Source organism: Sminthopsis crassicaudata, chromosome 3, assembly GCF_048593235.1.
Source record: "Sminthopsis crassicaudata isolate SCR6 chromosome 3, ASM4859323v1, whole genome shotgun sequence".
NCBI lineage: Eukaryota > Metazoa > Chordata > Mammalia > Dasyuromorphia > Dasyuridae > Sminthopsis > Sminthopsis crassicaudata.
The window spans coordinates 533203402-533275490 of record NC_133619.1 but is presented as its reverse complement, the minus strand read 5'-3'; the positions used below and the strand labels follow the sequence as shown (position 1 = coordinate 533275490).

General features: G+C 32.3%; 2 protein-coding genes across 4 annotated transcripts in view; both read right to left on the bottom strand.

The window, feature by feature from the left end:
- Positions 1-13011, bottom strand: part of LOC141563386 (caspase-12-like) — a 30201-nt gene extending 17190 nt beyond the window's left edge. For both annotated transcript variants that reach the window (XR_012488409.1, XM_074304385.1), the window contains exons 1-7: positions 12916-13011; positions 11135-11383; positions 10311-10388; positions 4297-4391; positions 1459-1632; positions 746-980; positions 218-364 (exon numbers count right to left, since the gene is read on the bottom strand). Coding sequence is in view for 1 of the 2 variants with exons in the window: in XM_074304385.1 (XP_074160486.1) it covers positions 218-364; positions 746-980; positions 1459-1632; positions 4297-4391; positions 10311-10388; positions 11135-11383; positions 12916-12922 (985 nt within the window). In the remaining variant the exon portion in view is untranslated. The remainder of the gene's footprint in view (positions 1-217; positions 365-745; positions 981-1458; positions 1633-4296; positions 4392-10310; positions 10389-11134; positions 11384-12915) is intronic.
- A 19308-nt stretch (positions 13012-32319) lies between these two features.
- On the bottom strand, positions 32320-48273 carry LOC141563385 (caspase-12-like). Of its 2 annotated transcripts, none has more exons than XM_074304382.1 (11): positions 48234-48273; positions 47213-47458; positions 43703-43771; positions 42531-42620; positions 41367-41461; positions 40381-40557; positions 39716-39950; positions 39120-39257; positions 35513-35622; positions 34700-34835; positions 32320-32687 (listed from the first exon to the last, which is right to left on the bottom strand). In XM_074304382.1, exons 1-10 carry the CDS (start codon positions 48238-48240, stop codon positions 34737-34739), a joined length of 1266 nt encoding a protein of 421 aa, XP_074160483.1. In that variant the 5' UTR covers positions 48241-48273; the 3' UTR covers positions 32320-32687; positions 34700-34736. The 2 variants fall into 2 exon arrangements, with proteins under 2 accessions (XP_074160483.1, XP_074160484.1); XM_074304383.1 differs by having other exon boundaries at positions 39755-39950; positions 48234-48271.
- Between the last annotated feature and the right edge of the window lie 23816 nt (positions 48274-72089).

The window sequence follows — 72089 nt, the reverse complement described above, 5'->3', positions numbered from 1 at the left end:
TTAATGGAGTCTATTATATTTTCCCTATTCCAGTGAATTAGATAAAATTATGGTTATATAACTGAGTCTTTCGCCCTGGGAAAGAATAGACCAGCTTTCAAGTCTCCCACTATCCTAGGGATATAAATTTTCTGATTGGACATAAGAGAGAGTATTTAAGGTCAGTGTATGGAGATTAGTGAAAGAGTTGTAAGTTCTCTTCTAGGAATCCACTTACATGGAGTTGTAGAGTGAAAACAAATGAAGTCCTTCTCCACATGCTCTTTTCTAATAGCATCCTCCCAAATGATATTTTTGCCACTTTTGGAGGGTTGGACACAGATGTCTGCAGAAGCTGCCACTGCACCTTGTTCTGAAACTGTTCCTAAGTCATATGGATAAAAATGATGTAAAGTTCCTTGGTTATAGTACCAGTACAGCAATTATTAAAGTAGTGTATTGTCCTTGGAGCATATTTTATAGGTTATATGCATATACATACATGCATGCACATTCAAATGCACAGAGACAATTCTTTTTTTACCATTGTAAAAGAACTAATTCTTGGGAATGAAGAAAAAATATAAACTCAAGGATGGATTTATGTTAGACATATAGCCAATTTACTAGATATATTAAATTAAAGTTAAGGTTAAATAAAGGTCAAATAACTATTTCTTTCTCTGCAGGAAAAAATAGACTAGACTTCAGAAATCTGGGTCAATAGATGGCCATATTTAGCATAATATATAACTAAAAAACTCACCTACTTGCCAAGCATGGATAATGATAACTTTTGGTTTATGTCTCAGTGTGCTACAGTTACTATTATTGAAAATTTCAAAGATGGCATCATTGGCCAAGATATCTGAGTTTTCTTGTTTATGATCTATCCCAATGATCCCATCATTGGTGCCACGGGACATGAACACAAGGAAGGTACTGTCTGAGAATTGGTGTTCTGGATGGTCGGCAAACTTCTCCAACACTGACTTCATTTCCTGAGAGACAATCAAAAAATATTGACTGATGAGCTAATGTAAATAATCAGTTGATGAGAATGAGTCTAATGGACAAAAGAATTAACATTAAAGAAATAAGAACAATAGCAACTACAATAGCTAGCGTTTTTATAGCACATATTATGTGTTAAGCAAGGAGTTAAATGCTTTACAAATATAATCTTCTTTGATGTTCACAACAATCCGGGAAGGTATGTGGTATTATTGCTCCCATTTCATAGTGGAGGAAATTGAGGTAAGCAGTGGTTAAATAACTGCTATAATCATCTAAGATTGTATTTAAATTCAGGAGTTGACTGTAAATACTAAACTCTATCCCTTGTACCACCTACTTTTCTTATAAGATAGAAAAATACAAGATAAGATTGGTTCCCATTCATGCACTTACTGGTGATTCATTTCCTTTTGGGAAAAAGAGAAAATATGGGCAGTGGTTTTGTGGACTTGTGGCTCTTACCAATGATGTAAGGTTCTCTTTGATATCCACTCTATATCCCAGGTCCTGAAGTAGCTCCTTCATTCTCTGAATGTCAAGTTTAGCCTTATTTTGCTCATTTGGATGATCAAATTTAGTGTTACAGATGATGAGGGCCAGACGTATACGGGTTTTCTTTTCCATAATTGCATATATCTATAAGAAATATATACACAGAATGCTATTTTCACACTTTAATTTCAACAGACTGATTTGATACCATAATTGATCCTAAGAAATTATAAAACCTCTGCCTAATTTGTTTCTATAGGAATATTACAAGAAAGGAATGAATTTTAACGGGAATTTTTCTACTTTTACTTTTGTTGTTCAGTCATGTCCAATTTTCCGTGAATTCATTTAGGGTTATTTTGGCAAAGATATTGGAAGAGTTTACCATTTCCTTCATCAACTCATTTATAAATAAGGAGACTGAGGACAGCAAGGTTTGAGTGGCTTGCCTAGGGTCACCCAGCTAGTCAATTTCAGATGTCATATTTCAACTGAGAAAGAGGAGTCTTTTTGATTCCAGGACCTACATGGTACTTACTTGGCCATTACTCTACTACATTATTCTACTATGTACCCATTATTCTAGTATCACACTATTGATTGTTCCAGTTCAGAACACTTCATCTTTTCCTTTCTTCCTTATATTCCCCAAGTGTCAAACTTGCATCAAGCCTCTCCTTTCTCAAAGGATGTTAAAGCTAAAAAAGAGAACTTAACATTTATATAATTCAACACCTTCATTATATTTCATGTAATTTTAATTTTTCTTCAGTCTCAATGAGGGAGGAGGAAAAAAGATAAGGAAAAAAATCAAGCCAGAAACTACATGCAATAGTCCATATCATTAGTTCTATCACCTCTACAATTATTTCTTCATAGCTTAATCAATGCCAAGATTGTTCATTTTAATTACATATAATGTGGCTTTTTACTGATATTAATATGCAGCATTACATTATATTTTAAGGTCTGCAAAGCCCTTAACAAATAATCTTTTCATAGATAAGGAAATGTTATCATAATTATAGTTTTATATCTTTTTTTTTTTCCTGATTCAACTTAAAGCAATTTCCATCAGTTTATAAAAGTCTCCCCTTAAGATTTTTGCTGATAGTGTTTGAAAATCATCCCGGATCTCTCAGGAGTGTATCTAGAACCCTGAGGAAAAAAAATGCATTTCCTTGTATGCTAGAGACTCAACAAGTTATTGCATATATTAGTTGATGAAAAGAAGTCTATAGTCTAACTACACATTATGGCTACTCTTTGAGTTTAGCTATTAACTCATTCCTTAATATGGATTAAGTAATCTAAGTGCATCATATATCACAAACCTATCCTTCTTTCTAATTATATGAGATATTCTAGGCATTACTTTATATGATTATGATTCTGTCATTTTGGGCCTACAATATTTTCTTTATTAATTTAGAAGTAATATTTTAAAAATAAGGAAACTAGGTTGTTCTTGTATAATTTTTTCTTAATGGCCTTGCTGGCTTTTTATGACTTCTGTTTTATTTTCCTAATTTCTTCAGTATCTCTTTAAGAATAAATTCTAGAATTTTGTAAATAATTTAAAATTATTAAGAAAACTGATCTCTGATTTATATTTTCTATTTACTCTTTTATTTAAAAATTTGAAATTTGATACATGATTTGCTCTTGTTTCTTCCTTACCATATTCATCTTCTCCACACTTATTTAAAGGTCACTAGTAATGATTTGGTCATCACATTTGCCAGTGTGGTACTCTTTGATGATTTGGGCCAGTCAGCAAGAATTATAAAAGACAAGCAAGTGCTTTGATATTATTTTCACATTTAAATTTTCTATTAACTTAATGAAAGATTTTTTTTTCTGTTTCTTCTAGCCCAACAATATTTTTTATTTGTCAAAACAAACAAAAAACGAAACCTGCTTATATGAGTTGAACAGTTATATTTTTCTTTGTGTTATCTAGTCTTATCAAGCCTTACTTCTTACGTCTAACAGTGATCTTTTAAAAAAAATCATCTTGGCCCCCTCTTTTTGTTTTTATTCTTTATGAACTTGTTATTTTATCAGTGGTTCATAAATCCATTTATATTGTATGTCTTTAGAAGAATGCCAGTTTACTGGCAGCCAGTATAACATCAATTTTGTTTTTTCTATTCCCCCTACCATTCATGGCTCAGTCAAAGCTCCCCTCCTACATTTTTCTCCCAGTTATTCATGTTCTTCCTCAGTATTCTGTAACCTGACTTAAAAGTATGTTATTTGAGGGCAGGAATTTTGTTTTTGTTTTTGTTTTCCTAGAAGCTCATGAAGTGGCTTACATAGGCACTTACTATATTTTGTAGAATTAAACTGAATCTTTCCCTTTGTATCATTATTGTATGTTTCATAGGTGAGTCTTTCCCTGATTACCCCTCTCAATAGATAAACTGTTTTAAATAAAGTATATATATATATTAGTTATCTATGTTAGTATTTAGATGATTGTCACACAGTGTACACAGAAATATATATTTTAAATGGAATGAGGGGAAGCAAAACCCTAGGATAGAACATAGGCCAGAATTATGATTTTTACTTGAGAAACAGAAAAGGAAATCAGAAATGTATATCAGATCTAGGAATTGAAATAAACTGGAAGTCTTGCATGTAGACATATATGGCTAGAGGGAGTTCTCCATACCATTTGGATCCCCTTAAGGCATTTCTAGACAATAGCAAACTCTACCAGAAGTTCTTAAGCCTCTATACTCTAGAAAGATTATTGATTCTTTTTTTTTTTTTTTTGCACTCATTCATCTAAAATGATACCTCTTCATTCTTTGCTTCTTTCAGTTCTTCATAGAAATCTGGAGGACTGAGCTTGACCTTGTTTAGGGGTTCAGCTGCCTGAATAGCCCGAGGTGCTGCAAGAACAAGAAAAAACAACTTCATGATAAACCAGAATATTCTCTGGCATTGTACTTCTTTTAGAACCTGCTGTAATTCTTAGGAAATGCCTCCAAGGATGACAACCTCATCCATATGATTAAAAGAAAACTGAGGTGGAAGGGAACTTTTTTTTTTTTTTTTTTACAACTTCTGAATACCAATGGTGGTTATCCTTTGGACAAACTTTGACAAATTCAAATTCATAATCTCTTTTTACCAATATTTTTCTTCTTTTGACTTGTCTATATCTAATAATTCTATCACTATTTTTTCAGACTCTCTATGCCTAACTCTCAAAGTCCTCTGAGTCTAGAAATGTGCTATCCTTTGGATCCTGCAAGTTACCAAGTCCTTTTTTTGTTTTGTTTTGTTTTGTTTTGTTTTTTTCCTTTGGAATGCATTCACATATCTTCTTTCCTTTAAGTTCTTTTACAGTAAATACTACATCTTGTGGTCATAAATGCCATTTTTTCCCTATGCTTCTTTGTAATTTTTTGTTGTTCTTGGCTGGGCACATTTTATTTTTCCCCTTTATACTTTCACCCAAAAAGGCTACAATTAAGAGTGAAGATTATTGGATGAATTCAGAAAGGCTTGGAGAGATTTGCATGTACTGATGCTGAGTGAAATGAGCAGAACCAGACGTTCACTATACACTTCAATAACAATACTGTATGAGGATGTATTCTGATGGAAGTGAATATCTTCAACATAAAGAAGATCCAACTCACTTCCAGCTGATCCATGATGGACAGAAACAACTCCACCCAGAGAAGGAACACTGGCAATTGAATGTAAAATATTAGCACCACTGTCTATCTAACTAGGCTACTTATACCTTTGGAATCCAATACTTAACATGCAACAAGAAAATTGGATTTACACACATATATTGTATCTAGGTTATACTGTAACACATGTAAAATGTATGGGATTGCCTGTCATCTAGGGGAGGGAGTAGAGGGAGGGAGGGGAAAATTTGGAAAAATGAATACAAGCGATAATGTTATTAAAAATTACTCGTGCATATATACTGTCAAAAATTTATAATTATAAAATTAAGAAAAAAAAAGAAAAAAAGAGTGGAGATTATGTGTATATACATATATAATATAATATAATATTATAACAAATATATGTATACACATCTTTGTAAGACTATCTCATATTTATTTGTCCTCTGTTTTTCTGGAGGTAGAAAACACCACTACCCTACTAGTGTAAAATGTTAATATTTGACCCTTAAATTACACTTACTGCCCTCCTTGTCTCTCATTTTTCCTGATCCTGCTCTCTCCTGGATGTTGTTTAGTCTTGTTGAAATACTGCTTTGATAATGTCAGTCCTTTGTGCCAACACCCCTTTGCTCAGTAACTCCCTCTTCCTTATAAGTATAAGGTGAGATGTTGTGTGTGCCGGGATTTTGTTTCTATATGCCAAGTCTATCTATGATTTGCATCTCTGCATAATTTTCCAGTTTTACTTCTCAGCCTCTCCTACTTAGCTTTTCACTCCAAACTAGGCTAGTCCATCTGTCATACTCTGAGCATACTGTGAATTTTTTTTTCACACTCTCTACGAATAGCAAAGGAGTAGTGACAACATGAATGAGTTAAAAGTGGTGAAGAATGATAAAGATCAAAAAGTTAACTGGAAAAAAAGAAAAAAATCATAGAAGGAGTAGGTATCTTGTGGTTTTCAAGTTATAAGGTAAACTCATATTATCTAATTTCAGTGCACCTCTTCATATCAAACAAAACTTTTACTTACATTTATTTAATTCTCTATCCCACTTTGCCTGAAGAGGTTTTTCAAAATTTCCCTTATCAGCCTACAGGAGTAGCCCTTTCCCTAACCTCTTAATTACTTCCATGCATTACTTTGCTAAGAAATCAATACTATTAATTAAAAACTTTTTTCACTTCTCATAAAAATTTTGGCATCATATTCCCTCTACTATTTCTATTATTATAACTTTTGAAGAAGTAAACTTTCTCTTACTGTTTGGAGCATATTATGTGTTTAATAATTAATTTTGCTTTCTTCCATACTCATTACTGAGGCTGGTCCTACAATATGTATTACTGATCCTATGTTCTGTCAACTGATCTAGCAGGTTTACTTTCATTTTATCTCCCCACCCTATCTAATAATTAATCTCTCCCAAACATTAGTTCTATCTCTGCTATCTACAAATATTTATAAATATCCATTGTCATTTTTTAATTTACTTTTTTCCTACAAAACACATTAATTTTCATTCTATATCTCCATTCACACTATTTTTCCAATTATCTGAAAAAGTAATAGCCACTAATTTTATTTTCACACATTACTGTTTCGTTTTACCCCTACAATCTAGCTTCCAACTTCACCTATTAAATAAAACTATCAATCCAAAGTTATTAATGATTTCTTAATCATTATATTTTTTCAGTTTTTATTTTTTTTAAAAATGAAAATACAACTAGACCAACAAAGCATTTCCATGTGCATGGCAGAACATGAGAGGATTCTAAATACGAAACAGTAAATTTCCATTTTAAGCCTATACTACACTTGTTTGTTCTCTATTTCTCTGGAGGTAGATTACATCGTACTCCATTAATCCAACTCTCCATAGTTTTCTACATCCACCAAGTCATCATTTCCTATACCATAGCAATATAACAACCTTATACTGTTTAATCATATCAAATGGGTTTCTTTCTTCATCTTCTTTTTCTTTATAGTACTTGACACTGTTGTCCACTCTTCTTTTGGGTTCATCTTTCCACCCTTGGTTTTGATGACAATCATTCTCTCATGGCTCTTTTCTAACCTACCTGGTCTTTCCATTTTAGGCTCTTTTGTTAGCTCATCATCTATTTCATTTGCACTGTGAGTATACAAGCTCTATTCTAATCATTTCTCTCTCTCTTTTTCTGTGTGTGTGCGTGTTTCTCTCTCTGTCTCCATCTGCTTCTTTATCTTCTCTCTCTCTCTCTCTCTCTCTCTCTCTCTCTCTCTCTCTCTCTCTCTCTCTCTCTCTCTCTCTCTCTCTTTCCCTGCTTGTTTCTGTATCATTTCTTTTACTATTCACCAGCTTCCATGTATTCAGTTATCATCTCTTTGAACATGATTCCCAAATCTACAAATATACCCCAATTTGGTCACTCTCTTCATTTTCTTTTCCATACCTATTAAGCAGTTAATATGTTCTAGGCAACATGCTAAGTTTGGGGGATAAAAGTAAGCCAAATAACAGTTTTTGCTCTTAAGGAGATCACATGCTAAAACATTCTAATTGTTGGACATTTTGAACTAGATATTTCACAGGCATCTGAAACTCAAGATGACCAATTTTGAAATCACTATATTTTCTTCAAAACTCACTCCTCTTCTTAACTTCTCTGTTAATGTTGAGGGCACTAACATTTCTTTCCAACTCTTGGTGTAGAGCAGGATGTTGGGCAGCATGGCCCAGTGGAATTGGCTCTAGGAGGGAGCAGCAGACAGAAGGGGGGCTGGACAGGAGTCTGGCAATAACATTCTTGTGCAATCTTGGGTTACTTTTGAATTTAGCTTTGCACTTGCCACACCCATTCATCAAAAGTTTCTGTATTCATGACGTCTTCAATTTGCTCCTTCTTCTTTACTTATATAAGCAGTCACGTACCAAATTCAGGTCCTTACCATCTCCTTCCTGGCTAATTATAATAGCTGTCTATTTAATCACTTTTTCCCTCATAATTCTCTCCTTTATCAAATCTTATATTCTAAACAATTTTCAGTGACTCCCTATTCATTCTCAATTGACAGATGAAATATTTAAATATTTAAATATCTTAACATTTTTCCTCTATCTCTTTGCTCTCTGATCTAGTAACTCATGATGGCCTTTAGTGTTGAATTTGGCTAATGCTAAAAAGACACTATCCTCTCATCTACAACTCTTAGAATCTATACTTTCTTTCAAGACTTAGTTCAAGCAATACTTTCTAAACAAAGTCCTTCTTGGCTCCCTAGTCATTTCAAAATTACCTTGTATATATTTCTGCTTATTCTGTGTGTGTGTATATATATATATATATATATATATATATATATATATATATATATATATATATATATATATATATATATATATATATATATACATATATATATTTTGTATATACACACAGAATAGAAATATGCATATATATGTATATATATATATATGTATATATATATATATATATATAAAATTATGTTATTCTTCCCATTAGAAAGAAAGAACATGGGGCAGCAAGGTAGCGCAGTGGATAGAGCACCAGCCCTGAATTCAGGAGGACCCGAGTTCAAATCTGGGCTCAGACACTTAACACTTCCTAGCTGTGTGACCTGGGCAAGTCACTTAACCCCAGCCTCAGAAAAAAAAAGAAAGAACATACTGGAAAAAAGCAGTATCACTTGTATTGATTATATTCCTATCACTTGGTATAATACATGGCATATAGTAAGCACCTAGTAAAGGTTATCTTGCTTGATGAAATTATAATAATAGATAATGGTTAGATTCCTGAAAATTATTATTTTGCCTGCATTGAGAAATGTCAAAAAGGGAGTTAAATCTCAGAATAAGCCAATATCTTGTAATTCAACATCTATGTGGCCCCAATAACTTAAGATATAAGAAAAAGAAACGTTAAATTCTAGGGAACTAGAAGAAATAACAGGGGCATTTCCTGTCTTCTTTTACTAATCCTTGAAATATCTTGATGAAAAGGATATGAATCATCAGACTGAAAAGGACCAGAGTAGCCTGATTTTAAATACAATGAAAATGAAGCTTTCAAAAATAGAGATTAGAAAAAAGTTTATGGCTAAACATGAAGAAGAAGAAAGAAGAAAGAAGAAGAAGAAGAAGAAGAAGAAGAAGAAGAAGAAGAAGAAGAAGAAGAAGAAGAAGAAGAAGAAGAAGAAGAAGAAGAAGAAGAAGAAGAAGAAGAAGAAGAAGAAGAAGAAGAAGAAGTTCAAGGAGAAAGAGGCAAAATGTAAAGAAAGAACATTGAATTTAAATTTACAGACTTGAGTTTGATTTCCAGCTATAATAATTGCTGCCTACACATTAGGGATCAAGTTCTTTTTTTTTTTTTTTTTTTTTTTTTTTTTTTTTTGTGAGCTTCAGTTGCTTTATCTATAAAATTAATAGCTAAATTGTAAAGTCTCATTTAGCTTTAAATTCTATAAAAAGTGGCTGGTTTTAAAATGTTATCTAAAATATTCCAGTATAGATAATATTATGTGGAGACCCGCTAAGTAGCACACTAGATGGAATACCAGGGCTGAAACCAAGAAGATTCATCTTTCTGAGTTCAAATCTGCCATAAAATATTTAGTAAGTAGATGAGCTACTCTGTACAAATCACTCCACTCTGTTTGCCTCTGTGTACCCCTCTACAAAATGATCTGGAAAAAATAGGCAATAGCTACAAATGTTTTTTTTTTTTTTTTTGCCAAAAACAAAAACAAAAACAAAACAAAACAAATAGGGTCACAAAGAATCAAACATAAATGAAAGCCAATGAACAATTCCAAATTCATTAGTTCTTTTGATCTCTCCAGTGTTCTTGGAGGAAAGTCAATTTCAAAATTATTAGCTCTATTTTTAGATGAGACAATGAAGAATCAGGCAGTTTAAGTTATAAACATGAATACATAGCATGAATAAGAAGAAGCTTAATTATACAAGTCTTCTGTTTTCTATCCCCAAACTATATTCTTTGCATCATACTTACGTTCACTTATATTACACTTACCTGAAGATATTTCTGCTTAGTACCTCACCCATCTAAGTTCATTCACAATTGAAGATAGGGAGTAGCAAAAATTCATTTTAAGAGCATTTCTTGGTTTGAAGTCATAGTTACCTATTAAAAGGGAAGCTACTGTTTGTGACATCCCTGAATTTTCAATTTCTTCTGAATTTTCATCTTCTCCTTGGATTCCTTATGGAAAAAGGGGGTAAAAAGGAATATGAGTTTATGTGTGTGCACATATGTGTATGTGTGTGTAGACACACACACATATATATACATATATATGTTTGTGCAATTCTATCCTTTTGTTAAATATAACATATATAATTGAATAGTTATGAATTTTAAAGGCTCATAAATTTGAAATTTACTTATAGTTACATAACTAGTGTTAGATGTATCATTTAAAGTTTAAACCCTTGTCCTTCGGATTACAAATTTAGCATCTATCCATTATAACACTAGTTTCTTACAAGTCTTTTAGCTATTTTTCTCTGCATTTTCTGATTTACAAGAAAATGGTACCTAGTATTCTTCACATTACTTTTTATAGTCAAAGGCCACATCAGGAGGAAAGTTGGATGAGACTATGCTGATTTTTCTCAAGAGACTGAATCACCCAGTCTCTTAACCTCAAAAGCAAAGACCCTTCTAGCAAAAGGGACATGCTAGGTTAGGACCTGTTAATTAAGATTGAGAGGCTGAGCAAAATAGTAGCAGGATGATAATAGCAAGCTATGGGGAGAGAATGAAAGGAGGACATTGGAATGTCAGAACTGAAATGCCTTGAAGATGGAATCAATCCAATTTCCCTGTCTCTGATGGAATAATGATGATGCCAGATATTGAGTTCTAAACAAAAGGGGGATTATGAAGGAAAATAGGAGTCATGACACCATGATATGAGTCTTTTATGTAATGCAATCAAATCTTACCTGAATGTAGTTGTTGTGAAGCTGTCAAAAATCTTTTCATAACGATTTGATTAATTTGGCTACTTTTAAGAGTGACAGTCTTGATGAGGTTTTCACTCCTGCCCTTTACTAATAAAAAATCTTTTTTCATGTTCCTTATCTGGTTTGGATTGATAACACCTTGCTCAATCAAATCATCAAAAATATTTTTAACCGTTTTTGTGGCCACAGTCTTTATACTCTTCAATGGATCAATAATCTTCTTTTGTTCTGTTAAAATTACAGCAGAAATGTTATTCATAGTTTAGAGATCTTTTCAGAAAACCATCTCATTTCAGAAAAAAAAGCCTTTGAAAATAACTCAGTGTGAAAGTCACTTTACATATGAGAAATAAAGTTATATAACAAACAAATATGACACCTATGCTTATTCTTTGCTTTACTGTTTTCTAGTAATGTTAGTGAATAGTTCATTTTATTGTCAGATGTAGTTTCATCAGCTGTAAAATGGGAGGTTGAAGTGAATTAATGGATTGGAAGTTCCATGGTTCTTTGAAACTTCAGCAAAGAAAATGACAGCCGTACTTTTCCATTTATATCACATTGTTTCAAGAGGATAAAGTCATTATTAAAAATGAATTTGGCAGCATTTAGTTTGACTATCATGACAGTCAAAAGTGTTCCTTTAAAAAAAGAATATGAGGTTTTTGAGCTGCTATGAAACAACACTTTTTCTGATAATGTAAAGAATGCTGAACTTTTGAGTCTAGAAAAATTTTCATTTTAAATCTTGCCTCATGTATTTGCTGGTCACATGATTTCTGGACATTGACCTTCTCAATTGTGAAATAAAGATAGTGGACTGTTAACCTCCAAATAACCTCCTAGCTCTAAGACTGTGATCCAGGAACTACTTTCAGAGATTTAAAAGCCCTTAGAAAAATATATATAGAGAGAGATATAGATATAGATATAGTATACATATAGCTAAGCATAAGGACTCACTTAAACAAGGAAATCTCTTTGATAGACCAGAATTTGAATGGACTATTTGAAATACTTTTTAGTACAAAGAGGGAGAGAAAAGAGAAGAAATTGGTTAAAGAGAGTAAGACAGCTTTCAGTTTGGGGTCATGATACAAAGTAGAAAATATTCTTTTCCTCCATTTCAGAAAGTTTGAAATTTAAACTATGTTCTATATTTTTATAGTCACAGTAGAAAGGACATCACAAAAACAGTCAAAAGATTTTTGTTTCTTACTCTCTCTTTTACACTGTGACAATCACAAGCTTTTACCAGATCTCAGTTTTTGTCTTCCATAAAATGACAGTTTGGGACACAATTTCTATAATCCCTTTCAATAATAAAAATCTATTAAACTGAGGCCTATAAAGCTTTAGCAATTTAGTCTGTCACACTCCCAGAAAGTAACAGAGCAGGAAAGGAAAAAAATAACACAATGTTGTTCCAAAGACAATCAGAAAAAAAGCAAAATAAAGAATATAAATCCAGTTTCCCTTCCATTTCTCTTTTCAGAAATTTAGAGCTGTGATCTATCTCTTCCATCCTTGTTGCTATTGTCCCAACATAAACCCAGCATAATAAAAGTTACAGCTTCAAAAAGCAGCACCATCTCCTGAAAGCAATTTCCTAGTATGTCCTTCTACTCTGAAATGACAGCCTTACTAATAGGAATGGGAAAGCAGTAGGTTTAAATATTCCCACCCTAAAAAAAAAAAAAAAAAAAAAAAAAGAAAAAGAAAAAGAAAAAACTAGCAAACAAAAAACGACCACCACTCACCAGCCATGGTCCATCTAACTCAGTGGCAAAGCAAGATAGTGAAAATGAAAGTATATGTTAGCCTTCCTGTATTTGCCCAGAGAGGGAAGGGCAATAAAATGAAGGAAGGAAGGGAGGGAGGGCAGTAAAAGATTAAAAGAGCTTCCTTAGCATTCCACAGCATTTGAACCATCATTCTCAGACTAGTGTTCTTTGTAGTGTACTATGGGGGCTACAACTTAGCATTTCTATTTGCTCTTTACACATAATCTTCTCAGCCTAGAATAATCCTCTTAAAAAAGGCAAATGACCCAGTTAAGAACAATAAAATTGATGATATATTTATGCATTATTTTTATTATAAATTTCTCAGAATATTATAAATACTCAGTAAATCTAAGGATATTTTCTTCAACTTATTTTAAATAAAGGCCAAGGACAGCCAGAAAAAAAATCAGATTTACAGAATATGCCAACTTTTAGTTAGTGTCCATGTTCATATTCATTAAGAAAAATACTGAAAGAAAAGAAAATATATTTTCCAATAAAAGGGATTTTAGAGCCATTCTCCAATTGATAAATGGCCAAAGGATATGAACAGACAATTTTCAGATGATGAAATTAAAACTATTTCCACTCATATGAAAGAGTGTTCCAAATCACTATTGACCAGAGAAATGCAAATTAAGACAACTCTGAGATACCACTTCACACCTGTCAGATTGGCTAAGATGACAGGAAAAAATAATGATGAATGTTGGAGGGGATGTGGGAAAACTGAGACACTGATGTATTGTTGGTGGAGTTGTAAAAGAATCCAACCATTCTGGAGAGCAATATGGAATTATGCCCCAAAAGTTATCAAAGTGTGCATACCCTTTGACGCAGCAGTGCTGCTACTGGGCTTATATGCCAAGGAAATACTAAAAAAGGGAAAGGGACCCATATATACCAAAATGTTTGTGGCAGCCCTTTTTGCAATGGCTAGAAACTGGAAAATGAATGGATGTCCATCACTTGTAGAATGACTGGGTAAATTATGGTATATGAATGTTATGGAATATTATTGTTCTTTAAGAAATGACCAACAGGAGAAATACAGAGAGGCTTGGAGAGACTTACATCAACTGATGCTGAGTGAAACGAGCAGAACTAGGAGATCATTATACACTTCAACAATGATACTGTATGAGGATGTATTCTGATGGAAGTGGATATCTTCAACATAGAGAAGATCTAATCCAATTCCAATTGATCAATGATGGATAGAATCAGCTACAACCAGAGAAGAACACTGGGAAATGAGTGTAAACTGTTTGCAATTTTTGTTTTTCTTCTCAGGTTATTTTTACCTTCTGAATGAAATTCTTCCTTTGCAACAACAACAACAAAATTCAGTTCTGCACATATATATTATATCTAGGATATACTATAACATATTTAATATACATGGGAATGCCTGCCTTCTAGGGAAGGGGGTGTAGGGAAGGAGGGAAAAATTCGGAACAGAAGGGAGTACTAGGGACAATGTTGTAAAAATTACCTATGTAATTACTTACTGTCAAAAAATGTTATAATTATAAAATTAATTTTAAAAAGGGATTTTAGTTAAATTTGAGAAAAAAAAAACTTTTCTTTTGGTGAAAAAAGATATTCTGCACCCATGATCTTAATGAAAACTTTTCTCTCTCCCACTTAAAACAACACCATGTCCTTTTTATATTTCTTGCTACACATTACCTGGAGTGAGATTTTTTATTTGTTTTGTTTTGTTTTTTGTTTTTTAATCTTTTCAACTTGTCATGTAGAGGACATTAGCTTTTTTACTTCAGTGTGCTTATCCAAAATATCACTTGGATCTTTTTATTAGGCCTTTTTTAAATGGTTTAAAGGACAATAAAATATTTAAAGAGCAATATAAAAAGTTAAAGGGGGAAAATATTTCCAATTCAAATCTGAAGAAAGTGTATTATTTACCTATTAAAAAGAAAAAGTGAAAAATAGAAATAGAGCAGTAGTATAGTTTTACTAATATTCTAAGGACCTAAATACCTTATCATTTGCCCTGCCATAAACTGAACCTTTTATATTACTGGCCCTTACCACCTGTACTGAAGCTGTACTCTAAGATTTCTGTATATATATATATATATATATATATATATATATATATATATACACACACACACACACACACACACACACATATACATATATACGTATATATGTATACGTACATATATGTATGTATAAACACATATGTATATTTGTTTATATCCACACACATATGGTTATGAATGTGTGTATGTGTGTAGTCTATCTTTATTTGAAAATTTCAAAATTTCCCTCATTTTCTCTAATTGTTATTGAATCAACTCTATACATACACATTAAGAAAAACTGAAATGAAATATTTTATATCCTTAAACTTCATCTTTGCCTCAATTTGTGCAGACTATTTCTCTTTCTCCCCCATACTAATCTGTGATCTCCTGTATGTAATACTGTGATCTCCTGTATTTGTGAATTTTTCCCATGCTGTTTTCATATCCTATAATTTGGTATATTAGCTTATTTAGCAACTTTGTCTTTTTTGTTCCCATTCAAATTAGTTATGTTATTGCTAGAAATTCATTTTTGAGTCATTCCTCTGGTTTGTCAACTTCCCTTTTAGAGATTTAAGCTATGTAATTCTACTTTATTGCTGTAGTTTCTGAAGTCTGTCCTCTTCTAGCCAGAATCTACCTATTTCAGACTTCCTCATCTATTACAACACATAAGAAGTTATAATTATTGCCTTCTAAGTTTTAAGGTTCACAATATCTCAGTTTCATCAGGAAGTCTCTCTGTTTTTGCCAAAAACTTGATGTTTTGAGTTGAGAGAACCAAGTTTTGGATTCTAGTATCTGGGAATAATACCACGACAAATGAGAAGGGAAAAAGGAAGGAAGGAAGGAGAGAAAAGAAGACAAAGGGAGAGAGAGAGAGAGAGAGAGAGAGAGAGAGAGAGAGAGAGAGAGAGAGAGAGAGAGAGAGAGAGAGAGAGGAGAAAGACCATTTATTGAGTACTTAATAATTAATAATTTTTGTAATTTTTTTTAAATCAATACTAGACATGAGTTAAGTTCAAGAGAACATGCATGTTTAGAGGGGTAGATTGACTAGCCAATGACTGTCTCTTTTACAAGTCATAGATTTAGTGATAGAAGGTAACTGAGTGTTCCTCTAACCAAATTTTATGGAACCCAAATTGAAATGTATCCCTGTGGCTATATATATTGGCCTAAAAATAACTAATTCATCTATAATGTATCTTTATATATTTCATTAAATATTTCCCAACTGTATTTTAATTTGGTTAAAAGTGGGGAGTTTTTAGCTTGCTTTGGGGAGGAGGAAACTACAACCCAGAGACATTTGTCCAAAGTAATTCAGAAGGTGAATGGAAAAGCCAGATTTTATATAGAAATTCTATAATCCAGCAGTCTCTGTTAACTAATTTAAAAAATAACTTTATGAAACTATTTATTTAAGCCATTAGCCTCACATTGAAAGAGAAAGAAATAAAAATACCAGGCTTTCTGAAGGCAGGCATTCTAATGATTTGTTGATATTATCAATATCTAGGTTGTAGATACTCAAAATTGAACTGAAATAATTGTTGAATTTAAAATAGTTGTTGAGATGATCTACTCAAAAATAACAGACATTGATGGAGAACAGTTCAATCTTTCTTCCCAAAGTTAAAACCTTCTCCTGCTATTCTAAGTCAATTCTACTACCATCAAAAATTATTAGATGGAAATCCCATGGAATTTGGGCAGTTTGGAAAGCAATAGGTTCCTCTTCCTAAAAAGAATCTGAAAAAAATCACTGGTTAGTGTATAGTTGATGACATTTCTGGTTCTAACTATGACATTAGCTAGTTATTTGACCTTGAACAAGTCACTTTTTGTGACTTCTCTTCCTAACTAAATTTCTTCCTAACTAAAATGAAATGATGTCTTGTATTCCATATTGAAGGTAATTTTCAGGATTAAATTGAATCAAGCATTGACTTTCTGTCTTTTAACCTCTCCATCTTCATAAATTGCACTGGGGAAAGAATTCAGTGTCACTTTTTCTTCCCTTTTCCTATTGGAATTTGGTCTGGCACTCTATCAATTATTATAAAAGAGAATGTGAATATGCTAAGGCAGAATCCTTAGCTCACACTCTGCTACTTTGATGCTTTCTCCTCTTCTGGAATCTTTTGACTAATAGTGCTTAATCTCAATGATTCCCTGGATGATTATTACCATCTCTCAGTCCTCCAGATCTTGGCAAGAAATTGTGAAAAAAAGGTGAAGAAAGACATAAAAGACTCTTCAGCATCTCTTTCTACATATCATTTGGGTTTCCCCAAGAAATGAAAAATAATAAATTCCATTAGAAACATTTTTTATTTTGCAAAATGCTACACATATTTACTTCATTTAAATTGCACAATAATGTTATGGAGCAGTTATTACTAATATTCTTACCAACAGAACTCTTCCTTTGATTATTGAATTTGAGAACTGAAAAGTTCAATTATGTGATGGTGTGTCCATGGTTGCAAAGTAACTCAAAGATCAAGGGTGAGATATGAATTGAGATCTTTTTGATTTCATGCCTTGCATTTTTAGTACTTTGTCTATCTGCTGCCTCCTAACAATAAAAAAAATGTGTTACAAAATTTAGATTCAAGATAATCAGGGAATTATTTTACCATCTACTTCGTTTCCTGATAGAGACACCATTCATGAAACCTCAATTAGTTGCTACAGTAACATGAAAATTAAGAAAAAAAATATGCTGAAGAGTCAGATTCAGAGGTTATTTGACATTCATAGGGAAATTAATTTCTGTTAGACTAAAGACAGGGAAGTGAACCAGATGTCAGCAGAGAGAGGTAGCAGAGTATTAGTAGAAACATTCAGAACAGACCAGATGCTCTACTGTAAAAGGAGAGAAATAGGTTCTGGATTGAAAATTTCTCATGTGCTTGTTTTAATATTATTTAATTTTAAAGGAAAAGAATAATTTTAGTGTTAGATATTATGGTACAAGTGATAACTTGATAAAAGAATAAAAATACATTTCCACATGGATTGCTAATAATTATATTGTAAAAAGAGCCTAGAAAGTATGCACTGGTTTTAGTCTTTCTTTGTGGAACTATAATGCAAAAGGTCAGAAAAAAATCAAAATGACAGAATTACTAATATCTTCTTTGCCTAGTTGCTCACATTCTGACAATGGAGAATCACAAATGTTTTTAAAAATTTGTGGGCCAGGAGAGCAATTTGGAACTATACACAAAAAGGTATCAAATTGTGCATACCCTTTGGTCCAGCAGGATTACTACTGGGCTTATATCCCAAAGAGATATTGAAGAGGAGAAAGGGACCCACATATGCAAAAATATTTGTGGCAGCCTTTTTTTGTAGTGGTATATGAATATTATGGAATATTATTGTTCTGTAAGAAATGACCATCATGATGAATACAGAGAGGCCTGGAGAGACATATATGAACTAATTCTAAGTGAAATAAGCAGAACCGGGAGATAATTATACACTTAAACAACAATGATGGTCATTTCTGATGTACGTGGCTCTCTTCAGCAATGAGAGGATCCAAATCAGTTCCAATTGATCTGTAATGAACAGAACCAGCTACAACCAGAGAAAGAACACTGGGAAATGAGTATGGACCACAACATAGCATTTACACTCTTTCTGTTATTGTTTGTTTGCATTTTTGTTTTTTTTTTTCTTCTCAGGTTATTTTTCCCCTCTTTCTAAATCGATCTTTCTTGTGCAGCAAGATCACTGTATAAACATGGTTTTATATATATATATATATATATATATATATATATATATATATATATATGTTCTATTTAACACATACTTTAACATATTTAACATGTATAGGACTATCTGCCATCTAGGGGAGGGGGTGGAGAGAGGATGGGAAAAGGGTCAATGTTGAAAAATTACCCATGCATATGTTTTGTATATAAAAGGCTATAATAAAAAATGTAAAAAAATATTGTGGGTTAATCAGAAACCCAGCTGGCTGTTGTCAAATTGGACCATTTATTCTTTAAAGATTTCCCCCTACTCAGAATGATATTCTTCTTTGTCATTATTCCCTAATAATGCTTTCTTTGCAAATATATCCAATATATTTCTAATTGTTTAAAGATAAAAAGTGAAAACATTCCTTACTTCCCATAGTCATTTCTTGGCTATATCTGATATTTTCTATATCTGAAACATTTTCCCTGTGAAAAACAGTTTGATTATACCCTCCTCCCTTGCTCCCAATCTTTGTTCCCCGTCTAATGATGTCCACTCTAACCTCCTGTATCAGTTATTTTAACAAATAAGTGATAATTTGTTTGTTTGTTTTCTTACTTCATGTCACACGAACCTTAGACTTTGAGATACACTTGTCAAATTCTGTTAAACCCTAACCATAGAAGCCATCAGCCTCCTCACTTTCTTCCTGCTTCATTCTTAAAGGTCTATCATGTGATAGGGAGTATTATAGTTATCTGTATTTTGTCTCTCCTTCCACTAGAATTTTGTTTGCTCATTTCTCTAATCTATTTCTTGATTTTAATATTTATGTTAAAGTTAGATTTTGCTCCTGGGGTGGAGAAGACACTGTCCCAAGATTCAGAATTATAATGCTGCTATTTTCAGAACTCATTCTGGGGATCTGTGATTTTTCAATTCTTCCAAGATGATATCATCCAAGAGAGATGTGGGCTATTCTTTGCTCTTGTCTGTGAATAACCACAAGCATAAGTACTATTTTCTTCCCCTGAACTGCAACTAGCATCTCTGCTCACTTGCAGCTATGAGCTCTAGTGTACTATTATTGTTCATTCTAATCCTGGGATTGTGACTAAATTCAGCTCTTCATCAGTGTCTTGGCCCCAGTGTCATAAAAGTATTTTCCATAATCTACTTCTGATCAATTGTCTGACCTCTTTACTATCTAGGGACTGAAAATTCCAGAAATCACTTTTGCAGCTTAACCTCCCCCAAGCTTTTGCTGGCTTGCCTGGAAGGGGCCTGTGTTGGACTGCTCCATTATCATCCCAGTGAGATAGATTTTTCTATTCCACCAAGTTATCTTACCCTGGAAAAATATTATATTTCATCCTTTATGTTGATTCTACTATTCCAGAAGTATATAGAGATATTTTTTTTTGGTGGAAAATTTGGAAGATCTAAAATGGGTCCCTGCCTTTATTCTGCCATCTTGGTTTACCTTTTATTAAAATTTTACTTCCTAAGTGTCCATGTATTTTCCTTATTCAAAATTTGTGACTCTCTTAGCATATGCATACTGCTATGTAATTAGAAATTCCCTAACAAACATTTATTGAGAGAGTGATATTATTTTATATTTATTTTATATTTTTGTGCATGTATTTGTTTACATTTTCTCATTCATACTAGAATATAAGCTCCTTTAATGCAAGGACTGGTTCTGTTTTCATATCTATATGAAGCTTAGCACAATGTCATATTTTGATAAATTCAATGGGAATTTGAATATGATTAAAAGAGAGTCAATTCAATGGAATTATCTTTGGATATGTTGTTGTAATTGTTTGGTCATTTAAAACGGGTCCATCTCTCCTTGACCACAGTTGGGGTTTTCTTGGCAAAGATAACAGGTTAGTTTGTTATTCCCCTTGCCAGTTCAGATGAGGAAACTGAAGCAAACAAACATAAGTGACTTGCTAGTGTCAACAGCTAGTAAGTGTATAAGGCCAAATTTTACATCCTTACAATATTAATCACTGTTAAAGATGTTTTCCTGATTCTTCTCGTTTCACTTTGCATCAGCTTACATAAATCTTGCCAAATTTTACTGAAATGATCTTGATCATCATTTCTTTTAGGAAAAGAGTATTTGATCACAATTACACAATTCATTTAGTCATTTCCAAAATAATGGGCATTTCTTTGATTTCCAATTTTTTGTTATCACAAAAAAAGCTACTATAAATATTTTAAATAGAATATTTTTCTTTTTCTTTTATATCTTTGGGATATAGATGGTAGTAGATGGTATAGAATGGATATGTTTCTGGGTCAAAGAATATGACATTCATTAGCTATGTGATCTTGAGTGACTTCATCCTGTTTGTTGTAATCTCTTTATCTGTAAAATGAACTGGAGAAGAAAAATAGTAAACTATTCCAGCATCTTTGCCAAAAAAAAAAAAAAAAAAAAAAAAAAAAAGCCAATTGGGTTATAAAGAGACAGAAACAACTGAACAGAATAAAAAGAAATATGTACTTTAAAGTCTAAAACTATGAGACCACCATCCTTCACACATTTTTTTCATTAATTCTTTTAGTATTAATGAATTTTGTTACATTTTTTGTGATCTATAATTTTTTTGGTAATTTGATTGGTATAGCACTGGATGGTTTACTTTATTGACTAAGACTACTTGCAAGTAATTAAGATTTCTCTAATTATTTAAAATTAATTGTATTTGTGTGAAGTGTTTTGTAACTGTGTTCATATAACATCTGGTTTGTTTTGACAAATAAGCTTCCAAAATTTTGATGCTGTATGTTTTTACTTTAAATGAATTTTCTCTTTCTATCTCTTGCTTCTGAGTTTTTTAAAGAAGTATATAGAAACACTAATGATTTATGTGGATTTATTTTGTATCTTGAAACTTTGATAAAGTTATTCATTGTTTCAAGTAATTTTGCTTAGTTGATTTTCTAGGGATTTCTAAATACTCCAACATATCATATGTAGAGTGATAGTTTTGTTTCCTCATTGACTGTTTTTATTTCTTTGATTTTATTATTTCCATATTGCTAATACAATATTAAATAATGATGATAATGGACAACCTTTTTTCATTTCTGATATTGGGAATGCTTTAATTTGATCCTCATTACAGACAATGTTTGCACTTGGTATTAAACGAATACTAATGAACAAATTGTAAAAAGTTCTATTTTTTAATGTTTTTAATAGGCATGTGCATTGCACTTTTCTAAGGCTTTTTCTACATTTATTGAGATTATCATTTGATTTCTGATGTTACTATTATTGATAAGATAAATGATACTCACAGTTTTCCAAATATTGAACCAGCCTTGAATTCTGATATAAATGCCACCTGGTCATAGTATATGATCTTTGTGATGTATTACTATAATCTCCTTGCTAATATTTTATTTAGAATTTTTATATCATATTCACTAAAGAAACTCCTGTGATTTTCTTTCATTGTTTTTGCTTTTCCTGATCTAGATATCAAAACATTATTTGTGACATAAAAGGAATTTGGTAGGGTCCTTCTTCATCTTGTTTTCAAATCTTTGATAGAATATTAGGATCAATCACTCTTTATGTTGGGAAAATTCACTTGTGAGTCCATCTGGTCCTTAGAATTTTTTCTTATTTATCATAAGCCCAACATAATCAATTTACTCATATACTCTCTTTCTATGTAAAATTCCTCAAACTGCCTAATGATTATAAGTATGTGTATGTGTATATAAAGTATGTGTATCATCTTCCATATAGAAATGTGTAGAGTTGAAATTTGAAAATTCACTATTGTATTATATATACATTTTCCATTGAAGGATTATATTCAATTTTTCTTTTTCTCCTGGTTATAATATCAGTTCTTTTTACTTTCCAGAATATCATATTCCAGGCCCTCCACATTTTTAAGTGATATTTTTTAAATCTTGTGTGATATTGCAGTATTTGAATTGTTTTTGTTGTTGTTGTAGTTGTTGTTGTTGTTGTTGTTTTGTTTTCCGGCTACTTAAAATGTTTTTGTTTCTTTTTCTTCCTTTACCTGGGAGCTCTAAAATTTTTTATATAACATTGCTATGAATTTAAAGTGATCAGTGGATTTTTAAAATTTCTATTTTTTTTCTATTTTATTCTGGTTTGAGTATATCTGTGCAGTTTTCCTTGATCGTTTCTTGAAAAAATATTATCTATGCTATTTGATCATGAATTTTATAAAATGTGTATGCTAATTCTATTTCACAGGTCAGTTGCTCTTCCAAAAGATATTTCACATTTTCCTTTATTTTACATTCTTTTGTCCTTTCATTTGTTTGTTTCTTGATATTTTATGAATTCTTTATTTTGTACTTGCCCAATTCTAATTTTTCAATAATTATTTTTTCAATGACATTTTGTTCTTCTTTTTTAATTTGGCCAATTCTACTTTTTAAGGAGTTATTTTCATCAGTGAATTTTTGTACTTCTTTTTTTTTTTTAATTGGCCAATTATTTTTTTGCTATAAATGATCAAAGTCAACTATTTCTTTCCTAATGTCTGTTGAATAATAAAGTCAAAGAGAAAGGATGTTTTGACATATTGGAGCAGTAACTTATACTCAAAATATGGTTCTTTGACATGGAAAGCAGCTTTTACACTATTCTATTTTCAAACATGACCAATCACATGATCGTGGTTGAAAGAGAAAAGGGAACAGTCAGTCAATATTTCAGGACAAAATCTGTCAGTACAAACATGTGACTCAATTAGGCAATTGTAAGTAATAAATTTAGAAGCAGAAGACACCTGATAGGATATTTAGTACACTTTCCTCATTTTAGAGATAAGAAAACTGAAACTTCAAAAGGTTAAGTGAATCCCAGTGTTGAAATGATAGTAATTGGAAGAGGTGAGATTTCAACCCAGGTTTTTTTTTAGGTCTAAGCTAAGCACTATTTCATCCTATAACATGGTCATTGATTTTTTTTTTCTTTTATTATCGTTATTTTGCATGGTCCTTTTCTACTTTTTCCTCCTTATTTTCCCCTTCTAATTCTTCATTTAATCCTTCAGAATTACTTTGGTTTGCACTTTCCTGATTTTGTCTTATATAACAGTTAAGGTCTCAATTAATTGCATTATTTGTAATAAAGATTCAAAATAACTGATTTCCACATCACTCAAACAATGATCAAAAATGATCCTAAGTCTTAGTAAGTAGAAAACTGTATCAATCTAAGGAAAAATAGGATTCCCAACTTTGGAAAACTTGTACAGAAAAAAAGAGATTTCCATCTGCCTGAAATGAGTGAGCATATGGTCTAAGAAGTTAGCAGCTGCCTCTTCAGAGGTATTCTTCTAGCTTATAGTTCAGTAAACAGAGCTATGGAGAGATGAAATAGATGGAGTCTTAATTTCTGAAATGCAATTGACAAAGTTTATTCAAAATTTTTGTTGTTGCCATTCTGCTTTTGGTAGGGTTTTGTTTGTTTTTGGTTTTGTTTTTTGCTTTGTTATATCTTCACAGAATTTCCATGGATGCCAGGGACACAAAATTAGGAAAAATGGGGCTATACTATTGAGAAGATCAGTTTTTAAATGAGGAGTTTATACAGAGTGCTTCTTTAAAAATATGTCATGGAGTCTATGAGTTGGGGTTATAGATGGAAGGAGGAAGTTAAAAAAACAATAAAATAAATAAAGGAAAAGAATTTCAATTGTCTGCATATCAAAATAATTATAGTTCTTAAAATTATTTATTCTTAATATTCATTGCTTTATGAATTATATTGAAAGAGAAAAAAAATCATAAGGAAAGGGAAAAAATGAGAGAGCTTAAAATAAAAAAAGCAGAAAAGAAAAGTGAACAAAGCATGTGTTGATTTATATTGTCTCCATAGTTATTTTTCTGGATGAGGATGTCATTTTCTGTCCAAAGTTTATTGAGATTATTTTAGATCACTGAACTACTGAGAAGAACCAAGTCTTTCATAGTTGATCATGGCACATTCTTGCTGTGAGTATGTACGGTATATTCTGGTTCAGCTTGTTTAGCTCAGCATCAGTTCATATAAATCTTTTCAAACCTTTCTAAAATAATCTTGTTTATAATTTTTTTTTATAAAACAATAATTGATTCCATTACTTTCATATGCCCAACCACCATAAACCATTTCCTGATTCATAGGCATCTACTCTTTTTTCCAATTCTTTGCTACAAAAAGAGCTGCTACAAACATTTTTGCACCTAGGGGTCCTTTTCCCTCCTTTATGATTTCCTTGTTATACAGAGAGAGTAATGGCACTGCTGGGTCAAAAGATTGTATAATTTTATAGTCCTTTGCACATAGTTCCAGATTGCTCTCCATAATTGTTGGGTCTCAGTTTTCCTACAACCCCTCAGATATTATTATCATTATATTTTCATTTCATCTTAACCAATTTGAGAGTTGTGAAGCAGTACTACAGAGTTGTTTGAATTTCTCTAATCTATAGTGATTTAGGGCACTTTTTTCATATGACTATAGATGTCTTAAATTCATCATCTGGTCTTTTCATATCCTTTGACCATTCATCAATTGAGGACTAATTTATATTCTTATAACTTTGACACAGTTTTTCATATATTTTAGAAATGAGACTTTTATCAGTAATACTGGTTGTAAAGATTTTTTCCAAACTTTGTAATTCCCTTTTAATCTTGTTTCTGTTGGTTTTGTTTGTGCAAAACTTTTTTTTTTTTAATTTAATGTAATCAAAGTTGTCCATTTTGATTTTCATAATGTTCTCTGGTTCTTCCTTGCTCATAAATTCCTACCTTCTCCAAAGGTCTAATAGGTAAATTATCCCTTGGTCTCCTAATTTGTTTATGGTATCATCCTTTATGTTCAAATCCTCTAACCATTTTGACCTTATTTTGCTATTGGGTGAAAGATATAGGCCTATGCCAATTTTCTGACATTATTTTCCAGTTTCTCCCACAATTTTTGTCAAAAATTGGGTGCTTATCCAAAAGTTGGAATTAGAGGGTATAAAGTCTAAACTAGCTCCCTGGAGGCCTCAGGATGAGCCAGAGTCAGGATAAATGAAAGTCCTTGGTCTTTAGGGGGAGAAGTGAAGGAGAGAGACAGAACTGCTTGGAGTTTTGCCAAGGATCCCTCCTTGATTCTAGAGTCCATAATCTCCATAGTTTTCTCCTCTTCTTCCTGATACAAGTGAAGTTCTCTCACCTCTCTCACTCCATCCCCTAATCCTTACTTACAATTCTCTTAACTCCAAATATTGAGCCAGCATTAACTGAGAGAAGAGCAATTCTAAACATATGCTAATAGAGTCATTGTCCAATAGGTAATTAGCCTTAAGTGCTTTGTTATCTGATTCAAATGCACCAATTCAGAGTTTCAGCTCTTTACAAGGAAGCTTATCAAATATTAGATTACTATAAGCTTTGATTATTGTGTCATATGTATCTAATCCATTGCACTGATCTACCAGTCTATTCATTAGCCCATACAAAATGGTTTTGATAACTGTGCTTTATAATGTAGTTTTAAGTTTGGTACTACTAAGCTACCATCTTTTGTATTGTTTTTTTCATTACTCCCCTTGATATTCTTGAACTTTAGTTCTTACAGATGAACTTTATTATTATTTTTCTATGGTTTTAAAATAATTTCTTGGAAGTTTGATTGGTATGGCACTAAATAAGTAGGTTAATTTAGGTACTATTATAATTTTTATTATATTTGCTGCACCTACCCATGAGCACTTGATCATGACCAACTGATTAAATCTGACTTTATTTGTGTGGAAAGTGTTTTGTAGTGTTTGCATAGTTCTTGATTTTCTCTTGGCAGATAGAGTTCAAAATATATTATACTATCAACAGTTATTTTGAATGGAATTTCTTTTTTTGTATCTCTTGCTGCTGGATTTTGTTGGTAATATGTAAAAATCTTGGTGATGTATGTGGATTTATTTTGTATCTTGCAACTTTGCTGAAGTTGTGGATTGTTTCTAGTATTTTTTTAGTTGATTCTGTAGGGTTCTCTAAGTACACCATCATATCATCTGCAAAGAGTAATAATTTTATTTCCTCATTACCTACTCTAATTTCATTTTTTATTTTCAATGCTAACATTTCTAGTACAATATTGAATAGTAATGGTGATAGTGAACAACCTTGTTTCATTCCTGATTTTATTGGGAATGGTTCTAGTTTTTCCCACTACATATGATGCTTGCTGTTTGTTTTAAATAGATGTTACTGCTCATTTTAAGGAAAAGTTCATTTATTTCTATACTCTCTAATATTTTTAATAGGAATGGGTGTTAGATTTTGTCAAATGCTTTTTCTGCATCTATTGAGATAATCATATGATTTTTGTTAGTTTGATTATTGATATAGTCAATTAAGCTTATAATTTTCCTAATATTGAATCAGTCCTGAATTCCTGGTATAAATCCTACTTGGTCATAGGGTATTATTATCCTGTGGATGACTTTCTGTAATCTCATTCCTAATATTTTATTTAATATTTTTGCATCAATATTCATTAGGGAGATTGGTCTATAATTTTCTTTCTCTGTTTTCATCCTACCTGATTGGGCTATCAGCATCATATCTGTGCCATAAAAAGAATTTGATAGGACTTTTTGCCTAGAAAGTTGATTAATAGTTTGTTCTATTTCTCTTTCTATCTGCTAATAGGTTTTGATAGTAATACATAGAAATGCTGATGATTTATGTGAGCTTATTTTATATCCTGCAACTTTGTTAAAGTTGTGAATTGTTTCCAGTAGGTTTGGGGATGGTTTTCTAGGATTCTCTAAATATATCATCATATCATCTGCAAAGAAGGATAGTTTTGGGGCAGCTAGGTGGCGCAGTGGATAGAGCACCAGCCTTGAATTCAGGAGGACCCGAGTTCAAATGTGGTCTCAGACACTTAACACTTCCTAGCTGTGTGACCCTGGGCAAGTCACTTAACCCCAACTGCCACAGCAAAAAAAAAAAAAAAAAAAAAAAAGATAGTTTTATTTCCTCATTGCCTATTCTAACTTCAATTCCTTTGTATTTTCTTCTAAAGCCAATATTTCTAGTACAATTTTGAACAGTATTGTTGATAATGGGCATCCTTGTTTCACACCTGATCTTACTAAGAACATGTTGAGCTTCTCTCCATTAAAAATAATACTTACTGTTCATTTTAGATACATATTGTTTATTGTTTTAAAGGAAGTTCCCTCTATCCCTATGCACTCCAGTGTTTTTTCTTAATAAGAACTGTATTTTGTGCTGTATTTTTTCAAAAGGTTTTTCTGCATTTATACAGATGATCATATTATTTGTGTTGGTTTTGTTATGGTGACAGTTTTCTCAATATTGAAACAGCCATGCATTCCTGGTATTAATGCCACTTGGTCATAGTGCATTATGCTGTTGATAAGTTGTTGTAATAGTTTTTCTAACATTTTACTTAATTTTTTGCATCAATATTCATTAGGGAGATTGGTCTTTAATTTTCTGTCTCTATTTTGTGTTTTCCTGGTTTAGGTTCCACATTTTTGTCATAGAAGGAATTTGGCAGGATTCCTTCTTTACCTATTTTTTCCAATAGTTTGCATAGTACTGGAATTAACATTCTTTAAATATTGGGTAGAAGTCACTTGTGGATCCATATGGCACTGGAAATTTTTTTAGGGAGTTCACTAATAACATTCAATTTACTTTTTAAAATTTGAGTATTTCAAAGGATATGAACAGACAGTTCTCAGATGATAAAATTGAAACTATTTCCACTTATATGAAAGAGTGTTCCAAATCACTATTGATTAGAGAAATGCCACTCTGAGATAGTACTATACACCTGTCAGATTGGCTAAGATGACAGGAAAAAATAATGATGAATGTTGGAGGGGATGTTGATGTAATAGGACATTGATGCATTGCTGGTGGAGTTATGAATGAATCCAACCATTCTGGAGACCAATCTGGAATTATGCCCAAAAAGTTATCAAACTGTATATACCCTTTGATCCAGCAGTGCTACTACTGGGCTTATATCCCCCCAAAAAATACTAAAGAAGGGAAAGGGACCTGTATGTACCAAAATGTTTGTGGCAGCTCTTTCATAGTGGCTAGAAACTGGAAAATGAATGGATGTCCATCAATTGGAGAATGGTTGGGTAAATTATGGTATGTGAATGTTATGGAATATTATTGTTCTGTAAGAAATGATCAGCAGGATGAATACAGAGAGGCTTGGAGAGACTTACATGAACTCATGCTGAGTGAAATGAGCAGAACCAGGAGATCATTATACACTTCAACAACAATACTGTATGAAGATGCATTCTGATTGAAATGGGTATCTTCAACAAAGAGAAGATCTAATTCAATTCCAGTTGATCAATGATGGACAGAATCAGCTACAACCAGAGAAGAACACTGGGAAATGAGTGTAAACTGTTTGCATTTTTTGTTTTTCTTCCCAGGTTATTTTTACCTTCTGAATCCAATTCTACCTGTGCAACAAGAGAACTGTTCTGTTCTGCACACATATATTGCATCTAGGATATACTATAACATAATTAACATGTATAAGACTGCTTGCCATCTAGGGAAGGGGATAGAGGGAGAGAAGGGAAAAGTCAGAACAGAAGCAAGTTCAAGCTATAATGTTGTAAAAAATTACCCAGGCATATATTCTGTCAATAAAAAAAATAATAAAAAATTGGACTATTTAAGTAATTTATTTCCTATTCGATTAATGTGGACAACCTATACTTTTGTAAATATTCAGCCATTTCAGTGAAATGGACAGATTTGATGTCATATAGTTGGGCAAAATAGCTCCTATTTATTGCTTTAATTTCTTTCTCATTGGTAGTAAATTCACCTTTTCATTTTTTGATGCTGCTGGTTTGATTATTTCCTAGTCTTTTTTTTTTTTTTTTTTTTGAGGCTGGGTTTAAGTGACTTGCTCAGGGTCACATAGCTAGGAAGTCTTAAGTGTCTGAGTCTAGATTTGAACTTGGGTCCTCCTGAATTCAGGGCTGGTGCTTTATCCACTGTGCCACCTAGTTGCCCCTTCCTAGTCTTTTTCTAATGAAATTAACTAAAGGTTTATTTATTTTGTTTATATATCCACTTTGTTGGGATTTTTAATAAAACCAAGTCTGAGTTTTATTTATTAATTTAATAGTTTTATTAGTTTTCATTTTATTAATTTCTCATTTGAGTTTCAGAATATCTAATTTGATATTTAATTAAGGGTTTTTAATTTGTCTTTTTCTAGAATTTTTGGTTGCATTCCCAATTGATTGATCTCCTCTTTCTCTATTTTATTCTTATAGCTATTTAGAGATATAAAAATTTCCCAAAGAACTGCTTTGACTGCATCCCATAGGTTTGGCATTTTCTCTCATTTTTGTCATTCTTTTGGAAGAAATTATGGATTGTTTCTGTCATTTGTTTGATCCTCTCATTTTTTAGATTTAGACAATTTAATCTTCAATTGGTTGTTAGTCTATATGTTTCTGCTCCTTTATTTAATATAATTGTAATTGCATTGTGGTTTGAAAAGGAAGCATTTACTAGTTCTGCCTTTTTGCATTTAATTATGAGTTTTTATGCCCTATTACAGGGTCAATTTTTGTGTTGAGGAAGTGAGGACTCCACTAATGTAGTTTTGCTATTTCTTTCTGTAACTGGCTTAAAATCTTCTCTAGAAATTTTTTTCTACCATTTGGTATATATACATTTTATATTGTTACTACTGCATTATTTGAAGTACCCTTTATCAAGATGCATTTTCTTTCCTTTTTTTAATAAGATCTATTTCTGTAAAGGTCTGAAAGTCTTAAAAGATGTGCTTGAATAAGACAACCAAGTACTTAAGGGTAATTACCAATTGGACAATAACTTTATTATCATATGCTTGGAAAAATGGTCCTTCTCACTATTCCTGCTTGCTTGATCTTTTGATGTATACAGATAATTTTTAGGAGGGATTAAATGGTAAAGTGAGACGAGCCAGACTTATTTTGGAGGAGGATGAAGAAAAGGTAGGTTGGTGAAGAGCTTGTGGCAGTTTTGTCCATCCCCTTCACTTCTTTCCCTAAAGTCTAAGGACTTTTACTTATCCTGGTGGCTGATTTTGAGGCCTCCGGGGAGCTAGTCCAGGACCTTATATATTTTTCCTTTTGCTTTATCTAAGATCAAAATTGCTACCTCTGCCTTTTTTTTTTCTTCAGCTAAAGAATAATAAATTCTGCTCCAGCCTTTTGTTGTACTGTGTCTCTCTGTGTCAAATGTGTTTCTTGCAAACAAGAGTTGGAGGATTCTTTTTTTTAATCCTTTCTGCTACCTTTGTTTTATGGGAGAATTCATCCTCTACACATTCACAGTTATGATTATCATCTCTTTTTTTTCCCTTCATCTTATTTTATCCCCTCTATGTATTTTTGTTCTGTCTTTCAACCCTGTCCTTAGTAGGTTTTATTTAAACCTAACCTACCCATGATCTTATCTCCTATCAGTTTTCCTCCTGTCCTTTACTTTATTCCCTTCCTTTTGGCTCTTCCATCCTGCCCCTTCCTTTCCTTTTTTTTTCTCCTCCTACTTATTTATAGGGTTAGATAAATTTCTATACCTAACTGAATGATTAAGTGATTCCCTCTTAGAGCCAACATTGATGAAATCAAGCTTCAGATAGTCTCATCAATCTCCAGTTTGGAATAAGTCGTCTGTACCTCTTCATGTGAACTTCATGTAAACATATATAGAACTTTTCCCACCCCTTAATGTCTTTTTCTTTGATATCATCACATCAGAAATCATTCTAAACCCCACCATCAGTCCATGTGATGTGCCCCTCTGATCCAGTGATAGATACAGTTGTTATTAGTCACAGATACTATTTTCCCATCTAAGGATGTTAACAATTTAACCTTTAAATAAAATATTTTTTCTCCTGTTTACTTTTCTATATTTCTCTTGAATGTTGTATTTATAGATTACTTTTTCTGTTTAGTTCTGTTCTTTTTTTTTTTTTTTTTTCAATAGAAATTATTGAAAGTCACTTACTTCAATGAAGATCCATCTCTTGGTGGGTAGTTAATTATTGGTTGTGATATGTATTTAAAATAACAAATACTAGTTACATATCTTACTACTTCTTTAAAACATATTCAGATATCTAATAATATTCTAATTCTATACTTTTCTTACTATTTTCCTTTAGATTCTGAGTATTTTGTTACTTTAAATTCAGCATTTTTACTCTCTCAGAACAGATGGGCAAAGACTGTCTTTTGTTTCTTGTTATATCTCTAGCAATAATACACGGTATATTCATATAAAGCAATTTAACATTAAAACATATCATATTAACAAATGTAACCAGCTGTGTTGTTAACCCTAAGATTTTTGAGGTACCAGAAAGAGAAATACAAGTAAGGTCTTAAATTGTGATAGTTATTTCTTGGAAGGCACACAAATTATGATAGGATTTGGAAATGGATTCTCCTTAGACAGAGAAGTTCAATTTAGGGGAAAAGGAAAAATAAAAGAGCAGAAATGAAAATGGTTATTCTTTTTTCCTTTTTGCTTTTTTTTATTTCCAAAACACATACATAGACATTTTCAACATTTATCCTTGCAAAACCTTGTGTTCCAATTTTTCCTTCCCTTCTCCCAACCTCCTCCTCTAGACAGCACATAATTTAATATATGTTAAGCTTGTGCAATTCTTTTGTACATATTTCCACAATTATCATGTTGCCCAGGAAAAATCAGATCAAAAAGAAAAAAATGAGAAAGAAAACAAAATGCAAGCAAAGACCAACAAAAAAGTGAAAATACTATGTTGTGTTCCATACTCAGTTTCCACAGTCCTCTCTCTGAGTGGTGCACATGGCTCTCTTCATCACAAGACCATTGGGATTGCTCTGAATCATCACACTATTGAAAAGAGTCACATCCATCAGAATTGATCATTTTATAATCTTGCTGTTGCTATATACAATGTTCTTCTGGTTCTATTCACTTCACTTAGCATTATTTCATGTAAGTCTCTCTAAGCCTCTCTGAAATCATCCTGCTTGTTGTTTCTTATAGAAAAATAATATTCCATAACATTCATATGCCATAACTTATGCAGCCATTCACCAACTGATGGGCATCTACTCACTTTCCAGTTTCTTTCAAATACAAAAAGGGCTTCTACAAATGTTTTTGAGCATGTAGCTCTTTTCCCTTTTTTTATTATCTCTTTGGATACAAATCCAATAAAAACAGTGCTGGATCAAAAAAATACAGTTTGACATTTCTTTTTGCATAGTTCCAAATTGCTCTCCAGAATGATTGGGTCAGTTCACAACTCCACCAACAATGTATTAGTATCCCAGTTTTCCCACATGCCCTCTAATATTTGTTATTATCTTTTCCTGTCATCTTAGCCAATCTAAGGTAGGTAGTAGCACCTTAGAATTGTCTTAATTGGCATTTCTCTAATCAATAATGATTTAGAGCGTTTTTTCATATTATCATAAATGATTTTAGTTTCTTTATCAGAACATTGTTCATATCTTTAGACCAATTCTCAAATTATCCATTAAAGTATGGCCTTAATTCTTATATTTTTGAGGAAGTGACCATTCTTTAAAGTATATAATGATATCAGTGGTTTGAAAAAATTCTTCAACCATAAATGCTGTTGTGGAAATAATAGTTCCTCATGATTACAAAACGCATTATCAACTGAATAAAAGAAAGAGAAAGTAGTGATAAGAAAGTGTGTTTTCAGAATTAAACTACAGCAAAGCCTGCATAATCATCATCTGTTATTTTTTTTATCCAAATCTTCTATTTGTTCTCCTTGAATCAAGTATCTTCTCACTCCCCTTCAGTACCCAGAGAGCCACCAAAATATTTTCTAAAGTATTACTCTGTTCCTTTTTTTCTTAATAAAATCTGATGGTTCCTTATTGTTTCTTACATGAGATATGAAGTCTCCTGTTATTAAAGCTCTTTATATCTTGGATATTTTCTTAATTTCTAGACTTATACTTTACTCTCATCTACACTTTATGAAACACCTACAGTTGTCTCTTTAATATTACTGAAACTTGATACTCTCCTTATTTCTGCACTTTTGTTCTGACTATTCCCATTATATGTGGAATTCTTTTCATCCTTAGCTTTGTCTCAGATGTTCTCTAACTTCCTCCAAGTCTCAATTGCATTCTAATTTTCTTCTGAAAGCCTTTTGAAGTCTCCTGAGTGCCTACTGTCTTCCATTCAGAGATAACTTTCAATTGACTCTGTATATATCTTATATCTACTTAGTTATTAACATGTTGTATCCCTTATTAGAATGTGATCTCAGAGCCAATGTTTTTGTATCTCAAAGGTTATCACTAAAATAAGCTTATAATTACTTTATAAATTATTGTTAACCAATTGACCAATACAGCCTTAATAACTTTACAATTTTACTCATATTTTTCCTAAATAAACATGGGTTTAGGATAAAGAGAAATAAGGACCACCTCAAATACCAGTGCTTCAGTGTAGGAATCAGTTGTTAAAGAAAGTGGCTGGAGATCATCTGATTAAGAAGTATCATTCACTGCTAAGTGGATTTGTTAAAAACTAGCTTGCTTAAATGGTCTTACTTCTATTTTATAACTATGATACATAATATGTAAAATTGGTCATTTACTATTTAAGGCATAATCATAAGATTATTCTGGAGACATATTACCCTGATGCTTATCTGTAGCGTTATGTAGTGGCCCACATCAATTAAAGCCAATGAGTTCACCAGTCTCATTGAAAATATAAGCTTATTAGATTAATAGTAGATGGTTAGTGCAGGTGGGTCCTGACCACCATTTCTCTGTCTAGTGTGGCCTTCTAATTACTAACCTGGATAGAGAATATATACTCTCTCTCCCCTTGGAACCACTTACCTGAATTATTAATAATTGATAGTATTATTACTTAATTTTATATTCCTGGGAAGAGGTAGAAAACTCTTGACATGGACACCCTTTCTATGGTGGGCATCTGGACAGGAGTCTTTGGAATTTCAAATGATTTCTGGACCTTCAATGAAAAAAAAGAAATTCTATAAGAAAACTTTTTTCAAGGAAAACTCTTTGTTGTGTCTTTAGTCAAGCTAATAAAGTAGTTAGCTTGAGTTACATTGTCAGTTTCCTGGCAGACAAAATGATACTGAGATAATGGAAACAAAATTAAAAAAAAAATTGCTGGTAAAAAGAAAGAAGAAAATAAAACTGGGGACAAGGGAGTACTGTTGAATCATTACATTAAGATATCCATAGTAGTAGTAGAGATAACATTTGGATGCTAGACAAGGAAATGAATTCAACAATCAAAAAACTAAGAAAGAGATTTAGTAAAAGGAATGAAAGGTCATTTCAGGCAAAACAAAAAAAATTCCACATATTTGCTGACACATATAAATATGTTACTATGAAATTTTCCTGTTTTCCTCTGGGGTAATAATTAACAAATCAGATTGTTGATGTAATTCTCATTAGTAGAACTTGGGGCTACTGAGATAAATTATTGTTTGATTACATGTGTATGGAACCTCAATCAATAACTATCTTAGAACTCAGAATGAAAGAAACTGAGAATGAAAATTTTGATCCAAAATTTTCTCTCTCCCTTACTGGGCTTCTCAATGGTATAATTAAGAGAGGAGAATTTATATAACAGCATGGGAATTAATATGGGGCAAATAAAAAGAAATTGACCTTGCGGAAAACTTCCTCCAGGTGACAGCACCAAGCATATTTTTGAAAGCAGTTAATGAGTTCCTTGATGAAGATAGAACCCAATATATCAACTCTCCATGAAACATTATCTGAAAATAAAAAAGTTCATAAAGCTTGTGACCTTGACATTCACTTTGGTAGAAGACAGGAAAATTAAAATTTAACATTGTTTCTGTCTGGATTAGTTGAGTAAAGGAAAAAAAAAACATACTACAGAATTCAATGCAAATATTAATTGAGAAAATATTATTCCTCAAGCATATGCAAATATCCATATTGTTAAGTAATATTAGTGCAATATTTTAAGACACTATCACAAGAGAAAGGTAGTCAAGAGAACCAACTTAGGAAAGTCATCACTATGACTTGGTAAGGATGAAAGTGTAAAGAAAGAATCAAACAAACAAGAAATGGAAAAGACTGGGAAATCTTTTTTTTTTAAATAACCTCATTTTTAACAACAAATACAGTGGAATCACTAGAACAGCTCTAATATCTTAGAGTACTGGATGTTATTATGGATGTAGAATTATCATTGAAGAAAACTAAGTTGGGAAAGCAGGGGAAATAGAAAAATGTTACAGAAAAGAGGTCTATATCAGAAAGGATTCCATTTTTAGGTTTTTGAGAGAGCAATTCTTAAGAGTATTTGCAGAAAGGAAAAATAGTAAGTGTGGAAAACATATCAGTCCTTACCATACAATAGTATCAAGAGAACATTATTGAATACTAACTCATATGCCTATGTTCATATATTGATATAAATATGTACTTGCATATATGTATTGTTTACACACCCACAAATTTAAATATGTATATATTTTAACATAATATACAAAAGCAAAAGAACATTCTTGATGAAGATGTTAGAATGGAACAGGTTACACTTGATATTCCAAAGTAGATCACATTATTTCCATAACACAATTGACTACAAATATTCAGAGTACAAAAACCCACTTAAGTTATTGTTCATTAACTATTAAAAGCATTTGGTTCTGTTAGGCAAAATGTTGTTTTAAAAGTTCCCCTCCTGAAAGTTGTCTTCCATTGAAATGTAAAAAGCTTCAAGATTCCTTGAAGGGTATACCAGAGTTAACCTCATTTGAACCCCTTGTAATTAATATAAGAAGTCTACAACTAAAAAAAGAAGCCAAAATAGGTCAAAACATTTGGAGTTGAGGAAAAAATGTGTATGTGTGTGTGTGAATGTGAGTGTGTGTGTGTGTGTGTGTGTGTGTGTGTGTGTGAGTGTGAGTATGTTTGTATGTGTGTGTGTATATGTGTGGTAGAGGAAATTGGGATAGAGACAGGAGGATGGTCCTAATCACTTCAGGAAATGGGAAGCAAGAGAACTGTAACACTGCATTCTAATAGATGACAGAGAATAAAAAAGGAGGAATACTAAAGAAGGATAAAAACAGACAAAGAGTTTTTAAAGCATAAAATTCCAAGGAGCTATGCATGTGTAATGATTGATTACTCAAGTCCATTTCAAAATGTTTTGTTTAAAATATTTTATTAGCTATACCCCATATCCCTCAACACTCTTAATGAATATATCAGTACTGTAACTTAAGTGGTCTAGTTTTGCCAAAGATAGCCTAAAGTCAATTAAAAGTCAACAATGGTCATAACAGAATGTAGGTCAATGCATCCAGAAAGTAAAAAGGACCTAAAGATGATTGCATTCTGTTCATATATACTTAGACTTAATCTAATTTCACCCCTTGTTCTATTGACTTAAATATGTTCTGAATTTAATTTGCTAGAACAACATAAATCTATACTGAGAATGGACCATAGATATAATCACATACAAAGCCTTTATTTTACATATGTAGAAAATGAGGTCCAGGGAAGTTCACTATTTTACTTGAAGTTATATAGATAAGCAAAAAAAAAAAAAGATATTTGAACCTAGATTTTCTGATTCCGAAACTTAAAATCTTTCCAGTTTACCACAAAATTGTAGCATCATAAGTTTCAGAGACAAAAAGCACATTAGAAGTCATTTAGCTCATCCTCCTAATTTTTTAGATGTAGAAAATAGGCCAAATAGATTAAATGATTTCTGCAAAGTTAAATAGGTGATAAAAGATATACTTAACTTTTGAACAAAGATCAACAAATTTAGAAAAAAAAATCTACTCCAACAATTTCTATAGATAACTAGCATGTAGAATAGGATAGGACCCTGCTCCTCTATTTCCTTCTCTCTATACATAGAAAAAGATCAGGAAATCAACAAATGATATTTTACTATGTGATTGATTCATTGATTAATAGATCTCATGGAGCTGCTAACATGGAAGTTTGATTAGAGTTAGACTATCATAAGACTTCCTCCCAAAGAAGCTGAGTTCATTATAATTGTCTAAAAGAAATAGACAGAGAGTCTATTGTGAGTCTTGTGAGACTTTTCCCTCTCATCCAATTCTAGATGTTAGTACTGGCCAAAGAACCCATGGGATTCAAGACAGGTAATGCAGGTTCACCTAGTTGGCTAGATTTACTGCCTGCACATGATCATTGTGAAGATAGATCAGCAGATGCCATGGACCTGTGCTCTGAGAAGAGCCACAGAATTCTTGCAATGCCTTTAATTTGAATCTATCTCTAGTCCTATTATGGGGGAAGGCGAGAATTCACTAGATATCATTAACGGGACAAAATTCTTATAATTATATAATCACAATATTGTTGTTCTAATTATTGCTGCTGCTGCTGTTGTTTGTCCTTCATTACTGAAGTAAAGCACTGACATTATGAAAAATATTCTTATTTGCTTGTGAATTGGACTTAAGTGACACAGAATCAAAGAATTCTCTTCCAGATTCATCAAAATCCAGTGGCAAGACAAAAGTCAAGATGACTAGAGAAGGCCTAGGATTGACTAGGTGATTGTGGAATCTCTAGTGTCCAACCAAGCTCTACACATTCTACAATGCCTGCTTCAGATACTTTCATCACCCTTGGAGCAAATTGTTCTTATCTTCCCATTCTGCCAGAGAAAGCCTTTACTCCTGTAACTCACTGAAGTTTCTGAGGCTTCTGGGTTAGTTTCAACCTGATTTAATCCATCTATCAAGATAATTTGAATGAGATTTATCCACTGTACAAGCTAGAGCTTCTTGGAGCCATGGGTGATAGTTGAGTGACAGGTAGATAACAAAGGTGAAAAAACAGCCTTGAAAAAAAAACCTCTCACATTGGAGATCCAATACCTCCTTAAATATTCTATACTACCCCAAACATTTACTAACTGTGTATTTATATATACACACACAGACTGTAATTTATTTATTTTCAAGTGAAATGGATATCCAATTTTATTCATCAGATGAAAGGAACTAAAACTAAAGTGTACTTTTAAAAATTAACATTGTTACTTAAATTGCAAACAAAAATAAGATGCAAAATATCTACTTTTATTTTTGACATATTAATGCATTCCAAGGTATCTCTATATGCTCCTCTCTAGACCATCTAAGACACAGATTATCCAACAAGACAATAAAGGAAAATGGGCAGTGTCTAGGAAATAATGAAGAAGTTGAAAATTATCTTCTTGGAAGTCACTTACGTGGTGTCGTAGAACAAAATAAAATGAAATCTTTCTCCATTTGCTTCTGTTCTAGGCTTGAGTAATCTTGCAAGGCTTGTCTAGGTGTGTTTGCCGAAGTCTCTGACATATCCATCACATATGTGATTCCAAGATTCTCTAAAAACAAAGTGATCGATTAGTTATTCCTCTCCTCCCATCAGTGCTACCACAGTTATTATCCAGAGTTATTCATGAGCACGCATATAACGATAAAGCCTGTTTATCTTTGTCCCTATTTTTTTTTTAACAAAGTGGGAATAAATTTAGAGCCTTATAAATCTAAACTAAAATGAATCTACTGGTATAGAATAAATAAAGTACTGAATTCTATTTGAAATATAGCTTTATGGTATAGTATATTATATGCCCATTAGAACCGACCAGTTTACATAATGCTCTCCACTCAATGATGCTTTTATGTGATAATATGTGGAATTATTGTTTACTGTAATTTCTCTAGGGATTAGAAAGAACATGATACCTGATACATTTGTTCTGGGAAATGTGTGCTATAACTTTGGATTTCTAGTTTAGTGTCTGAACATATTTAGAATAATATGTAAATAAACACTTACCCCCTCGGCATGCTTGGATGATGATGACTTTGGGTTTACCTTTTAGACTAGGGCAGTTGCCATCATTGAAAATTTGGAAGATAGTATCTGTATATAGTAGATCTGGTTGTTGCTTTTTATGTGTTTTTCCACAGATGCCATTCAAGACTCCGTGAGACATGAACACTAAGAAGGTGCTATCTGAGGACCAATGTTCTGGGCGATCAGCAAATTCCTTCAACACTGACTCCATTTCCTGAGAAAACATTCAAAAATTAATGAGTAAGAACCTTCACCAGAGATAAATTGGGCATTCAAATTATTACAAATCCTGAAAAAATCTGGAGAAATAAATGAAGATAGTGGATAGGAAAATTTGCATTGCTATAATAAGATTCTCAAAAGAAAGATAAATATGTAGGGAGCAAAATGAAGATTGCATCTTTAGAAGCAGTTAAAGTCAATACTAGAAAGAAAATAGCATCTCAATAAGTTATTCCTATAAATAGAAGGCCCACCAAATCACTGTTTTGGAGTTTGTCTAAGTAATGCTATGAGATTTCATTGGATGGACTTAAATATTAGTAATCTGATGACAAAGTCCCTGGCCCATGAGATTCTGACTGCTAGTATAGCCAGAGAGATAGATCTAGGTCTTACATGGAAAAAAAAAATATAGCCTATACCTGAGCTGTAACGCCTGTTTTAACAACCACATCATATCCAAGGTTTACAAGTAGTTTCCATATTCCCCAAATGTCAAGGTGAGCCCCATGTCGTTCATCAAGGTAGTCAAATATAATATTACAGATAATGAGGGCTAGACGTACACGGTTTTTTCCCTTTTCCATTATTGGATATATCTGAAAGAAATATAAAGAGAGTTAACTGATCATATCCTTCTCTACTAGTCCATAGCATAGATGAAGGTATTAATTTAATGCTCAAAACGGTTAAAACTAGTTGTCTTTGGCAATTGTCTTCAAATATTTAAAATATAAAATGTTATATCTTACTCTTATTTTTCTACTACATATGCCAAATGATGAAAATTTTGGACTTTTAGTTGTTCTTTGATCATAACTTTTGTTTTATAATTTTCATGTTTTTGTTCAGATTGTTGAAGTACTTCCTTTCTTTTGTCCTGTTTTTTAACTTTGAATATACTCCAATACCTATCTTCAATTTAATACTACCTTAGTTTTCTTTATTTACTAGGGCGGCTATTTTTTTTTCTTTGTTTTCACTGAATAGATTCTCATTTATCACCCAGCCTCTAAACATAGGTTTTCCCCACATCTTTGTTCTGACCTTTAATTCTTTCTAACTCTTGGAGACCTCATCGTATCCCAAGGATTCTGTTGTCTTTATAGAATTGACTACCATAAACCCTACTAGGCAGACATCAACAACTGTGCTTAATAGCTGCAGAATATTTAATATTACTCTTTCCTCTCCTGAAATCCACTCCCTTTGTTCAACCACTCCTCACCTCTTCTCTGTTCAATTTATTAATTGGTCTTCCCATACTCTGCTTCTGGACTCTTTCTAATTCCCACCCTATATTTCTTTCTAGAAATTCTTTTAAAAAACATTTTTATTTAGAATTATCAAAAGTTTTGTATAAAGATATCAAAAAGTCATATATATTTTTTTTCACTTATGAATGTACCTCTCCCTCCTTTGCTTCTTTCAGTCCATGGTAGAAATCTAGTCTGCAAAGTTTGACCTGGTTTGGTACTACAGGAGCCTTCATTGCGTTATTATCTAGAAGGAAGAACAACATCTAATGAAGACTAATTTTTTTTATACTTAGAACTTCTTCCTGGCTCTATACACTTATCCACTGTCATTTTGGGAAGGAAAATCAGTTAAAAAGACAGTTGAGCAAAGTAATGCAAGTTTTTTGGTTTTTTTGTTTTTGGTTTTGGTTTTTTTGGGGGGGAAGCATTTAAAAATCTGAGTTCTAAATCATCATATATTTCTTCTTCTGAATTTCCAATTCCTAAGTCCCTTAGGCCCTAAGCTTTAGTGCCCTTCTGGTGCTTACATAATGTTTCCTTCTGTATCCTATGAAAATTACAAATTTATTTTGAATCAATCAATCTTGGCAATGTTCTTCAAATTCATCCCTCTTGTGAACTTTCTCTATTGTTATTCTGGTGTAGGTTGTTACCATCTGATACTTCAATAATGTCCTAATTGGCAACTCTGATTCTGACTGCAACTTATGTTAAGCCTTACTTCCAGCTTAGTCTTACAAAGACAGATTTTGATCATCCCACTCTCTTGTTTAATTGTAATTTATTTCTTACACAAAATCAAAACTCCTTATTTTTTTTTCATGGCTACCCAAAATCTGATCTCTTTTCAATATTTTAGTCTTACTTTTCAAATGCTTCTTTATCAGAAAAATTCTGCTCTAACCATACGTGGCTACTTGTCATCTTTCCTGCAGAATTCAAACATTGTTCACTCAGTCAAAGAATAATGTTAAGAATATCAAATCACAAAATGAGTAGAGACTTAAGAAAAAAAGGCCAGGATCAAAAAAGAGGGTTTTTTAAATTCATTTTATTTTTTAAATTAAGGCAGAATAAAAAAGACTAGGACTTCTGAGGGAAGACGGGATCATGAAATTAGGGGACAGTAAAATTCTAACAGAGATTATTTTGGTTTTGCTTTCTTTTCTAAATAGATCAATTTTTAAACTGAGCAAAAAAAATGGAAATATACAACATGAAGTGCTTCCCCCCCAAAAAAAATCAAGGAGAGATTATAACAGAAACTTCATGATCTCAATAATTTGAATTATTTAAACCAAAAAATGACATACCAAGCTTCTTAAAGAAATTAAGGATGGTGCTTCTGAGTCTCTTTTGGAAACTTTGGAAGGATTCTTGAGAATCACATATGTTCTGAAGGACTGGAAAAGCAAAAAATATTAATTTGATTTGATTTTTGAAGCAAGAAATGTTGAATCTAATATCTTTCTAGATAAAAATAAAATCATTCCAGCAGAATGGAAAAAAATATTTTTAGGAGAATACAGTATAAGTTATAGGTAGGGATTTATTTATTTTTTTTCTGATGGCATAGGCTATCTTATATATATCATTTTCTTAATCTGTCTCAGTCTTCAAGTGAAAAGAATTGGACTGAAGTGACCTAAAGTCACTTACAAATGCTAAATCTTAAATTGTCATTAGAATAGGACTTTCTGTAGCACAAACTTGAAATAATTGGGGAAAAAAAGAATAATTCTAGGACTATAGATAAAGACACAGAGAAAAGAATACCTCTCAGCCTCTGTGCTATTGCCCTATTCAAGATGGAAGTAGTTTTTCTTAGGTGATATCTGGAAAGTACTTCCACCATCTTTCCCCAAACTCTTTCCTGTGTTTGTGGAAAGGGAACTCAATATCTTTGAACTATTATTGTTCAGTCATTTCAGCTGAGTCCAATTCTTTATGAGCCTATTTGCAGTTTTCTTGGCAAAGACTGGAATGATAAAAAGATAATGGAATTTTATAAATGAAGAACTGAAGTAAAGAGTTCAGTGACTTGCCTCATTTCACATAGCTAGTAAGGGTCTGCAGTTGGATTTGAACATGTCTTTCTAACTGTAAGCCCAGAGTTCCATATATGGAGCCACCTAGAGTAATAGTAAAACAATGTATTTATGCAATCTTTCCTACTTTCCAAAGTAATTACCTTTCCAATATCCTACTTGATCTGCTAAATGAGTGTGAGAGAGATGGCAGTATCAAAATCATTTGTTCTCTTTTATAAGTTGTTTTAAATTATTTACACAAATACAAAGAGTAGGAAGAGGAAGAAATTATTCAGATGCATATGTTCTGAACTCTATTTCAGGACTTTTTCTATCATTTCTTACTACTTCTTTAAGGATAATTCTGCTTAGTACCCTTAGGTTCATTTTGTAATCCTGGAAGTATCATGGTATCTCTGCCATGTTGCACGACTCTTATTTTAAGATATTGTTACCTGATAAAATATGGTCCGTTGTCTTTGACTGGTGGGAAGGAACCAAACCTTTGTTTTCACTTTGATTTCCTAAAGGAGAATGAATGAAAGAAAATGAGTGTTTCAAATTCCTCTGAAGAATATTATTCCCTTTGTACCAATATTTTCTTAAACAACACTATAAATTAACTACTCTCCTTGAACTTGTTATTGACTTGGAATCCATAGAGATTTTTGCAATCTAAGCTCATATTGGATGTGAGGATATTCTTGGTTAGTGAAAAAGGAAGCATTTTTTTTAGACTGGAATGAAATATAAAAGTAGATGAAAATATATTTTTTTTTCTCAAATAGCAGCAGGATAATTTGGGAACCCAAGTGGAGGAATATATCCCATTTTGAATAATGAAGGAAGGGCCCTGTTCACAGCATAAATGGTACCTGTCACCAAAAAAAATCCATATTTTCCAGATCAAAAAGAAAGTTTTGCAAAAAAAAAAAAATCAAATATACTGGAGTTACAATTAGAATAGTACAGGACTAAGCAGGAGCTACAATAAAAATTGCAGGTTCTGTAATCATATCTACTGACTATCAAAATAACTAGGTCTATGGCCAAAAATGTCATATCCAGCAAAATTATTGGATAAAAAAGTGAACATTCAACGAACTTGCAAATTTTTAGGACTTTCTATCAACCAAACCCAAACTTATAGAAAATTTAAGATATTTGATTCAATATCAAAGTTCAATTTCAATCAATTCAACATGGACAAATTGTTTGTTCTTTTTATATGGGAAATGTATACCATAAGTTTAAAATTGACATCAACCATATAGCAGCTCAAATGCAAAGACTAGGGCACAGTTAAGGTAAAAATAGTAATTATATTATGGAAATGAGATGCAGAGGAAGAATAGACACAGGCATTAGAGGAAGGAGGATGGCTCATATTTTTAAAATTTCAGGAATGAGTTAAATAGGCAACACTACATATACATCACAAAAAGCATAGTACCCTCCAAAAAAAATAAGGGGGGAGGAATGGGTGTACAGGGAAGAAAAGGGTTAGGGAAAAAAAAAAAGGGAGGGATCCATGGGTGAGGAGGGAGGTTAAGTAAAGCAATGAAAGTTAAGGAGCAGAATCAAAGCAAAGAGTCAACAGGCATAGAGAACATATGCATATGTATATGTATGTGTGGAGGGGCAGGGTATGTGTGTGTGTGTGTGTGTGTGTGTGTGTGTGTGTGTATACATACATATATATATGTATATATATATATATGTGTGTATATATACATATATATATATGCATACATAAATATATCCCTTTGAGGGGGATGAAAGGGAGAAAAGAGAATAAAGTAAAAAAAAAAAAAAAAAAAAAAAAGGTGAAGAGAGAACAAAAGAACAATTTACCAGGTAGTAAAGAAAAAAAATGTACACTCATGAAAATAATTTCTTCCACTACACACTTTCTTGAACTAAGAATTTGTTGTTATATATTTTTGAATCCTTCCTAATATTCTTCTGGCACATGACAATGTTCTTTTTTATTTTATTTTGTTTTGTATTCCTTTTTTATTTTTATTTTTTCTTATTCTTTTTTAAAAATAAAATAAATTTTTAAAACATACAAAACAAACAAGCAAACAAAAAAAAAGAATTCAAAGAAACTAGAAAAATAGGCACAACTTAGAAAAATGCAAAGAAAATATTACTTTCTCATTCATCACAATGTCTCCCATCTCTAACTCAGGTCCCAATAGCTGGCTGACGTCAAAAATCTTTATCACTAGGGCTGAGTTATAGTGAAATTGTGCTGAATAATGAGTATTATAACTATTATAAGTTTTTCCTCCTCTCTAAAGCTATTGATCTAAAGTTAACTTTAGAGGGCTTGTAGCTACAGTAGAAAAATGCATGATCAATAAAAGCTTCTGATACTGGACTAATATCTTTAGACTGAGTCCTTTTAGAATCTATGATAAATCTAGTGATCCTAAGTGTTCCAAATAGAGTGCATGAATATGAGAATAGAAGTTTTGACATAAAGATGTAATTTAAATTTGAATTACTAGAAATTTCTCTTTATAGATCTAAAAGTACTGTAAAGCCTTGGGACTGCTTAAAGCATTGTATGCAACAATGGGTAAATAAATATTTATTAAGTGTTTGCAATGTGTCTAGGCTGTTCTAAGCACATGGAGATACAAAGAAATGCAAAAATTTCTCTTCTCTCAAGGAATTCACAATCTAATGACACACAAAAATATGAAAAGAATTTTGGAGAAATAAAATATAGGCAGGAAATATTGGAGGAAATCAACTGAGAGAAGGGTCTGTTCTTGAGAGTGAATCAGGAAAGGCTTTTCATAAAAGATGGGAAATTTATCTGGGACTTGAAGAAAGACAGGAGGGAGAAGATTGCAAACATGCGGGATAGGCAGTGAAAATGGGAATTCTACTGCTGAAGTAGTTAGTAAAGTATCATTTGTTACATACAAACTATATGTCAACTATTATGTTGAACTGGGAATACAAGAAAGGCAAAAGACAATCTTTTCCATCAAGCACTTTACAGTCTAATTGGGGTAGTATGATATATTTAAAATAAATTGTGAATTGTCTCAGATCTAAGGCACTAAAATTAAAGAGGACCTTTATTATTGTATTTTCTTTTCAGTCATGTCTGACATTCTGTAAACACATTTTAGGAGTTTCCCTTAGCCAATATTCTAGAGTAGTTTCTCATTTCCTTCTGTAACAATAATAAAATTAAGGAAGAATAGGAAAAGGCAACTTGTACATAAGACTTTTGCTTGAGCCTTTAAGGAATCCAGAGAATTTAGGAGACTGAGAGAAAACATTTTAAGCATGGGAGATGCTCAGAGAAAATATTCAAAATAGAAGATGGCATATTCCATGTGAGAGATACAGCAAACTAACCAGTGTTACTAAAACAGAATGCATGGAGTGGAATAAAGTTAGAAAAAAAAAGGAAATGAAAGAAGATGAAAGGTTATGAAGGACTTTAAAAGCCAAAGACAAGATTTGTATTTGACAGAGAACCTTTGGAGTTTATTGAATGGGAGAATGGGAAGTGATCTGGTTTGACCTATATTTTAGGAAGATTTATTTGCTAATTGGCCAGAGAACAGATTTTGAAACAAGCAAGCCCTTCCAGACATTGATTTGAAGAGTCTCCAGAATGGAATTAACCCACATTACCCATGCTGACTGGATGGAGACAAAGACTCGATTTTTTCTAAGGTTTTTTGCTTGTTTATTTTTGATTGTTTTTATATATACAATTTAGAACAGGGATTTTTAACCTGGGATCCATGAATATGGATGAGGACAATATTACATATATGTAACTGATATTTAGTATTTCATTACTTAATATATTGCTTTAAAAAAAGTTTATACTGCCAAAGTTGTTCATCAAATAAAAATGTTTTAGAATCCCTGATTGAGAGAGTAAAAGCATGGTTATTTATCTTTTCCGGCTAGTCAATGAAACTTACTTGAAATTTCTTCTAACGGGAGAAGCAACATTTTCTTCATAATAATTTTACTTCCTTGAAATATATGATCCACTATACCAATCAGATCTTCACCCTGGTTCATAATGGTAGCAAATTCTTTTCCCAAATTCTTTATTTCATTTGGACTCAAAACATTCTTCTCCATCAGGTCATTAATAACACCATCAACAAATGTACTGACAAAATATTTCACAATCTTCAGAGGATAAAAATTTTGCTTTTGTTCTGTGGAAAAGACAATAAAACATTGAATTTATGGAGATACAATGAGAGATGCATGCATTTTACAACAAGAAGGCACCTTGGATAACATTTAATTGCCTATCTTCCTTCATTTCTTTTTCTTTTCTTTTCTTTTCTTTTTTTCATTTTTCTTTTTTTTTCTTTCTTCTGTCTTTCCAAATTAGAAAAAAAAAAGTCATTTTTCTCAGGAAAAGGAAAACCAAACAAGGAGTGAGAAAACCCAGACTACTTTCTGATACTGTCAGTTATTTCTAGATGATTTTAGCTAACTTCATTCAACTAAGGCTGTTCTCTCAATCAAGAGTTTGAGACAAAATGATCTCCACTATCCATTCTGGCTCTGTTATAAAATATATCTATAAAGCTACAGGGAAATAGTTGCTGTGACTTAGTCATACTCTTGGAAAGCATCAAAAGAAAGTTCAAAAAAGGAAGAAATAAATTTTGTTTAGAAGGAAACTACAGGGGGGAAAAGCATAAAGAATCAACATAAAACCATATTTTTCCATTAATTATGTTTTAAGAAGCTTGAAACTGAAAGCTAGCTCCTAGATTCTTATTCTCATCTCCCAATATAAAAATAGTGTAAGTAGAATTTAAACTTTACAAAGTAAAAACTTCAAAAAAATTTTAAAACTTTAAAATCACCCCATCCCATCTGTTTCTTGCTACCCTGAATCCTAATCCCACCAACAAAAAAAGCTCAATAATGATCCTCCAAACACCCTCTGGTATGAACTTAAAACACCCCACTTACCAGCCATGGCTCTTGCAATTCACTGATACCAAGTGAAAATGAAAGTGAATATCATACTTTCTACTCATATTCAGAGAAAGAAGGAAGTGCAGTGAATGATTATAATAGTTGGCAAAATATTTTATTACTTTTTGCTAGATGAGCAGAATCTGCCTCTCAGGTCGCTAGAATGTAACTTTTTTTTTTCTTAGTAGAAGGGAGAATTAAAGTCTATTTATTTTCTATCTTCAAATAAAAGTAGAAAAATTAGAAATTGTTTCTGGGAGACCCATGCAAGTTCATGCAAACAGATTTTAACCTTTGTTTTCTTTTCTTAGATACGAAATTAAATCAATCTATTCTTTAGCACCTTTACTATTGAATCATGATACATTTTACCCTAGTCAAGCTTTAACAAGTAACAAAATTAAACCTCCAAATGTAGTATATTGGGTCACAGAATGCTGATAAAAATGATATAAATTATATAAAAATGATATTAAATGTCTTCTAGAACAAACCTCTCATCAAGCAAAAAAAGAAGGATTTCGTAAAAAGGTGACTTATTCAAGGTCATCTAAGGAAGAACTGGTAATGAAATCCTGGATTTCAAACTCAGTATCAAATACTATTTTTTTTAATCGCATTCCACATTGCTACTGCTTGCCATTTGACTTTCCCATCGCAAACACCCATCTCAAATCTATATAGAGTTCCTCTATAAATTTTACTTTGAATAGAGAATCCTATCTGCCATCAGAGAGAAAACTATGGAGAATGAATATAAATCAGCACAAGCTATATTCATTTATTTTTGCTTTGCTTTTTTCTGTCATAGTTTTTTTTTTTTATTTGTTGTTCTCAGTTTTCTCTTCCAGCATGACTTATAAAGACATGTATACTAAAAAATGAATGTACCTATATAACAAGAAAAAAAGAAAACAATAAAAATAAAAAAATTATATGGATATTTTCCTAAATTTCTAAATCCAACTTCCTTGATAATTTCTTGAAAGTTATGTCTAGGCTTTTTTTTTCCCCTCATGACTTTCAGGTAGTCCAATAATTAAAAAAAATTTTTTCTTGCATCTATTTTATAAGTCAGTTGTTTTCTTAGGGAGAGATTATACATTGTCTCAGTTTTATTAAATCTTCTGATTTAGTTTATTGTTTCTTGATTTCTCATACAGTCATTAGCTTCCATTTGCTCATTTCCTATATAAGATTGTAAATATTAAGGGAAAAATATGATTTGATAAATCAGACTATTCATATCCTTAATTGAGAACATGATACTTTTAACTATTAAGAACTGTTTGCTTATGAGAGAAATTAAAAGGAGTATGCATAAACAGAGGTTGTGGGTATTAATTGACTTATGGCATAAAACAATAAAATGTGAAAAAATATTATACTCAGTGTAGAGGAAATGAAGTGTACTCATAATGAAGGAAATTATGTTGCATGAAGAAATTTTAAAAAAGCAACTGTTAACAATAGAGGGAAAGAAGGGTTAGGGTAAGTTCTGTTTGAACTTTACTCTCATCAGATTTGGCTCAAAGACAAAATATTATACATATTTAGTTGATTTAGATATTAATCTCACCATATAGAAAGGTAGGAAGAAAAAAGAGAAAGATAAAGGAAGGGGAGAAATTGGAAGAAAGTAAAGAATAATGGAAGGCAAACTGAGGGAGGTAGTGGTGAGAAGCAAAATACTAGTGATAAGAGACAGGATGACAGGATAAAAAAAAAGTATAAACAGGGGGAATAAATGATGAAGGGAAATACACAATTCATAATCATAACTGTGAATGTAAATTGGATTAATGCTCCCATAAAATGGAACCAGATAGCAGAATGAAATAAAAGACAGAAAATAATATGAATTTTTGCAAGAAACACGTCTGAAACAGAGAGATATATAAAGGGTAAAGATAAAAGATATGAACACAATATATTATGTCAGCTGGAGTAAAAAGAAAGGAAGAGAACCAAAGAGAAAAGAGTATAAGCAGAAACAAAAATTTTGATCTCATTCAAAACAAAAGCAAAAACAAATCTCATTAAAAGAAATAATGAAGGAAAATACATCTTACTAAAAGTTACTATAGACAATGAAATACTAATTATATATGCTCATATGAGGTGGTGTAGCATCCAAAGAACTGTGAGACACAGGAAGAAATATACAGCAAAATCATATAAACAGAGCGCCTCAACTTACCCCTGTCAAAAATAGATAAATTTAACCACATCATAACAAGAAATAAGTTCAGGAATTGAAGAGAATTTTAGAAAAGTTACATATGATAGAACTCTTAAGAAATTTGAATAAGGGGGCAGCTAGGTGGTGCAGTGGATAAAATACCAGCTCTGAAGTCAGGAGGACCTGAGTTCAAATCTGAACTCAGACACGTAATGCTCCCTAGCTATGTGACCCTGGGCAAGTCACTTAACCCTAGTTTCCTCAGCAGAATAGAAAAGAAAATTAAATAGGGATAGAAGGAATATATTTTTTCAGTGGTACATAACATCTACATAAAAACTGCCCATTTTTTCAGGGCAAAAAAAAAACCCTCACAATCAAATATCAAAGGTAGAAATGTTGCATTTATTTTTTTTCAGATCATGAAGAAATGAAAATTACTTGTAATAAAGAGCCAGACTAAAATTAATTGGAAATTAAATCATTAAATCCTAAAGAATGAATAGGCAAAACAGCAAATCATATCAATAATAATTTTATCCATGAGACAACATATCAAACATGGAATGAACCCAAAGCAGTTCTTAGAGAAATATTATATATCTAAATTATTATTTTAATAAATCCCCAGTTAAATACCAAATTACAAATTCTGAAAATCAAAGGATATATATATATATATATATATATATATATATATATATATATATATATATATATAATATGTGTGTGTATTTTTTTTAATTAAAGTGGAGTGAAGCCAGGAATTTTTTTGAGCCCTCCCAGTTTCCAGCAACAAACACATGAAGCCAAGGCTCTAATCAGAGTCAGACAGAATGAAATCACTCTCCAGCTCAAAATACATTGGAAAAACTTCAGAAAAGGTCATTCTTACTGAGGTGAAAAGGGTGTTCAGCCCAGTTCAGACAGACTCTGGGAAAGCCAAAGTGAGAGGGTCTTAATCACAGCAAGTCAACAACAGAGAAGTAAGTAGATCAGTGAGGCAGTCTTCAGCCACAGCTCAGAAGACAAACTCTGGGAAACCAGGCCATTTCCTGAAAAGAACAGGCAAAGTTTCAGAACATAAAACAAACCCACACATATCATCAATATCTATACATATTACTGAAAAAATCCAGCTGCAATAGAAAGAAAAATTCCATTTAAAATAATTCTAGAGAAAATAAAATATTTTGGTATCCACCTGCCAAGGCAAACTCAGGAACCATATGAACACAATTACAAAATACTTCTCATGCAAATAAAGTCAGATCTAATTAATTGGAAAAAATATAAAAATGAAAAATCTGTTTAAATCAGTCGACTTGTACAGTGCCATACCAATAAAACTGCCAAAATTATTTATACCATTAGAAAAAAATCATAATAAAATTCATCTGGATGAAGAAAAAGTTAAGGATACCAAGGGAAGGAAGGCAGAGCCAAGATGGCAGAGAAGACACATGCATCTGTCTAAGCTCTTCCTTACCCTAAGACTACTTCTTTTATGAAAAGCTTGGAATTATTGCTTGACTGGGAGCACAACACATTACTAACAGAAGATAACCCCCAAAAGCATCAGAAAAGGTCAGTGCTTGATCATGGGTGGGCTGATTAGTCCAGGCACAACATCAGGAAAGTTGGCAGTGAGAGCATGGAAGGCAGCTCACACTGAGTAGGGCCAGAGGGAAGCAGGGGCCAGTCTCAGCCAGCAGAAAATTTGCAGGGAGAACTTTACCATGGTGTTGGCTACTTTGTTCTGATAGCAACCCAGTAGATCATCAGAAAAGCTATAAACATAGAGGGTAAAGGCTATACCCCAAAAATGCTAGAGTCTCTAGGGACATCACTACACTCATCAAGCACCAAGAGGAACTCAGCAGGGTCTCAGCATGCAAACACTGATCACAGTCCAGATGCTGACCATAGCATAGACACTAATCCCAGAGCAGATGCTTACCTCAGAGCAGCCATTGTTGTCTCACTCCTGCTTCACTGGCTCTTCCTGTTGTCTGTAGAGGAAGCTTGGTAATACTATACTGCTCCAAAAGCAGACTACAATTGTTGTTGTTGTTGTTGTTATTGTTGTTGTTGTTGTTGTTATTGTTTGTTTGGTTTGTTTTGTTTTGTTTTTCTTTTTTGTCAAAATGAGTAAAAAGATAAAGCGGGCTCTAACTATAGATAGCTTCTATAATGATACAGAGCAAGGATCCAACCATTCTTGAGAACAAGTGGGAACTATGCTCAAAATGTTATCAAATTTTGCATATCCTTTTTTCCATCAGTGTTACTACTGGGCTTATTTCTCAAAGAGATCTTAAAGAAGGGAAAGGAACCTGTATGTGGAAGAATGTTTGTGGCAGCCTTCTTTGTAGTGGCCAGAAACTGGAAACTACATGGATGCTCATCAATTGGAGAATGGATGAATAAATTGTGGCATATGAATATTAATGAAATATTATTGTTCTGTAAGAAATGACCAGCAGGATGATTTCAGAAAGTCCTGAAGAGATTTACATGAACTGATGCTGAGTGAAATGAGCAGAACCAGGAAATCATTATGCACTTCAACAACAATATTATATAAGGATCAACTCTGATGGATGTGGCCATCTTCGCCAACGAGAGGATCCAATTCAGATCCAATTGATCAATAATGAACAGAACCAGCTACACCCAATGAAAGAACACTGGGAAATGAGTGTGGACTGCTTGCATTTTTGTTTTTCTTCCCAGGTTATGTATACCTTCCTAAATCTGATTTTTCTTGTGAAATAAGAAGGGTATAAATATGTACATATATATTGTATTTTAGATATACTTTAATATATTTAACATATATGACACTGCCTGCCATCTAGATGAGGGGATGGAGGGAAGGAAGGGAAAAGTTGGAGTAGAAGTGATTGCTAGGGTCAATGCTGAAAAATTACCCATGAATATGTTCTGTCACCAAAAAGCTCTACTTAAAAAAAAAAAAAGATACAAGAGACAATGAAAAAAATATAGAAAGGATGGTGGTTTTAAAATTATAAAGCAGAAGTCATCAAAAACATTTGATACTGGCTAAGAAATAGTTTGGTGGTTCAGTGGAATAGATTAGAAACACATGACATAATAATCAAGGCCTATAATAATCTAGAATTTGATAAACCCTTAAAATCTAGCTTCTGGAACAAGAAATAACTATTTGACAAAAAAATCACCAGGAAAACTGAAAAATAATATGTCAGAACATAGCATACATCTACATCTCACACTCCACATCAAATAAGGTCAAAATGGTACATGATTTGGGCATAAAGGATGATGCCACAAATTAGGGAAGTAGGGGATCTACCAGATCATTACAAGAAGGGAGAATTTAAGACCAGAGAACTAGAGAACATCATGAAATGCAAAATGAACAATTTTATTTAAATTATATTACAAAGGTCTTGCAAAAACAAAACCAAAAGAAACAAGATTAAAAGGGAAGTACAAAGCTGGGGAAAAATCTTTATAGTCAGTGTTTCTGATAAAGGACTTGTTCTAAAATATAGAGAAGACTGTGTCAGATTTATAATATAAATCATTATCCAATTGATAAATGGTCAAAGGATATGAACAAACAATTTTCTTTTTTCTTTTCTTTTTTTTAGTATCCCCTCCTATATTTTTATTTTTATTTTTTCTTTTCTTTTTTTTTTAATAATATTATCCCTTGTATTCATTTTTCCAAATTATCCCCTCCCTCCCTCCACTCCCTCCCCCCATGAAAGGTAATCCCATACATTTTACATGTGTTACAATATAACCTAGATACAATATATGTGTGTAAATACCATTTTCTTATTGCACATTAAGTATTAGCTTCCGAAGGTATAAGTAACCTGGGTAGATAGACAGTAGTGCTAACAATTTACATTCACTTCCCAGTGTTCCTTCTCTGGGTGTAGTTGTTTCTATCCATCATTGATCAACTGGAAGGGAGTTGGATCTTCTTTATGTTGAAGATATCCACTTCCATCAGAATACCTCTTCATACAGCATTGAAGTGTACAGCGATCTTCTGGTTCTGTTCATTTCACTCAGCATCAGTTGATGTAAGTCTCTCCAAACCTCTCTGTATTCCTCCTGCTGGTCATTTCTTACAGAGCAATAATATTCCATAACCTTCATATACCATAATTTACCCAACCATTCTCCAATTGATGGACATCCATTCAACTTCCAGTTTCTAGCTACAACAAAAAGAGCTGCCACAAACATTTTGGCACATACAGGTCTCTTTCTGCTCTTTAGTATTTCTTTGGGATATAAGCCCAATAGCAGCAATGCTGGGTCTAAGGGTATGCACAGTTTGATAACTTTTTGGGCATAGTTCCAAATTGCTCTCCAGAATGGCTGGATTCTTTCACAACTCCACCAACAATGTATCAGTGTCCCAGTTTTCCCACATCCCCTCCAACATTCATCATTATTTGTTCCTGTCATCTTAGCTAATCTGACAGGTGTGTAGTGGTATCTCAGAGTTGTCTTAATTTGCATTTCTCTGATCAGTAGTGATTTGGAACACTCTTTCATATGAGTGGAAATAGTTTCAATTTCATCATCTGAGAATTGTCTTGAACAAACAATTTTCAAATGATGAATTTAAAAAATCTATAGTCATATGAAACAATTCTTTAAATCACTATTGATTAGAGAAATCAATTTAAACCAACTGTAAGATACCAACTTAGACCTCTCAGATTGGCCAAGATGACAGGAAAAGTTAATAAATATTGGAAAAGAAGTGGGGAAACTTGGACACTAATGCATTGTTGGTGGAATTGTGAAATGATCAACCATTCTGGAGAGCAATCTGGGGCTATGCCCAAAGTGCTACAAAAATTGTATACAATTTGACCCACAGTGTCATTACTGGGTCTATATCCCAAGGAAATCATAAAGAAGAAAAAAAGGACTCACATGTGCCAACATTTTTGTATCACCTTTTTTTGTGGTTACAAAGAATTGGAAAATGAGTAGATGCTCATCAATTGGGGAATGGATGAATAAGATGTGATATATGAAGATTTTGGAATATTATTGTTTTATAAAATGACGAACAACCTAATTTTAGAAAGGCCTGGGAAGATTTATACAAATACCAAGAATGTACGATGATCAGTTCTTCTCAGGTGTTGAGTGATTCAAAGCAGTCCCAATATACTTTGGATAGAAAATGCAATTTACTTCCAGAAAAAGACTGAATATAAACAACACATTCTATGTTCACTTCTTTTTTCTGTTTTTTTTTTTCTCTCATGCTTTCCCCTTTTGTCCTGATTTTTCTCTCCTAACATGATTCATATTGCAATGTGTACTAAAATGAATTGAAAAATTAAAGTACAAAGAATTGAATTAATAAATAAAATTAATAATTTTAAAATTAATTTAAATTAATAAATGAACCTTTGATTTATTTGTTTAAAAAATAAAAAAAAAATTATCAGTATCAAAAAAAGAAAAGTGATTTTTAACCACTAATGATGAGGAAATTAAAACAATTTAGGAATTATTTTGCCCAATTGTATGCAAAATATTTGGCAATTTAAGTGAAATGGAAGAATATTTGTAAATATACATATTTTCCAGTTTGAGTAAGTAAAATACTTAGATAACACCACTTTAGAAAATAAATTAAACAAGTTAAAAATGAACTGCTTATGGAAAAAATATCCAAGGACAAGTGGATTTGCTTGTAAATTCTATCAACTTTTGAAGAACTATTATTTCCAATGCTACATGAACTAGTTGGAACATTAAAAAACATGGGTTTAAATGGAGTTTTCCTTCAGATGATTAGTATCTCTCTAAAGCTATCAGCAAGCATTATATGTAAGGGAGAAACTAGAAGCATTTCCAGTAAGATCAGAGGTAAAATAAATTGCCCATCTTCACCACTATTATTCAATTTAGTACTAGAAATGTTGACGTTAGCAATAAAAGAAGAAAAATAAATTGTAGGAATTGGACCAGACAAAACTATCACTCTTTTCAGCTGATATCATCATATATTTAAAAGAATCCTAGAGAATCAATTAAAATACTTAAAATGATTCATAACTTCAGCAAAATTGCAGGATATAAAATAGACCATGCAGATGATCAGCATTTGTATATATTTCCAGTGAATCCCAGTAGTATGTGATAGAAAGATAAATCCCATTTAAAATAACTGTAGGCAATACTATTGAGGAATGGCTGGAAAAGTTGTTTTATGTAAAGGTAATATAAGTCTGTTGTTCTTTAAGAAATGATGAACAGGTTGATTTTAGAAAAACCTGGGATGATTTACCTGAACTGTTGCTTGGTGAAATGAGCAAAACCAAGAGAACATTGTACACAGTAACTGGAGCATTGTATGAAGATTGACTATGATAAATATTGCTTTTCTCAACAATACATTGATAAAAATAATTCTAAAAGTAATATGATGGAAAATGTTATCCACACTCAGAAAATCCCTAGGTAGTCTTAATTCAGAGTGAAACATGATATTTTTTCCTTTTTTTTATTTTTTCCATTTTTTCTGGCTATTCTCTTATAACGAGCTTAATGTGGAAACATGTTTAACATGATTTTACATATATAGCCTATATCAAATTAATTGTTGTCTTGGGATAGTGAGGAAAGGGATGTAGGAGAAAGATTTGAAACTTAAAATTTTATTAAAAGGAATGTGGAAAACTATATATGTCATCAGAAAAAGTAAAATGTCATTAAATGCAAAAAAAGAGAAATGTTCTGTGCACCAAGTAAAAGAAAAAAAATATGATGATCTGCTATGAATGATTTAGCTATTCTTAACAATATGATGATCCAAAACTGAAGGACTTATGAGGAAACATGCCATACATCCCTAGAGAAAGAAGTTGTGGTGCCTCAATACAGGTTGAAGCACAGTTGTTATCATTATTTTTTTTCCTTTCTTTATTCTTGAGGGTTTTTCTTTAGTCTGTTATAATGTTATAATGATTAATATGGAAATGTTTTCCATGACTACTCATGTATTATCTTATCAATCAACTTGTCTTCTCAATGCTGGTTTTAGGGAAGGTAAAAAGGAAAGAATTTAGAATTTCAAGTTGTAAATTAATGTTCAAAATTGTTTTTACATGTACCTGAGAGTGAGGAATAAAATTATAAACAACTACAGAAAAAAGCAAGTAAAACTATCTTATGACCATAAGCTATCTTTGAGATTTCCAAAAGAAAATGTGAAGATTTTTTAAGGCTCTATTGACTACATTGAAGCACACAAAGGACAATTTAAGAAAGGACTTACTGTTCCTGTTCTAAACTTGTGTGTATTTTTTTAACAAGTAACAGTTTTGATATTTTCTGCTTCTGAGTATAATTTCATTTCTAGAAATGCTATATCCCTTCATTCAATCCTTTATTTACAGTGTTTCCTTTCAGATTCTAAGCTTTTTTACATTCTTCAAATGAATACTACTATTTGTATGTGTCTAAAGATGTCCTTTAGCGTAGCTTTAAACATGTAATTTTAGGTAATATAGTTATTTTCATTACATTGTTGAGGCTGAACCATGAGTCATTCTTAATTTCTGCAAAGTGTTTTGTATTTTTATAAATGTAAATCTGAATTTTGTGATTGTTTTGAATGAGTTTTTTTATTACTGTTTTTGTGCTGAATTTTATTATTCCTGATTATTACTGCTAATTGTTTTGCTATATTAAATAAGCTACTCATTTTCTCATTAACTTTATTTATATATTCTTTATGTTTTTCTTCAGTAAACCTTCATATGTTTTCATAAGGAGCTAATTTTTAATTAATTTTACCAATATTTCATCTCTACCTTCTTTCTCTTGCCTTATTGCTTTCACAAACATTTCTAAACTTTCTGAACATTTTCAAATGTGTGTAATGAGGAAGCATCACAATTTTAGTACTGCTTATCTTTTGAAAATTTCTTGGGCTTCCTGATTCATAAATACTGATTGATTGAAATATCCAGAAAAGAGTGTTGTGCTTCATTAAGGACTTTTTTCAGGAGTAAAACATTTAATAATGATGCTTGGAGGTGGGAGATTTTTCTCAATTTAAAAAAAAAAAAACTAAAAACTAAATGTATGGTTTCATTAATTTTATATAGAAATTTATTGGTGGGAACTCCTTATTCCCTCTTTCTACCAATGTCTACTGACAGATGCCCTGAAAAATATAATCTTAAATTGTTGCCTAGAACATTAAGAAGTTAAATGACTCATTCAGAATTAAACTACCAGTAGACATCAGGATTAGGAATTTTACTAGATAGACTCCAGGTTTATATTACTCCAGAGTTAATCTTGTATATACTATTAACTAATCGCATAAATTAGCATTCCAAAGTTTAAAAGATGTTTGAAGTTATGGTATAAATCCAATTTGTCAATAGTGAAGATTTTTAATATTTTCCCGTAATATATACTAGCATTTTAAATTAATTTATATCAATATTCATTAATTTTATTGATCTATCATTCTCTGTTTACATATTCATTTTTTAAACTAATAAAATAAATTTTCTCATCAGTATCTTATATATGGGTTTCTCACTTTTTTGAGAATAATTTGTGAGGCATATAGGCAAAGACATATTGATGTCCTGTATGTGTTGTCCCACTCTGTGGCACATAGAACTATTAGTCTTTGCCTTTCTCAGAATAATAAATAGAGTTGTGGAAGCATATCGTTGTAAGTGCACCTATGATCAGAGGATCAGACATTTAAAACTAAAAAGGAATATTGAAGTCATTGAGCCCAGTCTCATATTTTATAAATGAGGAAACAGGCTGCTTGTGCAATTTTGGACAGGAAGTAATAAAGATATTATTTTAATCCAGATATTCTGATTATAGAACAGACTACCATGATGCCAACCTAGATTTGAAATATCGTTTACTCAGAGAATTATATAAAAATGTTAACACATATTGGATTTAACATATATTTTAATATGTATAACATATTTTGGATTGCTTGCCATCTAGTAGAGGGGGTGGGGGAAGGAGGGAAAAAGCTGAAAAACAAGTCTATGCAAAAGTCAATGTTGAAAAATTATCAGTGTATATGTTTTAAAAATAAAAAGCTTTAAAATAAAAAAAAAAAAAACACAAACACAGATTGATCATTAAGTATTTGAAAGAATTGACCTAAGAAATCTTTTTTGTTCCAGTTTGTTATCCTGCACCTCTCACCTCTAATCTTTATACTTTAACCAAATGCTTTATTTTGGATTGTATTAAGTTTTTTTTTGTTTTTTTTTTGGGGGGGGAGGGATGTTCTGTTATTGGGGGCTGTTGTATTATTGTGTAATTAGCCATTTCCTTTAAATTTTAGGCTTTTCCAGAATACGAAATAGTTTAGCAAATCCTAATTATTTTAATCTATTTTTTAATAAGTTTACCCCCTAACCTCCTCTATTTTAATATTTATCCTCGCCCCCATTTTAGCTCTCTCCATTGCCCTAACAATCTGAACTCCATTACCCATACCAAATACACTGCTAGACCTAAACCTAGGACTTCTTTTTATCCTGTCCCTTTCAGGACTCTCAGTATACTCAATCCTGTGATCTGGGTGAGCATCAAATTCAAAATATGCCCTAATCGGAGCTCTATGAGCAGTTGCACAAACCATTTCATATTAAGTATTATTAATTTTTAGCATGTCATTTTTATTTGTTTGCTCTTTTATCAAGTTAACTAAAGTTTTTCTTTTATATTTTCAAAGAACAGTTTTTTCTTAATATCATTCTAATAGATTTCTTTTAATTTCATCTCCAATTTTTGAGATTTTGCTTTTGTGCTTATTACATATATTGTGTATATATATTATATAATTCAATTGCATGCCCTGGTATATTATGTTATATTTTTCATAACATATTTTAGCATTATATTAATATATTACATTATCATATAACTATATCACATATAACTGCTAAATCTTATGGTATGTTGTCTTCATTATTCTTGAACTCTTTGTAATCTTTGATATTGCTAGACTCCTTATTTTCCTTTATACTGTCTTCTGTCAAGGCTTTTATGACATTGCTCTCTCCTTCTTCTCCTGCCATTTGGTTGCTCCTTCTCAATCTCATTTCCTTGTTTGTCACTCAAGTCTCATACCTCCAAATACTTATTAAGTGTCATGGACAGGATATCCCATAGAAATCTCAAATCACATATTTCCCAACCTTAAGTTAATACCTCTTTCCCACAAATCTGTTCTGTTCTTAATTCCCCTATTGCTATTGAGAGCATCATTATCCTACTATCACTCATCTTTGTAATATAAATGATATTTATATCTTCCCACTCTTTTTGAATATATAATCTGTTGTCAAGTACTATATATTCTATCTTTATGAAATCTCGTATATATTCCCTTTATCTTCTCTGATACTGTTGTTACGTTAGGACAGACACTCACTACCTCATGCGTGCTAGTTGATCTCCCTGTCTCATTTCTCTCTATTCCTGCCCATTCTCCACTCTGCTACTAAAATTTACTAATAAAACATGGGTCTGTCTATTCACTAATCTATTCAATCTAATTCAATAATCTCCAATATCAAATACAAAGTCCTGTATTTGGGTTTTAAAATCCTTTATAACATGGCCTCTTCATAATTACCTATGTTTCTAATACTTCCTTTCCTTTCATATACTCAGAATTTCAGGGACATTGACATCCTAGTTCTTCATTTTTCATTACATTTGTCCATCACATTTTGTTTGGCTTTTCTCCAATCAATAAGCATCTATTTCCAATTGGATTTGTAAATATTTTTGTTCCTGGAGGAGTTTTTTACTTTGGCCTCTTGAACTATATAACTAACAATATCATATCTAACTGAAAGGCCTAGCCATTTTAGTCACTTTTTATTACAATTGTAAATTGTAAATTGCATTTCAAAAAATTTGCATGGATTCAATGCTCCACCAGTAATGCATCAGTCTGCATTTATTTGTGTAGAACCTCCACAAGTAAATATTTTATCCTTTGTCACTTTAATTCATTTCCTGAATGAAAAGTGAAATCTCAGAGGGGTGTTGATGTACATCTTAATATTTATCAATAATTGGGACAATGTTTTCCAAACTTATTAGTAGTTAACAATTATTCACTTGAAAAGTATGATTTTTTCATATTCCTTGATCATTTGAACATTCCTCCTGTTATTTGAATCTTATTTGTTTGATTCCTTATGATTCTTTGTATAATTTCATATATTTGTTATGTACTGATAAAATGTATTTTATAATTGTATGTATATTGGTCTTGATTGTGTACTGTTAATAAATTCCCAGATAGTTTTATATTGTCCAGCTATTTTAAATAGGGATATCCCTTCCATTATTTTCCTTTGAATTTTAATATTACTAAACTGAGGTGCTATATTGATCAGTGCGTTTGTGTGTGTGTGTGTGTGCACATATGCATGCATGCTATGTCCTATTACTGTGATAAACTTATTGAACCAAAGTTTCTTTTCTAATTCTGTAAGGTTTTCTAAGTAAACCAGGATTTTCAATGTATACACACACACACACACAGACACACACACACACACACACACACACACACACACATATATATATGTATATAGATAAATAGATAGATATAGATATAGATGTATTTCTCTCCTTGCTATGTGTATTCATCTTATTGCTAGAAATGACATTTCTAGCATTAGAAAAAAAAAAGAGTGGGGAAAGTAAATATACTTGATTTGCTTTTGTTTTTTATTTATTTGGATAGTTCCTTATGAACATAATATTGGTGCAGAATTTTGTTATTTAATTTTTATTATGGTAAAATTACTCCTATTTCTAAGAATGTTTTTTTCTTTTATCATAAATTAGCATTATGGTTTTAACTAGGATTCATCTTTTTGTAGACATTAATATAATTGCATGATTTGAGATGTGTAGGCATTTTTTTTATTTTAACAATTTATTGAGTTTTTTTAATTTTCCCCTAAAATTGAGACATCCTTGAAATCCTAATAAAAATCAAATTATAGTTAGAATAATAAGAATATTATAATTATATAGAATAGTTAAAATAATTACATAGAGAATAATATAGAATAATTAGAATTTATTGAATGCTATTTCATTCAATAAATAACTCAGTAAGAGTAATTTATAATACATATTATATAAATACATATTTAAAATACATATTATATAAATATGTATGCATGTAATGGATTTAACATATATTTTACCATATTTAACATATATTAGATTACTTGACATCTAGGAGAGGGAGTGGAGGAAAAGAGTGAAAATTAGAACACAAGGTTTTACAAGAGTTAATGTTGATAAATTATCCATATATATGATTTGAAAATAAAAAGCTTCAATTAAAAAAAAAACAATTTGATGAAATTGAGGGAGAAATTCAGAAGTTGCTAAACGAAAAAAGAACTCTATAAGCTGTACCAGGATCTTTAAGAAGGTAGCACTCAATTCTATCAATAGTAAAGTATAATCAAAACTTAGAGAGAGATGCAGGATTCTTGGCTCAGTAAAATTCAGTTTTATGCTGAAAGTAGACATCCAAAGTGTTTTTATGATGCACTAAAGATTATTCATGGAACAAAGATCTATGACATATTTCAACTACTTCCTGCTGATAGTGCTACACTGATTAGTGATAAGAATAGGGTCTTAGAGTAATTGGCTGAACAGTTCCATAGTATTCTCAACAGACCATCATCCATCAATGCTGAAGCAAATGACCATGTACCTCAAGTTGAAATAAATTGCTCCCAAGTTGACTGAAATTTTCCAGATTATATGACAAGAAGAAGTTATGCCCCAGGATGTGCTCCTAGATATGCTCAAGAATGCTCCATTGAGGGAAGATGGCAGCGTGGAGGCAGACAGCTGCTTGAGCTCCTCGTTTTCTCTCAAAACTTACTTCATGACAAGCCTCAGACTTAATGCTTGACTCAGAAAGAAATCCACAAATAATCACCAAGAGAAGACATCCTTGAAAGTCGCCAGAAAAGGTCTGTGTTTGCTTGGGGGAGGGTCAATCAGACTGGGCGCAGATTGAGGGCAGGCAAGCCAGAACGAGACAGGCACCTCACACAGCTCAGACCAGAGGGGGAAGGGTACAATCTCTGCCGTTTCTGCTAAAAGACTTTTTCCCCAGTGTGGATACTCCATCTTGGCAGCAAGCTAGGAGCAGTTGAGAGGGTGTAAACACCGGAGGTGAAGATTGAAACCCCAGAAAGCCTGAGTCTCTCAGAACCCGGCCACTCCCAACCCCCACCTGGACTGACTCAGCGAGTTTTCAGAGCCTCAGAGCTCAGACTCAGTACAGTCATTGCTGTTCTGTTAGTGGCTCTCTGCTGCCCTACCCCCAGTCTGTAGAGGAAGCCCATTAATACTATCCAGCCCCATCCCCCCAAAAACAGACCTATTGTTTCTCTTGTCAATTTGTTTTCTTCGATTCTTACTCTGGCAAAATGAACAAAAAATTCAAAAGGGCTCTAACCATTGACAGCTTTTGTATGGAGAGAGAGCAGACTTCAAACACTGAGGAGACTAAAACCAGACTGTCCCCAGAGGAATCCCCTAAGGGGGATATGAGCTGCTCCTCAATATAAAAGAATCTCATAGAGGAAATCAAAAAGGCTCTCACAAGAGAAATGGGAAAAGGAAAGGGAATCTTGTCAAGAGAGTCTGGAGAAGTCATCCCATGCATTCAAAGACAGAGTGGATAAAGAAATCAAATCATTGAGAAACAAGATTAGTGAGCTGGAAAAGGTAAACAACTCCAAGGAAAACAGGATTAGTGAGCTGGAAAAAGAAAATAGCTCTCTAAAAAATAAAATGGATAAAATGGAAAAAAATTCCATAGAAGATAAAAACTCAATTGGACAATTACAAAGAGATATAAAAAAGTGAGTGAAGAAAATACATCATTGAAAATTAGACTGGAACAAGTAGAAATGAATGACTCAAGGAGAAACCAAGAGGTAGTCAAGCAAAACCAGAGAAATGAAACAATTGAAAAGAATGTCAAGTACCTTATCAGAAAGACAACAGACCTGGAAAACAGATCCAGGAGAGACAATTTGAGAATAATCGGACTCCCTGAAAAATGTGAGGAAAAAAAGAGCTTGGACACTATTTTCAAGGAAATTATCAAAGAGAACTGCCCAGACGTTCTGGAAACAGAGGGTAAAATAGACATTGAAAAAATTCATCGATCACCTACTGAAAGGGACCCTAAAATCAAAACGCCAAGAAATATAGTGGCCAAGTTCAAGAACCATCAGACAAAGGAAAAGATATTGGAAGCTGCTAGAAAAAAGCAATTCATATATGGAGGATCCACAATAAGGATAACCCAGGATCTAGCAGCGTCCACATTAAAAGAAGGAAGGGCCTGGAACATGATATTCCAAAAGGCTAAGGGACTTGGTATGCAGCCAAGAATAACTTACCCAGCAAGAATGAGCATTGTTTTCCAGGGAAGAAGATGGACATTTAACAAAATAAATGAATTCCATCTATTTTTGATGAAAAAACCAGACCTACATAAAAGGTTTGATCTTCAAATACAGAACTCAAGAGATTTCTAAAAACGTAAAAAGAAATCTTGAGAACTATACTTCTGCCAAAAAAATATGTAAAGAACATATGTACAATTTGTCTTAGAAACAAGAGGTGGAAAGGAAATTATATCATAAAAAAGTGTAAAGTGGTGGTACTACATCTCATGAAGAGGCAAAGGTAACCTATTGTATCTGAGAGAAAGAAAGGAGGGAGATGAACATAGTGTGTATCAATAGACATATTTGATTTATGGTGAAACTTCTTCCACTTCATTGAAAAGTGAAAGGGAAGGAGTAAACTAAGGGGAAAGGAATACAGAAATTTCGAGGAAAAGGGGTAAAATAAGGGGAGGAACTTTGAGGTGGGGAGGGATCCTAAAAAGGGAGGGCTGTTCACAAGTTTAATACTGGGTAGGGGGGTAAGAGGGAAGGAAAGGGGAAAAGCATAAGCAGGGGTTAATAGGATGGCAAGCAATATAGAATTAGTCCTTCTAACCATAAATGTGAATGGGGCAAACTGCCTCATAAAGAGGAAGTGGTTAGCAGACTGGATTAAAAGTCAGAACCCTACTATATGTTGTTTACAGGAAACACACCTGAAACAGGGTGAGACATTCAAACTAAAAGTAAAAGGGTGGAGCAGAATCTATTATGCTTCAGGCAAAACCAAAAAAGCAGGAGTAGCCATCCACATCTCAGATCAAGCAAAAATAAAAATTGATCTAATTAAAAGAGATAAGGAAGGGCATTATATCCTGCTAAAGGGCAGCATCAATAATGAAGCAGTATCAATATTAAACATATATGCACCAAGTGGTGCAGCATCTAAATTCTTAAAAGAGAAATTAAGAGAGCTGCAAGAGGAAATAGATAGCAAAACTATAATAGTGGGAGATCTCAACCTTGCACTCTCAGAATTAGATAAATCAAACCACAAAATAAATAAGAAAGAAGTCAAAGAGGTAAATAGAATACTAGAAAAGTTTAATATGATAGATCTTTGGCAAAAGCTAAATGGATACAGAAAGGAATATACTTTCTTCTCAGCAGTTCATGGAACCTATACAAAAATTGATCATATACTAGGGCATAAAAACCTCAAAATCAAATGCAGTAAGGCAGAAATAGTAAATGCATCCTTTTCAGACCATAATGCAATCAAAATTACATTTAATAAAAAGCCAGGGGAAAATAGACCAAAAAATAATCGGAAACTAAATAATCTTATACTAAAGAATGATTGGGTAAAACAGCAAATCATAGTCATAATTAATAACTTAACCCAAGAGAATGACAATAATGAGACATCATACCAAAATGTGTGGGATACAGCCAAAGCAGTAATAAGGGGAAGTTTTATATCTCTACAGGCCTACTTGCATAAAATAGAGAAAGAGAGGGCCAATGAATTGGGCTTACAATTCAAATTGCTAGAAAAGGAACAAATTAAAAACCCCCAGACAATCACAAAACTTGAAATTCAAAAAATAAAAGGTGAGATTAATAAAATTGAAAGTAAAAAAAAAAAAAAACTATTGAATTAATTAATAAAACTAAGAGTTGGTTCTATGAAAAAAACAACAAAATAGACAAACCCTTAGTAAACCTGATGAAAAAAAGGAAAGAGAAAAAGGAAATTGTTAGTCTTGAAAATGAAAAGGGTGAACTCACCACTAATGAAAAGGAAATTAGAACAATAGTTAGGAGCTACTTTGCTCAACTTTATGCCGATAAATTCGATAACTTAAATGAAATGGAAGAATACCTTCAAAAATATAGCTTGCCCAGATTAACAGAGGAAGAAGTAAGTAGTCTAAATAGTCCCCCCATCTCAGAAAAAGAAATAGATCAAGCTATTAACCAACTTCCTAAGAAAAAGTCCACAGGACCAGATGGATTTACATGTGAATTCTACCAAACATTTAAAGAACTAACTCCAATGCTATGTAAACTGTTTGAAAGAATAGGGATTGAAGGAGTCCTACCAAATTCCTTCTATGACACAGACATGGTACTGATACCTAAACCAGGTAGATTGAAAACTGAGAAAGAAAACTATAGACCAATTTCCTTAATGAATATTGATGCTAAAATCTTAAATAAGATATTAGCAAATAGACTTCAGAAAATCATCCCCAGGATAATACACTATGACCAAGTGGGATTTATACAAGGAATGCAGGGCTGGTTTAATATAAGGAAAACTATTAGTATATTGACCATATTAATAATCAAATTAATAAAAACCATATGATCATCTCAATAGATGCAGAAAAAGCATTTGACAAAATCCAACATCCATTCCTACTAAAAACTCTTGAGAGTATAGGAATAAATGGATTATTCCTTAGAATAATCAGGAGCATATATTTAAGACCTTCAGTAAGCATAATATGCAATAGAAATAAACTGCAACCTTTCCCAGTAAGATCAGGAGTGAAACAAGGTTGCCCACTATCACCATTACTATTCAATATAGTACTAGAAACGCTAGCCTTGGCAATAAGAGCCGAGAAAGAGATTCAAGGAATTAGAGTAGGAAATGAGGAAATCAAACTATCACTCTTTGCAGATGACATGATGGTATACTTAGAGAACCCCGAAGACTCTGCTAAAAAGCTATTAGAAATAATTCAGAATTTTAGCAAAGTGGCAGAATACAAAATAAATCACATATATCCTCAGCATTTTTATATATTACCAACACAATCCAACAGCAAGAGATACAAAGAGAAATTCCATTCAATATAACGGTCGATAGTATCAAATATTTGGGAATAGATCTACCAAAGGAGACTCAGGAATTATATGAGCAAAATTACACAACACTTGCCACAAAAATAAAGTCAGATTTAAATAATTGGAAAGACATTCAGTGCTCTTGGATAGGCCGAGCGAATATAATTAAAATGACAATACTCCCTAAACTAATCTATTTATTTAGTGCTATACCAATCAGACTTCCAAGAAACTATTTTAACAACCTAGAAAAAATAACAACAGAATTCATATGGAACAACAAAAGGTCGAGAATTTCAAGGGAAGTAATGAAAAAAAAATTAAGTGAAGGTGGTCTATCAGTACCTGATCTACAACTGTATTATAAAGCAACAGTCACCAAAACCATTTGGTATTGGCTAAGAAATAAGACTAGTTGATCAGTGGCATAGGTTAGGTTCACAGGGCAAGATAGTGAATAAAAATAGCAATCTAGTGTTTGACAAACCCAGAGATCCCAAATTTTGGGATAAGAATTCATTATTTGACAAAAACTGCTGGGAAAACTGGAAATTGGTATGGTAGAAACTAGGCATGGACCCACATTTAACACCACATACTAAGATTAGATCAAAATGGGTCCAAGATTTAGGCATAAAGAACGAAATCATAAATAAATTGGAGGAACAGGGGATGGTTTATCTCTCAGACTTGTGGAGGAGGAAGGAGTTTGTGTCCAAGGGAGAACTAGAGACCATTATTGATCACAAAATAGACCATTTTGATTACACCAAATTAAAAAAGTTTCTGCACAAACAAAACTAATGCAAACAAGATTAGAAGGGAAGTAACAAATTGGGAAAACATTTTTATAGTTAAAGGTTCTGATAAAGGCCTCATCTCCAAAATATACAGAGAATTGACTTTAATTTATAAGAAATCAAGCCATTCTCCAATTGATAAATGGTCAAAGGATATGAACAGACAATTTTCAGATGATGAAACTAAAACTATTCCCACTCATATGAAAGAGTGTTCCAAATCACTATTGATCAGAGAAATGCAAATTAAGACAACTCTGAGATATCATTACACACCTGTCAGATTGGCTAAGATGACAGGAACAAATAACGATGAATGTTGGAGGGGCTGTGGGAAAACTGGGACACTGATGCATTGTTGGTGGAGTTGTGAAAGAATCCAACCATTCTGGAGAGCAATCTGGAATTATGCCCAAAAAGTTATCAAAATGTGCATACCCTTTGACCCAACCATACTACTACTGGGCTTATATCCCAAGGAAATACTAAAGAAGGGAAAGGGACCTGTATGTTCCAAAATGTTTGTGGCAGCCCTTTTCATAGTAGCTAGAAGCTGGAAGATGAATGGATGTCCATCAATTGGAGAATGGTTGGGTAAATTACGGTATATGAATGTTATGGAATATTATTGTTCTATAAGAAATGACCAACAGGAGAAATACAGAGAGGCTTGGAGAGACTTACATCAACTGATGCTAAGTGAAACGAGCAGAACCAGAAGATCATTATATACTTCAACAATGATACTGTACAAGGATGTATTCTGATGGAAGTGGATATCTTCAACATAGAGAAGAGGTAACCAATTCCAATTGATTAATGATGGACAGAATCAACTACATCCAGAAAAGGAACACTGGGAAATGAGTGTAATCTGTTATTTTTACCTTGTGAATCCAATTCTTCCTGTGCAACAAGAAATTTGGTTCTACACACATATATTCTATCTAGAATATATTGTAATATATTTAACATGTATAAGACTGCCTGCCATCTGGGGGAGGGGCTTGGGGGAGGAAGGGAAAAAATCTGAACAGAAGTAAGTGCAAGGTATAATGTTATAAAAAATTACCCATGCATATGTACTGTCAAAAAAAGTTATAATTATAAAATAAAATAAAAATTAAATTAAAAAAAAGAATGCTCCATTGCCCATCTTTATAAAGGTATTTATCCTGTGACAATCACAGTGATGTCTTTTAGTCATTGTTAGCAAAATTCTTGCCTGAATCCTTTTCAATATGCTTACCCCAGACCTAGAAAAAGGTCAATTATCTGAGAACCAGTGTGGCTTCAGAGGTGGTGTTTATTGCCTGACAACTCCAGGAAAAGTTCCAAGAGCACAATAGAGGACTGTTTACAACATTTGTAGATCTTACCAGGACCTTTGATACTGTCACTTATGATGGCTTATAGAAAATGATGTCAAAATTCAGAACAGAGAAGTTCATCGGTATAGAGCATCAATTTTACGATGGTGTGCTTGCTCAGGTTTTGGACAATGGGCAATGTTTTCAAGCTTTCCCAGTCATCAATGGAGTGAAAAAAAGCTACATGCTTCCCCCCATCCTTTTTATCATGATGTTTTAAACCATGTTGGCAAACATTTTTATTAAGGACAAACACGGAATTAAAGATAGCTTCCTGATTGATGGTAAATTCTTCAACTGAAAAACAAAGTGGAGGAAGTGTTGGTGCATGATTTTTATTAGCAAATGATTGTGCACTTGATGCAGCCTCCAAAGCAGAAATGCAATAACATATGCATCATTTCTCTGCTATTTGTGCTAATTTTGGCCTTACAATTAACACCAAGAAAACACAGCTCCTCCATCAGTTAGCATCACATACTCCATATATGGAAATATTGGTTACGGTAAATGACTTAATTTTGAATGATGTGGATAAGTTCACTTACTTTGGCAGTATATTTTCCAGCTAACTCAATATTTGGGAGGCTCCAAAGGAAAGTGTGGGAGAAGAAAGGAATTAGACTGACTACCAAATGAAGGACAATATCTTTGTATGTTTGTGCATATATATGTATAATTATTCTATTTCTGTGTTTCATGTTTCAAATCTACTAAATCTACTCTTTTTGTCTTTCAGTACATCATACTTCAGAAAGTTTTTTTTTTTTTTTCTGTTGGAATTTCTAAATTAAGTACCTTTTATTGATCTTATTTTATTATAGTCTTAGAGCTCCAATTTTCTTCCTCCTTTTTTTGCTCCCTTCTTCTCTGGCTTTCTAATTTTTCAACTTATTCCTCATCTTTGATAATGTGGCATCTCACTCAGCACCCTCTCCAAAATAAATTTTGTGAAGAAGAGACAGAAAAGTCCCTAGGAATTCCTTTCTATCTAATTTTGGTCAACTCAAATCTTCTCCTTCACCCTTTCAGTTATTCTCTTTTTATTTTATAATGTGAGCAAAATTAGTGTTGAATAAAAGAGCAAATATGATGCCAGGCTGGGAGTCAGGGAGAAGAGTTCAATTCTATTATCAGACATGAACTAGTTCCGTGACTCTGGGCCAATAGTTGAAACCTGTTTGCCTTAGTACCTCATCTCATAAAATGAGACATAAGAAAAATGATGAACCATTGTTGGGTAAGGAACAAGTTTTGTTCAGAAAATACCAAATGAGGCCATGAAGAATTGATCATGACTAAAATAATTGAACAACAACAACAAAAGAATTAGGTTCTACCTTTTCTTTTGGTGTGGAGGTGGGTATTCATAATGAGTTGCTGGGAATGGATCATGACAAATAGATAGTAAGATAGTAGATAGTAAACCAGAATGAAAGTTTGTTCTCACTAGTAATGGAGTACAGAATAATAATTGGGTCACTGAGTGGAAATTTTAAGAAATCCACTCAGAAAAATTATTATAAATGACCACTAATTTGGGAGATCCATCCTTTTTTAAAGTTCTGATTATAAAAGCTTAGTCTCTTAAAGGACATTTCTAATAATGAGATTAGACTTTCTTGTTTAGATCCTATCCAGGTAGAGTGACTATTGTGTTTTGCTCAGGCTTATGTGGGGCATGAATTATTTGACTAGATTCCCCAGGTTGAGGAGAATGTAGAAGTAGATGATTTGAAGTTTAGGTCTAATACATCATTGTAATATGATGTAATATTGTAATATTCTGTCACTAGGTTTTAACAGATTTTTAAAAGCAGATTGCCATGCCTTTAAACAATGTTTTCCAAAAAAACATATAAGACTTGAGCCCAATGTCATGATTATTTTTTGGCCTAAGACAGACATCAATAGCTATCTTTTACTTCCAATAAAGGAAATTATCTTCAATCATACTTGACAAATAGTTGCCAAGCTCTACATAAAGACACACAGTGGGGGTAGCGGTATCTCACTATCTTTGAGGGTCAACTTTTCTACTTTTGGATAGTTCTAGCTATTGGAAAGTTTTTTCTCAAGAGGTAAAGCTTTATTCTTTTCTTTTTTTTCTTTCTTTCTTTTCTTTCTTTCTTTTC

Excerpts from the sequence above, each read along its gene's own strand:
- LOC141563385 (XM_074304382.1), bottom strand. Across the intron at positions 41,462-42,530 it reads TAATTTCTTTAAGAAGCTTG|ATAATAACGCAATGAAGGCT; the intron begins GTATGTCATTTT and ends TCTTCCTTCTAG. Across the intron at positions 34,836-35,512 it reads TGGAGGAAGTTTTCCGCAAG|GTCCAGAAATCATTTGAAAT; the intron begins GTCAATTTCTTT and ends TTTTCATTGAAG.